Source organism: Strix uralensis, chromosome 2 (assembly GCF_047716275.1).
Source record: "Strix uralensis isolate ZFMK-TIS-50842 chromosome 2, bStrUra1, whole genome shotgun sequence".
Lineage (NCBI taxonomy): Eukaryota > Metazoa > Chordata > Aves > Strigiformes > Strigidae > Strix > Strix uralensis.
In genome coordinates, this window is record NC_133973.1 from 19,269,904 (window position 1) to 19,340,046 (window position 70,143).

The window sequence follows — 70,143 nt, forward strand, 5'->3', positions numbered from 1 at the left end:
AAGCTTTTTTTGCCTGTAGAGGGGTCCAGTCTGAAAGGCAAAAGCATGAGGAATCTACAGGCAACTGGCAAAAACCTGCCAGAATGCAAAGGGCTCGTACAGTTTTACCGCAGGCACCCCTGTGCACCCCACCTTCAGCAGCGGGACACACCTCGCGCTGCTCCCTCCCGGGGCCCTACTTGGCGTTAGAAAATCAGAACTGTTTATGTTCTTTGGCAGGTTCCAGATGAGAAGAAGTTGAAGACTACTCCCATCTCTCATGTGGATCACTGACATCTGCAGAATCCAAACTTTGGTTACAAAGACCAGCAACGCCCCTGAAAGGAAAACGCCCGAAGATGAATGGCCCGCACAGGGAAGCTGTGCCGTACGCTGTGAATGGTGAGTACCATGTTAGAAGGTGCTTCTCTCTGGTGCGGAGCCACCAAAGCAAACATGCTGCTATTTAGCCAGCTCTAGGCCTGGGAACAATTCCACTGATTTACTTCGATTTCACAGAAAGTTTAGAAGTTTTAAGTATGGTGCGTGTGTATACATGTGGGTCCACTGTGGACCGTTTAATTTCAGAGCAACATCCATCTTTTAAAAAGTGATCTTCTTTAGCTGTATTTCTAGTCAGCTGTCCCCTTCCTCCCCGAAAACTTCTGTCCCCTTCCAATATCACGTTGGCATGAAAACACCCCACACCTCAGCTGTCCATTGCTAACAGCCAGAACGCCTCCTCCTCATCTAAAATTATATCCCCGCTTAATCTAAAATGACAGTAATTAGTCGCAGTGCCCATGCTGGAAGTGGAAGCCCCAGGGAAATTTGGAATGGGGACAGCGTACGTTCATTTCCCCGGGTGTACGCTGGGTTAATTTGGGGGGGATAGGTGATGGGAGCCGACATTCCCGAGCGCCTGCCAGGTCAGTGCCGGGCCGGGGCTGCGCCTCGCTCCGGCCTCGGCGCCTCAACTAGTTGCCGAGAAACGTGCCGGGGTGCCCGTCGGCTGCGAAGAGCTCCGGCAACCCCCCAGCGGCACCTGGCAACCGAAACGCGCCTTTGCCGGAGGGAGGGAGGGAGGGAAGGAAGCAGTTTCGGGAAACCGCGTGTGTCCCGTTCCACCCCCCACCCCCCGCTCCCGGCGGCGGCGCCCCCCGCCCGAGCCCCGCCCGCCCGGACAGCCGCGGGGGCGGCCTGGCGAGGCGGCCCCCCCAGCCGCCGCGGGAGCCGGCAGCGGGGGAGGAGCGGAGAAGAAGCGGAGAAGAAGCCACACGGCGCGGCCGCTCGCCGCAAGCCCGGCCGGCTCTGCGGGGAGGCGGCTGCCGGGGCGGGCTGCGGGCGCGCCGGGCGGGGCCGCCCCCCAGGCCTCTCCCGCCGCCCCCCGGGCCTCTCCCGCCGGCCCCCCGGCATGGTCGCGCCCGCCCGCCCGGGCCAGCGGGAAGATGGATGGGCACGTCCTGGGCTGGATCGTCCTCCTGTGGCTGGCAGGTAGGGCCGCGGCCGGGGGCGCGGGCGGCCCCGACGTGCCCGTGCCGTGCCCGGCGGGCTCTACGTCTTTAGGGCGAAAACGGGAGGTTTGGGGAAATGCCCTGGCAGGCTGCGGGAGGGCAGCTGCGGAAGGAGCCGGCGTGCGGCGGCGTGGGCTGGGATGGGGGGTCTTTTCGGGGGCGTCCCGCGGTGTAGTTTGCGGAGACTTCGCGGCAAGGGCTGGTGCTGTTGGGGACGGGGGGAGGCGGCCGGCGCCTCCCGCCTGCCCAGGGGGGCCGTGGGGGAAGGTTCGAGGGGCCCCCGGCGCTTCTCTCAGCGGGGGGCGGGGGGGGGCGCTTGAGCCACCGTTTGCCGCGGGGCGGGGAGAGGAGGTGGTGGCGGGGAAGGTGGGAGCCGGCCCGGGGAGGCAGCAGGAGCGCGGGAGGCGGGCCGGGGTGGCCTTGGCCGCGGTGCAGGGGGGGATGGCGACAACCCTCGGCTCCCCCCACCCGCCCACGCCGGACCGGGAACAATTGGAGGAACTTCTTTCCCGGTGCACTGGCCGCACACGCCGTCTAACAGAGGTGTGAGAGGAGGGGGCTGCTCTGCCTCTGCCCCGGCTTCCAGGGGGGCAGGGTCCGGCCTTCCCGGAGGTGGTGCAGCTGTGCCCAGGCCTTTGTGAGCAATGCAGGACGGGGACTGCCTCCCCCAGCGCGGCTCGCCGCCCGGCCGGCTCGCAAAGAGGTCGGGCAAGCCCTCCCTAAGCAAGGGGGAGGGGAGCCGGAGAGGACAGCGGAGAGAGCTCAGCGATGGGGAAAGGGCAGGGGGAACAAGCTGAAAAGGGGCTGGCTCTGAGAGCTGGACAGCGAGGAAAGGAGAGGCTAGGGATTCCAGCGAAATGAGAGCGGCAGGGCAGCCGGGAATCAGGGAGAAAGAGGGAGCCCTGTCAGGTCAGCGGCAGGATCTGCCTCCTCGGAGCCGGTGCAGCACCCAGGCACAGGCAGGAGCAGGAGGCTTTAAGAAAAGCGGCGGCGGGCTGACTTAGCCAGGCAGGCTGGTTACAGGCTGAAAGAAGAAACCGACACACTTGGGTTAAGTGGCATATATTTCCCATCGCCACCAATGTATCCCACAAAAAAGACCTCAGGCTCTTCTCTCTTCCTATTCAGATTTAGGATTCACAAGCAGTAAATTTGGCTTTTAGTCATAACACCTCTCTCCCACCATCCACCCACCCACCCTCCCCTTTCCTTGCTTTTTCACTCTGAGTCATCTTCAACACCGGTGCCTGCCTACTGCTCCCTTCCAGGGTTTCACGGCCTCATCTGGGGCTTCGGCAGCTTCCAGCTCATCCTCCCTCTTTGCTTCTCTCCCTCCTTCCCTCCCTGCCATTTGGCTGCTTCTGAACATATCCCGCTTCACTGAGTTGGTCTGGAGTGCCAGCGCACCCACAACTACCACTCCTTTCCTACTAGCCATAGTAGTATGCTGATAAATAGCATGCAGGGACTGCTAAAGGAGTACAGGGTGTAGATAAACATGACATTACATTCCTCCCTCTTTTTAAAGAGCTTCTTTATCTGGACATGTCTGGCTAGATCAGGACTTTTCCATCAAGCTGAAAAGCTGGGCTGTTGACACCTTTCTCCCTCCATTAAGGGTGGTTCATGATTACTGGCAGCCACCGCAGTTTGGAGCGTGCAAGGTCTGCAGAGAGAGAGGTACCGCCGCAGTAGGAAGACCTTCCAGTCTCCTTTAGTCCTGGCTTTCGAGACAGGACTGCCTGCCGCTGGTGCTGTCAACCGCTGGCAGGCAAAGGCTTCCGGCAGGCAACAGGTTAGCCGTAGCCGTGTGCTGAGAGATGGAGGCAGCCGCTGTCAGCTTGCTCCCCTCCAGCCTCCCGGCCGCTGCCGCCCAGCGATAGAGCAGGCGCTGCTGTCCTTTTCCATGGCTGAGAGAAAGCAAATAAGCAAAGGTGTGTGAGTGAGTGTGAGCGTGTATGTGTGTGCGTGTGCACAGAAAAGGGAGAGAGGCTAGCAAACATGGATTCAAGATTTTCCTCTCCCCAGTGACTGTGCAAAGGAATGAAAGGTCTGCATCAAGGTAAGGAGCCCTAATCCAGCCAGAGTGGTACACTCCACTCTGGGAAAGAGAAGTGGGGGTTGGGAGGTGGAGGGGCCAGGGTAAGAGACAGAGTGCAAGATGGGGAGGAAGCAGGGAGACAAAAGGGAGCAAGAAAGAGAGAGAGGCTCTCACCCCCTTCTCTCCCCTCCTCCCTCCTCGAGGTGGGCTGAGAAATTTCTAATCGGCACTTACAGTTCCTTTCCTCCAAGCAATAATTCCTCTCTGTCCTTTGTTTGTCTTTAGTTTTTGGCTCTTGCATTTATCGTTTGTTTGGTTTTGTGCATTGTGACTTCTTAGTGCAGTTTCAAAAAATCCTGTGTGAGGTACAGTGGATTTGGTTAGGCTTCTCCCTGTCCTGCTCTCCCACGTGCCTAAAGCTAGTGTTTTAATAACAACAGCAAAAGGATGAAGAGCAGGTCATCCTTTATTCCTTCCTGTGAAGTGACATGGGTTAGGTTATGTGTGGGACTCTGTTCTCATTCTAGAGAAAGAAGATACAGTTTGTCAAGTATCCTTAAGCCTCTGTGTAAAGCTGGTTCTTGTAAACTACCAAGAGGAGCTTGATTCTGGAATGAATCCTCTCCTCATGTTTACCATTATTCTTATAAATGATGTAATTCCTAATGCATTTAAAACTAGTGAGAAGGGTTGCACTGGAGACTGAACTCCAGTTTTACCTACAGAACAAGCAGAGCACATTTTTTTCTGCCTCATGACTCAGGCGGAGCTTGGAAAGATTACAGTTAGAAGACTGTCCACGTTGAAATGTGATCTTCTCCCCCTGCTAAGTAATTTCTCACCAGTAATTTAGCACTCAGTACCTGTTTACTCTCCCTGTGCAGAAGAACCACTGCAATGTTATGGTATATACAAAGGCAGGTAGATTTACTACCTCTGCTTTCCCAGCCACAGTTTAGGAGGGCAGGCAGAGGGGGTGTGCTGGAGCACAGTTGTGCTTTTCTGTTTCCTGGCCAACTGAGCAGACTTCTTGGGAAGGCAGGGAAATGTGTGGACTGTTTTATCTGCCTTGATTTAAAGTATTCATCTGACTTCTTTTGATTGGCTGCACACAGCATAAGCTTAGTTTAACTGGGAAGAAATCTCACATTCTTCTTACTTTTTATTCCTGTGAGGTCACCTTGAGTGGGACTGGCACCAGTGGAAATCCCAATGCCATCCCAAGGACAGGTGTTATGGCTTCCTGTTACAAGACTTAGAGAGACTCTTCCCTTTTCCTTTGTTGAGAGCAGCCCTGAGGAGAAGGACTTGGAGGTATTAGTGGATGGAAAACTGACTATGAGCCAGCAATATGTGCTCACAGCCCAGAAAGCCAACTGTATCCTGGGCTGCATCAAGAGCAGTGTGGCCAGCAGGGCGAGGGAGGGGAATTTTCCCTCTCTACTCCTCTCTTATGAGACCCCACCTGCAGTGCTGTGTCCAGCTCTGGGGCCCCCAACACCAGAAGGACATGGAGCTGCTCGTGTGAGTCCAGAGGAGGCCACAAAGATGCTCAGGGGGCTGGAGCACCACCCCTGTGAGAACAGGCTGAGAGAGTTGGGGTTGTTCAGCCTGGAGAAGAGAAGACTTGGGGAGACCTTATAGCGGCCTTCCAGTACTTAAAGGGGGCTACAGGAAAGATGGGGAGGGACTCTTGATCAGGGAGTGTAGGGATAGGATGAGGGGTAACAGTTTTAAACTGAAAGAGGGTCGATTTAGATTAGAGATAAGGAAGAAATTCTTTCCTGTGAGGGTGGTGAGACACTGGCACAGGTTGCCCAGAGAAGCTGTGGCTGCCCCCTCCCTGGCAGTGTTCAAGGCCAGGTTGGAAGGGGCTTTGAGCAACCTGGTCTAGTGGAAGGTGTCCCTGCCTGTGGCAGGGGGGCTGGAACTAGATGGGCTTTAAGGTCTCTTCCAACCCAAACCATTCTATGATTCTATGATGCGTTCTCAGGTTTCTGGTGGTGATCAGTTACTGAGTTCTGGGAATGATTTGTGGGATGCTGCACCAAGGCTATAAACCAGGAGCTATCTGAAAATTGTCACAGCTTTCAGACAGTAATAAGACAGGGTGGATTTGATGTGGTGGCCAAAGCTGAGATAATTCACCTGAAAACATCCAGGGTGACCTTTGTGAATGTGTGAAAGGGTGGGTCATAAGAGAGTGAGATGAGCAAAGGGAAGCTGGTGAAGAGAGACCAATACCTAGAAAAGCCCATGAAATGTCCTGAGCTCTTGTGAAAGGCACTTATGTAGTCCTTGCTATTTCAGGGCTATGTACTTCCCTAAAGATGTCGGGAGTGTGGAGAGCCTAGGGGACAGCATCACAGAGAACAAGGAAGAGCGAGGAATAGTCCAGTGTCTACTGCAGTCAGTTTGCAGAGTCCGGGCTGTGTCCTACGTGGAGTGGTTTTGTATTGAGGTTCTGTGCTGTGAGTGCTGGGTGTGCAAGGCCATGCTTTTCTCCAACTGCTTTGGTTTTGCCTCTTTCCAGGTTAAGCAGTTAGGGAGCTGAAATTCTCAGTTTTGCTATGGAGCTGTAAAAAGCAGTACCATCCTTTTTCACCTCAGCTGCAGCTGACTTATTTAGGCACTGGTTTCTTGCTGGCTAAAAAAGTTGACAGTGGCCATGGAGCTAAGAACATAAGTCTGATAGGAACCAGACCAAGACATCCAATTAATTTCCCATAAACCACTCAACACAATCTGATGGTGATGGCTTTTGCTGATAGATTGCATGGATTGGATTTAGTCCAGCATGAGTAAGCAAGAATCTGTACAACACAATCTCAGTGATCCCACTGGCTCTCCATTCACCTGTTTACACATCTGTTTATCATCTCTGGCTTTCCAGTCTGGAAGCCCAGATCTTGCACTTCCTGATTCAGGCTTGATCCGCATTTGAAAGTGTGGATGGTGTGCCTGTATTCAGCAGTAGGGGAAAGAACACTTTTAATTGATGCAGAGTAGCCAAGGCACAAAAAAGAAAGCTATAGCATCCTTTTGCCCAGCAGTTTATTTTGTTTGGGGAAGTGATATAAACTACCCTGGGAGTACTGTCTCTTACCAATGAACATGTGCTTTTCTGCCAAAGCCCCTAGGTATAGTCTGGGAGTAGTTTTCCCAGGGTGCCTGGTTCAAGGGCCCAAGGACTTCCCTTATCCTGTGTGCACAACTGCCACTCCTATCAATAAAAGTGCATAAAATGGGGGGATATAATTTTTGTAGTTTCATAGCATCAGCTGTACTACCTCAGGCAAGTGATAGTTTGGACCAAATAATTGCAAAGAAAGAGATGTGATGCATGCACGGCTAGGGAGACCCATGCTGACCTGAAGAATAATGTGTGCTGCCTTCTCTTGGACTCAGATCTTACGTGCTAGAAGGATGCAGTCTGAGACCTGTTACACTGAACTACAGTATTTGGCTTTGCCATTATTTAGAGGGATTAGTGCTTCAGATCAACTTTATTCTAACTAGATGATCTTTAAGCTCCCTTCCAACCCAAACCAATCTATGATTCTATTCATAAAGGCTAACTTAAGGCTGTGTAGTGAAGCTAAATCTTCTTAGGATTCATCTAGCCTCAGGGAGGCATAGGCTCCTCCAGAGGGCAACTGAAAAGCAAGAGCCTAAGTTATCACCTCTCAATTGCCTTCCCTCCTTACTCATGGAAGGTGCTTATGAAGATCAGGCTCACAAGGCTCAAATGCGCCCTTACAAATATCCCCTCTATAATCACTTCCTGGAATTTTCTTTAATCACCACCAAAATGTATTAGTGATAGCTTGTGTGTAATGTTGATTGCATAGTTTGAATGCATAATTGGAGGATAGTTTAGGAAGAGAGTCAGAGAAAGGAGACAAATACATACTGCTAATGAGAAACAGACAAAGCCCGTACAATTATATTTCTGAAGTGTGATTATTTTTAAGCTATTTCTCTGGGAGCATACATATACACATGCACAGACACACAAAACCATGGATTCTTTTTATTTTCTGAGGGTAAGCGTATCTGGTTTTAAGATGCACTTGATTAATATTTGCGGACCTTTTTTTGCGGATTTAGGAGAACAAGAAAGAAGGAAAGCAAAATTGTCATGCAGTTATGAGACTCCCACGAGCTAGATTTTTCTTGTGAAAGTTCAAACATTGTGAAATTCACAATGAACAGGTTGCTTCTCTGGAGTACAGGAATTACATTTCCATGATGATTTTGAAATAAGGGCTAATCTTGCTCTGTCTGCATTAGTCAAAACACAGAGCACAATTGAGTTTCTTTTTAGTCCTACTTGTATGAAACTAGACAAAGAGCTATCACGGCACTGTCACTAAGCTTGTCATCTTTTTTCACATCTCTCTCTTTTTTTGCTCCTCTATACAATCAGCCCAGAGTTCTGTCCTGTGATATATCTGAGGTTTTTCTTATCTTGGCTAGTCTCTTGAAGATTTTTGAGGTCAGCAGTTTCATCTTGAGGTTGAGGAAGTCCTAAGCAGACCTCTATAATTCACGTGCATGGACATAACTGGTAGGTGTAAAGCCACTATCGGGCAGTTGAACATCCTGTTGGCCTTTTTGATGGATGTTGTTACAGCAGTGACGTACTACATGAATCGATTCCAATCATTTTTTTTGGCAGAGGAAATAACAGGTGTATAATTTCCCAGTTCAGCCATATATAATTATATATAATTTGACTTAAATAGATCTAGAGTTTCCACTGCTCCAGTCTCTCAATCTGAGGCACTGTGTTGCTCTTAAATGCTGTTTCTGAAAAGGATCCGAAAATAATACTTGAAAAGTTAATAAGGAGCTTGGGATAGGATGTAGAAGATGCCAGATAATTTACTGCACATCTCCCAAATGCTTTTGGGTAGAAAAAAAATTCCTGTGTTTTCCCAAAAGCTGCTTTTCTTTTCTTTTCTCGATACAGACATTCACATGGGGGTAGGGTGGGGAAGGTTAGTCAGACGAGAATTTGCTAAAGCTCAGCTAATCATTTATTAAAGCAGTGCCTGGCTTGCCAAACTCATTAATCTCATTAACAGGGAAGGAGGGCTATGGTGCACAGTTAGCTGAAAGCACTGTATTTACTAAGCGGTGTACTTCGTTCACAGGGGAAAGATTTAAATATTCACTGTGTCACTGTTTTATCCCTGAAGCTGAAGTAACGTGATGAGTCACTTGATCAGCTCATGTCACATGCTGGCTTTGGCCACAGACTGCGTGGGGTCAGCCATAGAGTTCCCAGATACAGGTCTGACCCAGACCCATTCATTTTTCAAGGTGTTCATTATGTCTCTTGCATTCAGGTGCAGCCCAGGGAGCACGTGTCTCTGGAGAGGAGAGAATAAGACAACGTCACCACTTGATTCACCTTGAGAAGCAAGTGGTAACATTCTCTTAGTGCCGCATGGCCCCCACATTTCTGCCCCTCTAGTCCCCAGGAACAGGAGACCTGGCAGTACCGTCCCAGCTGCCACTTCTTGAGTTACCTCTCTGCCTACACCTCGGGAGAGTGGAGGAGCTGCCTTATGCCCCTGCCTCTCCTATGGGAGCATCTTGTTGGGACTTCAGCTGTGTTTTGTGGTACTCTGGAGAACATCCATGTTTCAGTGTCTGGATTTGGGTCCAGGCACTTCTGGCAAAGCTAATGACATCTCCTCTGCAACTTCCACATGGCACAGGTGTTGTATGCATAATATAGCATTGCTGTGCAAATGCCATAGCACCCTTGTGTACTGCAAGCCTTCACATAGTAGTCTCCAGGGTCAAGTCCTGCCTAGATGTGAAACTCTTTGTTAGTATCAGTGACTGTCTTGCCTCTCTGAAATACGCCTTCCCCTAGGTTCTGTCCATACTGTGTTTTTATCCCCTGTGTGATTTATAGTTTGGACATTGATAACTTGTTGAAATGAATATTCAGCGTTGATCCAGGCTCTTCACTTTCCTTTGGTTCTGTCTCCTGATCATGAGATCTCTGCTTGCTCTTGCTTTGTAAGTCTGCAGCTGTCTCCAACTTGACCTTGTCCCTTCATGCCTGCTGCTGTCATACTGTTGATGCATTTATTGCTCTCTGTCTGCTTTAAGCTCCAGTGCTTTAGTCTATGCCTTTTTTTTTCCCCATCCTAAAGATATCTCCTGTCATTTCACTTTCTTTTGCCAACTTCTATCTCCTTTTCATCTCTAGTTTCTGGAGCGGGTGGTTTATTTTTGCTGACTCCATTTCTTCTCATCTCTATATCATTTCGTAATCTTCTGCAACCTGGTTCCAGCCCTTTGAAATTATTTTGACCTAGGCTGAGACACCTCTTCAGCTTCTTCCAGCTGAACGTGAGCTTCCTGCTTCCATGATTGTCGTCCTGCTTGTCCTTCTGCTTCTGATACTTATCCTGATACTTCATCCTTACTCTGTCTGTTTTCTTCTTTCTTGGCATTTGCCTTTCTGTCCTACTGCTTCCTGACATCAGGAAGCCTTTCTTTGTTCTCAGTCTTTCATTCCTCCCTAAGCTGTCCCTAAGTCCATCAGTCCCTCCTGATGTCGTGTAACCATCCCCTTCTTTGTTCTCTGGAATGTTTCCTTGTGTCTTGTTCTCTTCTTCACTGTGTGCTGCTCTGGACCTTGGAGTGTACGGTAACTGGGGTAGGGAACTGCCATCATCAACACCTCCCATACTGAAACTGGTTCCCTTTTCTCATCCAAACCTCCACTGTCAGGCCCTGTTGCCCCTCAGCTTCAGAGAGTGCCCCTGGTTACAAACTTCCTCTTTCTTAGATGTCCCCCTCCTTGCTCCTGGGCTGTTTCTGTGCCTCCACAGACTGGCACATCCCTGCGTGGGAAAGTGTCAGTGTGTGTTTCCAGTGCTCTCAATCATTGCTGCCTGCAGCGCAAGAGGGAGGGAAGCAATGAAGGCCATGCGGGCATGCGTGGGAGGTTTCGGCCATTCCCCTGCGGGTAGATGGAGTACCTCACTCTCCCGAGGGCTCTCTGCTGGCATTGCTCACTGACTCTCATCTTCTCCCTAAGTTACACAAGGATGTGGCAGCAGTCCCGTGCATCTTCTCTGAGGCCTTTATACATCAGCTCCGGGCTGCAGCTCTCCTGTCAGCTGGTAGATAAACATTACGTGTTGAGATCCATCTCCTCCCTGGGAATGTGAAAAACTTGAGTGTTTGGGCCATTTTTCTCTACACCTCCCACATGAAGCAATTTCTTTCAGTGCTACATGCCAGCCCTGGCAGGAGCTGTGTGATTTGGACCCACTCCTTCATGCATCTCTAGAGTTTGGCAGAGCAAGCAGCACTAACTGGGCACTGGTGCACAATGGGCTGGGCCGGGCACTGTGTGCTGCCTGACTTTCAAAGAGGAGGTGTGATGCCTCCGAAAGTGGGAGTGGGGTGACTTACTCTGCATTGGGATTGTTATGAACTCAGGATCTGGCCCCTTGGCTGACCTATTGTAGAAGTGGAGTATGGCCATCCCTAAAATAACTCTTCCTTATCTGTGAACCTGCCACAGAAGCCGTGAATTGTCACGCCGCTGTGTTAGGGTCTCCACAGAGTGTAAGGACATTTGAGCCTTCAGCCCCCTCATGCTGTATTTTTCCTTGTGGCTGTAGGCTATGAAAAAAGCAAACTTACTTCTGCTGGCGACACCCGTGCTTACATACATTGAGGAGTATTGCACCCTAGCACCTGAAACAGATGGACGTTTTAATTTTATGTACGTGGGGAGAATGATGCTATGATAAAATGCAGTAGCACTTGAAGCAATGCCAAGGCATATGACACTCATGTTTTTGTCTTTTAGCTGAGGTGGAAGGGTTGCAGGTCACTGTGCCTGAGAAGAAGAAGGTGGCCATGTTGTTTCAGCCTGCTCTGCTTCGCTGCCATTTCTCTACTTCTTCCACCCAACCAGCTGTGGTACAGTGGAGGTTTAAATCTTACTGCCAGGACCGGATGGGAGAAGCTTTGGGTATGGCGACTTCTGGTTTACAAACGATGAGCAAGAGGAACCTGGACTGGGATCCCTACCTGGACTGCGTGGACAGCAGGAGGACAGTCCGTGTCGTGGCCTCCAAACAAGGATCTGCCGTCACTATAGGGGACTTCTATAAGGAAAGAGATGTCAGCATTGTCCACGGTAACTCTCCTACCCCAGTGATGGTTGGTGGGGGTTGGATTGGACCCTTAGCAGTTTGGGATACTGGAGGTTGGCAGTAACTGTTCAGTTAACTCCCTTAGAAAAGGCTGTTGCAAGGGAGCTGTTGTGCGTCAGACATTTACGATTCAACCAACCAACCCTAGACCCAAAGGTCGTTTCCTTTGGCACTTCCCTTCATCCGACTCCATGTAGGTCTCCAACCCTGATATAGAATTCTTTCCCTTTGATGAAGTGGAAGGTCGTTATTCTTGGCTTCTGCATATTATGCTGTATATAGATTTTCCTTAGCAAAGGGGTGCCAGCAAGGTATGAGTTCAGCCTCTGCAGGCTAGGTTTTTCTTCCTTGCAAACTCTGCTGATTTTTTCCCAGTTCCAAAATACCAAAATTTTCCTACACTTCATGTTTGCTCGACTCTGGTCTTCACCAGCTTACCCTGTCATGAAGCTAAACCCACAAAGCCTTGGGCAGTGTGAAAGGAAGAGATTTCCGTGGGGTGAAGTCAGGTTGGCTGGAGATGGGGGGTGGCAGGGTCCTTAAACTTTTGGTCTGGGAGGCTGCGTGAGAAACCTTGTCCCTCAAAAGTACAAGGCTTCTGCTTGACTTGGGAGACCACTTAGCCAGAAGTGGAGGCTCCTTGGTGTAGAGAGCATGTGATCAGCCTTAGCAAGGGGAGTGTTTTCCTTTGTCTCCGTGTAACCTCTTCAGTGGGTGACTGAAGTGTTGTAGAGGAGACGCTGTCTAAGCCCTTCTTGCATGGCAGAAATACTCTTGGGACCCCAGGCCTTAGGTGATAGGAAGGACAGAGAATGACCTTAGTTAGCCCTTCTGCTCTTGGCATTTGCAGAGTGAGCTGCCTCTACAGCATTACCTGTCTTTCCACTTACAGCCAGAGAGTCCTGAGCTTGTTGTTTTTTCCTGAATGCAGTGATATTCTGGATAAGGTTAACCCCTCCTCTTAGTAAGGAAATGAAATGGATTTGGGACACGGAGACAGACCCAGTGCTTTCAACACGTCACTCTTGCTATAGGTGTCGGAGAGAAAGCCTGACTCTTCTTTTTTGCCTTTCAGATGCGGACCTTCAGATTGGGAAGTTGATGTGGGGAGACAGTGGGCTCTATTACTGCCTTATTATCACACCGGATGATGTGGAGGGCAAGAATGAAGAATCGGTGGAGCTGCTTGTGCTTGGTAAGCCCTTTTGCCAGATTGCTTTTTCAGCAGATAGCTGATGTATCTTTCCTTCTGCTCTCTTGCTCTCTATACATATCTGTGCACCATATTACTATGGGTGTAAGATCTATGTGAAACAGTCTCCTCAGTACCTTCACCATTGCCTTGCACCTTGTGCAGTCATTCACACCTAGGCAAAGTGGGTGGCAAACACTACCAAACCAGAATAGTAATGTTTACACCCACACTGCTCACACGTTATACAGGCGTAAATGACTACAGAAAGTGCAAGGCTGTGGAAAGTCAGAACCCTTGTTTTTAAGACATAAAACAATAAACTTGCAGCAAAGTGAACACTTGAGACAGAGTTGTAAAAATAGACACCCAGAGGACATGACATCGCATGCTTTTTGCAGTCTTTTGACGTACCCTTCGCCCCACTCTTCTGACCCGTGAGGATGTCAAGCACTGTGCTTATCTGCTTGAGTGTGTCACTTTGGGAGGTATTTCTGTTGCCTAATTATACTTGTCCAGTTAGAGGTGCAGTTTCACAGTCACCCTCATCAGGTCTAAGCTGGTGCAGCCACTGAAAGGACCTGTCCTCTCTGCAGTATGTATGCTTGGCCCTGTTTCTGTTAAGCTCCCTTGAGCAGTGTGGTGAGCAATATCAGTTTCTTTCCTATTTGCAGGGTTAGCTTTCAGTGATGGCTTCGAAAATCCAGCTCACTGTAAAGGCACCCATCCCAGCTAGGGGAGAAAAGCAGAGTGGAATGGGCATTTCAGGGACATTTGTTGACACTGCCTTGAGCCAGCTGTAGTACTTCACCACTAGACTGCCCCAGGAGAGTAAGATGAGTTTTTCCCAACTTACCTTAAGACCTGCTGACACAGGTGTTTGGTCAGCATGCTTGAGTGGTTCTTGGGTGTACAAGTTCTGTACAGCCTGTGAAGGAAATGTTAAAAAGCTTGGGTCTATATGTATAGGTGATATGTAGAGGTGTACAATAGAACATGTCCCTCAAGTGCCCTTGCTCTCATGGCTAAGATCAGAGTTTAACTGGCATTTATATTTGGAGCTGTAAACCAGATTGAAAGGGTGAGTGACTGTAACAGTGCCATTACCTCCCCTCCCTCCTTCAGATGTCAGCCAAGCAATGGACAAGTGGCGAATGGGTCCCTCCTGAAAACGGTGTCATACCCCTGTCTAAATCCACAGTGTGACTGTGTGTCATACGCTAGGTAATAACAGGCCCACGACTGACCTGTGTTAGTTCAGGTGAGGTTATCTCTGCCCGGTGGCAGTTGTAGCTGTTATGTAGCCTCTCCAGAGGAGCTGTCTGTGGCTGCGTGGTGATGGGCTGCTGAATTTTGTCCCTTCTTCACCTTTCTGTCCAGGATTTGGTGTCTTCCTCTTATGTGTATCTACAACTCTGCTCAGACACCAGTGATGAAACAGCACCATGGTAACAGGAAGAATCTGTTTTGCAGTGTGTACAGAAGACTATTGGGGGGAAAACAAAGAAATTCCCTCCTGAAGCTGACTTGATGATGTCCCTGGCCCGTTCGTTGTGGTTATGTTGGGAGGAGACATGTGGCTTAGGCCGTGTTACCTTGACCGCATCTGCTTTTCTGTTCACTACAGCCTGTGGGTCTGACCTTGCACTTTATGCAGCACTCTGCTAAGTTTGGCAGCAGCATGAAAGCATACTTGTCGTGGGCATACTTTGTTCTGCCTCATGCTGTTTGGCACAGCTTGTGTGTATTTCTTTTCCTGGGTAGTGTGTACGGAGGCAACATTCCAGCTTTCGGAGCAATTCCAGGTTACCTACCCATTTTCCTTCCTTCCCCTTCCCACCTTAGTCTTTTCCTTCTGCCTTTGCTGGTATTTTTTCTTCCTTTTCCTTTACTTCTCCCCATTGATGGCTAAAGGAGGAAGCAGCCAGTGGTGAAAATACCATTTCTTAATATTCTGGTGTCTTCTGGGAAATTTTTTATTCCATCCCACTGCTTGGAGGGAGACAGTGAGTACCGATGTAGGTTGAAGCGATACCACAGTCCTAGGGGACATGTTGTAAAAGGGTTTTGTTTGCTGTTTTGCTGTTTGCTGCTCTTTGGGGGGAACCCAGATTCCCTGTTACACTGGTTGGAGCAGTGGAGGAATAGTGTCTGCGAGAGACACTAAGATTCCCAAAGCATGTTGCTGTTTGCTCCTTGCTGCCAGTGGTCTTTCAAATATAATTTACAATGCTTATTTTGGGGCTGCTGCATGATTTAAGCATAGATTAGAATTTTGAATAGAGCAGAGGTTCTACCCACTCATGTTATCAGTGGGGGAAGACAGAAAAATGAGAATGGAAAAGGAAATAGGAAAATATCCCTTCTAGTGGTTTCATATTAATGTGAAGATGAAAGGTGTGTTTAGGTTTGAGAAAGGTACTTCTGGACAGGGCAGTTTAATATCACATAGAAACCTTGAAAGGTCTGAGAGGCAAAAATGGTAGATACCTGATAGCATCAATAAATTAATGGAAATTTTCTTAGCTAAAAGTGGAGGATCTTGCTCTTCTACAGTGAATTGCACCATTAAAAGTTGGTCAAAAGCTGCTTTATCACAACTTGGAGCAAAATCCAAAACCTGAGCAAATTATCATAGAATCATAGAATGGTTTGGGTTGGAAGGGACTTTAAAGACCACCTAGTTCCAACCCCCCTGCCACGGGCAGGGACACCTTCCACTAGACCAGGTTGCTCAAAGCCCCGTCCAACCTGGCCTTGAACACTGCCAGGGAGGGGGCAGCCACAGCTTCTCTGGGCAACCTGTGCCAGGATTACAGTATTCCTTTTTCCTTAGGGAAACAATCCCAGAGACTTACAGTGAAGTCTAAGTAGCCAGTCAGCCTGGGTCATGATGGGATTGCATGTTGAGTTTTGTCACCTGGACGTGTCATGTTGACACACGAAGCAGCTGGACAACTTTAGGTAGCATCAGAGCATCCCATGTGCTGTCTTCATTTCAGGCCTATTTCAGAAAAGCATATAAGCATTTATTTATATCCATTTGTGCTCAGCAAAGCTGATAGGATTTATAAAGCATACCTGATGTTAAGCATGTGCTTAAGTGCTTTGCTGAAAAGACCATTCAGTAGGTTTTGCTTAGTCAGGGACTTTACCCTCTCTAACGGAATTGGTGCAGGCAAGGTAAGAGGGATAGTAACCTCTGTGCCTCAGAAACACAGGAGGAGATTGGCTGGTAGTGAACCTTCTGTAGAGTAAGGAGAGATTTGTAATCAAAAAGTACTATTACACTTCTATTAAATATTTGTATTTTGGTGGCATTTGGAATCTCCAAACGGGTCTGGCATGCTGGAAACTGTATGAACTCTGCTTCTGCTGCAGCAGAAGCTTAGGAATTCCACAACAGGAGTCAAGTGATGCTCTCTGCACTCTAGTGTTTTATTAGAAGTGTAGAACCCTTTGCTGACATTACAGGTGGGCTAACGAATCCATTTGCAACTTTATAAATTTTTATTTTTTAGAACTAATGTGATTGAATCAAAAAGGCTGAATCATAAATTTCTAAGAAAGTCTACATTTCTACCTTAGTAGCTAGCAGCTGAATGTCCTGCTTGAAACACAGACAGTGCTATTAATCAAATTGTTATTTGTAGCCCTTGTGCACTGCGTTTTATATGAGCATGTCAGTGGGCTTCAGTAAAGTCATTCATTGCAGCCTTTGTTGAAGTGCCAGCACAGTGGATGCAGGGTGCCTGCAGTAACCTTGGAATCAGAAGTACTGGGCAGTGTCAGCGGATCCCCCATCCTAGCTTCATGTGACCCAGCTCCCATCAGGAAGCAGTCTAGCTTAATTGGAGGGGATTGCACGTAACCCAGTAAGCCTTTCCAAGAGCCAGAATTTACTAATCGGGGCAGGGTGCTGTGAAAGCAGCTATACTGCTCCCTTCCCAAGCTGGTACAGCTCTAGAGCAATGGCTGTAGGTATAGCTAGGCACAGCTGGCTACCCTGAAACATGTAGGTCTGTGCAAGCTCGGCAATGTTTGCATTACAAGATTTTACATAGCTTAGACATGCTTCACAGAACAGTGGCTTCAATTCCCAAGGATGTGTCAAGTTCCTGGAAAAAGCAGGAAAGTGATCCACTAATCCAAGTTGTTGGTTTGGTACTTTGGTTAGTGATCTGGGTGCTTTGCTAGACAGCTATCACCTGCTTTTTTTTCCCATCCAGTTCAGCAGCTAATACTACATAAATTATATATTAAGGAAATATTATTTTATAATTAATCTTTTAGAAGCTTCAGCTTCAACCTTGTTATGCTTTAAATAACAACAATTAGCACTTGAGGTTTTTGTTAGTTTCTGAAGTCAGCTAGCACTTAATGTTGGTAAACTGACACCTTTGGTAGTTTGTATTACTAGCCAGTATCGATATAGGCTAAACCCAAAATTTATCAAGTCTAACACCCATAGGTAGGAAGGAACCTAGATACATATACACACAGCATATTGCACATTAATTAATGTACAGACATGCGTTAGGTTTCAGAGAAGATAAATCTCTACTTGGATGTGTGTATATGGCGTGCAATGCTAATAAGACAGTTCTTACTCAGCAAAGTGACTCAATAGCTGGTATAAATATAGCCAGGTTTGGAGTCTCTTGTGTGCCAGGAGAGACTGTATTATAAAAGTTGATGTGGTTTCGGAGACGGAAAAGTTCTTGGCAGAATTTTCCCTTGCAAGATGATGGTTTTAGGACTTTGCTCTGTTTCGCTGAAAAACTGCCAGTAGCATCCGAGGCAGTACTTGGTCACAGCAGTTGGCAGAGATGTCAGTGCTATTGGCCATGTGTTGGGGATGAGAGGGCCAGATCTCAGCCGGGGAGGTGTCTGTAAGCAACTTCACGGTGAGGGCTCTCCGACCTTGAGCTGCGCCTTCGTGACCAAAGGCGGGTAGTGCCAGCAGGTGAAGGAAGTGACTGGCACTCGAGCCCTCCTCTTAAAAATCCAGGGAAGGCAATGATGCCAGGAAGGCCGCTGGCGTCCTTCCACCCCCAGAGTGCTTGTCCTGTCCTCGCTAGGCACTGCTGCTCTGCCCTGGACCACTGTGCTGCTGCCTTTGTAATCTGCGTCCAATCTCCCTCGTCCTAGCCCAGCCTACTCCTAGTTATTTATTTCACACCATTTAGAAGTGCTACTTGTTGCCAAGGTTTTTTACCCCTCTTTTCCTCCTTATTTGCCAGCGACAGCCACACGCTGCTCACAAAGGAGACTGGTGTGATTAAAAGACCTCCGTTACTAAGGTAGCCATGGCAACAGCCTCCTTGGAGGTCTTTGTTGCCTGCTAAAACTTTGATCTCCAAGAAGGGCTGCTGCTGTTTCTCCCTCCAGTTGAAGAGAAGGATGGGAAGAAAGAATAAAGTTTACTCCGAGCAGAGGGAGCATGGAGGAACTCACTGGAGAGCCATGCTCTCCCAATAAATCTCACAGCAGCTTCCTTGGAAAAGTATCTGATTTACAAGGGCCACACTTCCACTCCCGTTCTTTCCAGCCTCCCCTCAGGGCAGTGTCCCATGCCAGAGGCCTCTTGGTGTGGCACAGCTTGGCAAATTTTTCTGCCACTGAGGAAGAAATAGTTTCCTCTGTAGCTGCTGCCTCCCATGATCCCACTGCTGCGGGTAGTGCTGCGGAGGCAGCCCTCAACAGGGAAACCAATTCAACAGTTATCTCCATATTTACCCAATATTTATCACATTTATGCAATTGCCAGTATTTACCATGTTCCCGTATTTACCCAATTGCCATGTTCCTGACTGCACCTGCGCCTGCTTTATTCATGTCATCATTTCTTTTCAGCTGCACCACTTACCCTAATTATTTTTGTGTCTCTTCTCTGCAGACTGTCTGCTAATTGTCTGCTTGACTCCAGGTCCTCCCAGATCTGCTGCTTTTTGCTCTCTCGCTCTGTCACCCGCCTACCTCCTGTGTATTAACTCCTGTCCTCGCTCATCTCTTCTGTATCTCTGCACCTTCCGGAGCCGCTCTGCACCCCCTCAGCTTTTCCTCTCCCATTCCTCCTCCTGCACTCTGCCAGTGCAGACTGGGGGCTCGCAGGCTTCGAGGCTGGCTGGGGCCTGGGCCCTGCGGGGTGCCCGGCGAGAGGCCGCTGCGGGTGGGTAAAGCCCCGCAGCCACACGGTGGGAATAGAGACGGGAGTGTGTCCCAGATCCGTGCTGGAACGAGGACAAGTTCCTAGCTTCAACAGAGCCGCCTGGAACAACCCTGGTAAATGCGGCCATCGTCTCTTCCCTCTTTCCCCTGGGGTGTCTTGCTGGGTGAGAGCTTGCACAGAGGACAGGTAGCCCTGGCGGGTGGGGGCACAGAGCTGCGACTTGGCAGCCGTGCCCAGCAGCAGTGTCTTGGAGCGCCTGCCGTCCTCTTTCTCAGGCAGGCAGAGCCGCCATGCAGAGGTGATGTGGCCACATGGTCTCTTGGCAGGATGTTTTACAAAATTGTTTTCTCCCCACCGATTGCTATCTAGCCCCAGCCCTCCACCTTAAGGTTTCCTTAAAAACCGAGAGAAGTGAGGTGAGCTTAATGCCCATGGCAGGAGCAGCCTGGGCATAGAGAGCTGGGAGGGCACCAGCCATGGGTGCTGTGGCTGCCTCCCGGCTGGCGTTTCAGCCGTGGGTCCAAAAGGCAGCCTGGCTCACTGAAACCCTGCCCTCTGCCACAGGTTCGGGCACTGCGTGACACCCCGGGCCCCCTCCGCCGGGTACCACCTGGCTTTGGGGTGTGCCCAGGCCCGGGCCAGGCTTGCACAGGCCAGGCAGGCGAGAGTCAGCGGCGGCCCTCGCTTCCCCTGAGCCGTCCTGTCCCTGCACCCCCCGGCTGGCAGGAGCTTGTGCTCCACTTGTTGCTGGCAGCCGGAGGAGAGTCGCCTTCAATGAGGGGCAGTGGCGGGAGCCTCCCGTTGCCGTGGCAACCGTGAGGCAGCCGTGGCGGCGGGCAGCCCCCTCCTGTTGGCTTCTCCCGCAGGGGGAAGCACAGGGTGTGGAGAAGAGTTATCAGTGAATTAATTCGGCCCAGGACAGGGAGGGGGGAGAGCTGGGGTGCGCTGAAAGCTGCGGGGGGCACAGCAGTCCAGAGGCGGGCTTTGTGCTTGCTGGCTGTCAGCTGGGCTAGTCAAGGCGGCAGAGTTCAGGCTGAGCTGGGGTCGGGTTCACTGCTGCCTTGGTCCTCCCGGGCTTTGTGCATTCCCCACTGGTGGCTCTGGGGCCCCCGGGGCTCGCTGGCAGGGCAGGGGAAGCAAATTCCCCAAGCAGATACTCAACAGAGCCGTGAGGCTGCACAAGCAGGGAAATACTTGACTGCTCGTAGGTAGCTCAGAGGAACTGTTTCAGCTGTCTTTGTAACGAGTTACCAAGTTCTCAAGCAGTTATTTCTGAGGGATGCTTCTTCCTCCTTGGACATGTGGTGCCTCCTGATGCCATAAGACCCAGCACTAGCAGGGATCAGGGCTCTGTGAGTAGGTTCAAAATAAAGCAGGTGCCTATTTGGACTCAAGAGATGGAGCTTCTGCTCTTTATAGGAGTCACTCCCTTACCTCTGGTACCACAAATCCCAGCCCTAGATTAGCTCTGTACCTCCAGCTGTTTGTCCATTGGTGTCTGCTCTCAGACTAGGGCTCCACGTGAGCTTGTGCGGAGATGATAACACGAGAGGCAAGCTGCATGCCTGTGTCTGCCCGTATATTCTGCGTGCATGTGGTTCAACGTGTACATTGTTCACATACACATGCAGAGACCTATGGAAGAATTGCATATTTTTTTGTGCATGCTGGGAAAATAAGGAATATATTTAATATGCACGTGGAATGTAATGTAAATCTAGCATACTGTGACAGAAAGCATACATTTGTTGCATGTATTTGGAGCCCACTTGTGGCACCGAAGACTTAAGCCACACATATGTTGTATCTCGTGTACCTGTATCTTGTGAGCAGAAAGCGTACGTGAGCACTTTCCCATAACAAGCTAGCTGTGAGCAGTTTGGACACTTGATCCTTTCAGAAAATGGACTGCTAAGAATGTCATGAAACTCTTTGTATATGTAGATGAAAATGTTGCAGTAGACTGATGGCAAGAGTCCCCCTTCAAAGTAGTAAATTATCTGAAGGATCAGCGTTGTATCTTTTGCTAAGGCTTCAGGAGCACCTCATCACGATGGCGTTACTGTGAGTACTAGACAGCTTTGATGAGTTGCAACTGGTTGCAAAGCACTGCCTGCATTCAGAGTATGTTTATTGTGGCTCCAGCAGGCATCCTTGTGGATTTTTGATCTCTACAGAACCTCTGCTGAAGCACTGAGAAAAAACGCACAGTGGGAGTTTCATTATAACACTCTTCAAGGACAGACTAGAGGCCAAGGAACTTGGGATCCAGTTCATCATTGTGCCTGAGTGCTGCTTAGTGCAGGACCTCAAGGGCATGTGGGGAGGTTAAAGGTAGCTTTCTACCCCTTTTGCACTGGCTTACCTGTAGCTGCTTATGTTATATTCACAATGTATGTCTCTCTTCAGAGTGCAGCTCTCCTACCTTGTGCATGTCTTTAAAACACCTAGCATGATCCTGGTGCTACATGAAAGAGTATGCAGCACAGCTGCACATAGGGCAGTTCTGCGATGCACAGGTGTGTGTAAATTATAGCTGAACACTGTGCAGGATGTTTGCTGTGTGTTAGAAATATCCCAGACATTCAGTGCCAAAACAAATAGGTACCAAGCTGCCTTGGGCTTGGATTTTGTTTGTATTCAGTTATAAATTAGAAGTTGACTTGCTTTTTTTTTTTTAATTTTGCAAAGTGATTCCACAGATTTCTACACGAATCCTTCCCTGGTTGGTTTGCTTCGCTTGAGAGATGGCCTTATATCACACAACCTCACCAAGTTGCTCGTGCATCTTGAAATAAGTAGCACGTACTCACAGTCATGCTTCAAGACTCCTTTCCTGGGGCTGTCTTTGCAATTGCAGAGCCCCACACGGAGAGCATCACCCACGGGTGTTGGATGCATGTGCCTGACTTGTCAAGGGCCTTGGGTTAAAGATGTTTTGCATCCATCCAAACTACATCAGTACATTTTTAAAGTAAACTAAATCCTTCTGTTTGAGGGCTGTTGTGCATTTCCAGGAGCTTTCTGCATGTGTAGAACATAACTCCAGAAAGATGTTACCGTGTAACCACGCTAAGGGGACCTCCCTCTTCTTGTCATTTTGTGCCTAGATCGGAGAAGCTCTGTTCCAGATTCTTTCCCCCCAGCTCTGCTGATAAAGATAAAATGCAAGGACACAGAAATGGCAGAAGTGCAGAGGCAGACACCAGACATCGAGCAGGATGACATCTATGGTTGATAGGAATTCACTTAACAGTGCAAGTGGGCTGATGAGGAAGGGGACTGGAGCCTAAAGCAGGGGCTGGGGAGTGTGTTTTTCTTGCAGTAACCTCTCTCCTTGTTCTCCTCCTTCTGTCTTTTCTAGGCAGGACAGGGCTGCTTGCTGATCTCTTGCCCAGTTTTGCTGTGGAGATTATGCCAGGTATTCAGTCATTTCACCTTTCAATCACCCAGTCCTCTGTCATCTTGTCTGTTTATCCTTCTGCAGCATCTCTGTGGTGTACGTTTCACTCGTATGTGTGTTTTATCTGGGTATGAAAAGAGAAAAGCCTATCGCTTACTGGAGAAGTGTGTTGGGTTGAGATCTGAGAGCGCTGATGCTGGGGCTTGGGGGAGGAATGGCCATGCTGGGAGCCAACGTACAGAGATGATTGATGCCATGCCAGAATCCGTGTGAGGGCAGAAATGCCAGCGCTGTTCAGGGGAGGTTTTATGTCAAGCTCTCTGTTCTCCCCCTGCTAGCACAAAGGTAACACTGCTCCAGCCTGCGAGAACTCGACAGCCTTGTGTGCCCCTATGGCTTTGTACGTCAGCTGCTCTTGTGCAGCAGGAACTTCCTCTGCCCAGACCCTGTCCTGCGGGTACCATTATAGCCATCACCACAGATGGTAGTACAGGAGGTCTAGAAACAGAGCACTGGTTAGCAACCCATCAGTGGCACAGCCCCTCTTGTGCTGCGTGGCCAGGGTGTTATCTAGGTAACACCAGGTGGTTGGACCAGACATGAGAGCTCTGTGCCCATGATAAATCCCTTGCTATAGCCAAACTAATGAGAGCCACCAGTTCTGGCACTCCTTGCAGAGGAAACAGAGACTGTGCAACAGATTGTCCTTGAAAGGGAAAAGCTGTGAGAACATTTAGCCCTTGAGTCATCTGATCATCCCCTGACGGTGCCCAAGCAGTGTTTCTTTCACACGTTTGTGCAAAAATGCAACTCCACATAAATGTGTGAAGTTATTTTCAAGTCTGTCCCAGAGATGCAAACGGAGAGAAGACAGACACTCCCCCGCTTCCAGTGTAACCCAGAGCTCCAAGGAAGTTCAGCATGGCAGGAGAGGGATTGGTCTTTTCAGCATAGACAGAGGTTGATTCTCTGTTGCCTAACACTTCTTTTTCCCCACTATTTACAATTTTATTGACTGGGTATAAAGTTCTTGTGTGTTGGCTAGGTAGCTTTCTGGTACCCCCACTGCATGGGTATAAGCAACAAGAAAGTGTAAAAGGCAGCGGCAAACCCCATTACAGCTGTTAGCATTGGCTGTTACCTGAATAAAAAAAAGCAGGTGCTCCTGCAAGAACAGAACAGTAGTTTCCAGGCAGTGAGGGGACACAGCATTTCAGCTTGGTAGTCATTTGAATCTCAGGGTTACACACTTCTATCTGGAACTGGTTGAATCCCAGTTTTGTGCATAAAGGAGAAGCTAGCGGGCTCTTTTGCTGTTTTCTTAACCTCATCAGAGAAGCAAATGGTCTAACTTCCCATGAAGTAAAATTCTTCCTGATTCATAGGTCCCTGTGAGTGGGACACTGATTTCAAACATCCTCTCCCAGTGCTGAGTGAGTATCTTGCAATGTGCAATGGACATACTAACCTGACCTCCTTTTGTACTCCTAGAACGTTTTCAGAGAGACCACAGATACACTTAAAATGGACTTGCTGTTTGGTTTTTTCCTCTACCAGGCTTTTATCCTTTATGGAGTAGTTGTGAACTGTTCACTAATAGCTCTGGAGATCTGACACCTGAGCTTCATTGCATAGCTGTGGCTGGGCACTTCTGTCATGCGATACTATTTCACCGCCTTCTCTGTGTCAGTCAGTGATGGTCATAGAGAGCAAGATGAGAACATGACAAAAGAAAAAGCCCCTGAGCTGTTGCCCTGCTTGGATTGGCATAGATTAGGAAGGACGGGAAAGGATAGTCTGGCTCGCTATGCTGCTTGCTATCCTGAGAGAAGGCTGGGTTTGGCCTTTCTCTCTCCCATTGGATCGCTTTTTTTGATGTGCTTTTTAATAGACTAATGCAGCAAGCTTCACCTCTCCTGCTGCAAGGCAGGCTTTTGAGTCCCTCCATCCCCTCAAATCCCTGCTTTGCTTCAGCTTCAACCTGAATTCATCTTTTCTTGTACAGAGATGACCAGAGCTGTGTAACATCAGTAACTTCAGATGAAGTTATATGGAGACCTTGTATGATGGCATTAATATTTCCTTAACGCTCCTAGAAATTCCTCCTCTATTGGGCATAAGATTACATTTGCCATTTTTGTGGCTGTATTGCTTAAGTGGTCACAGATGTCCTAGGACGGAATAGTATACTGGATCATTTCTCTTGGTTTTCGGTTCTTTTCAACTAATGAAGTCCTGTTCAAAACAGAAGTTGTTTTTAATCTTTGAACATGTGACCTTGAAAGTATTGCTGAATACCTTGAAATTCAGTATATTGCTGCATTTCATGTTTCTTATTGTAGGCCCAAGGACAACTAGCCCTTTCTATAACATATCCCAGTCTTCATCTTTAGTAACAATGCTTCCCTGCCTCTTACCCTCAGGATACATTAACACATTCCTATTTTCTGTGACAAGGTCATTCATGAAAATATTAAACAAGATAGCTTGTAGAACTGGCACTTGAGGAACTGTATCAGTAATCTCCTCTCAGCTCTTACTTTTTCATTCATGAATGCTTCCCTCCAGACATTTCCTTATTCATTAGCTGAATTTTTCTCAGCATATAGTAACTTCACAAAAAAAAATAAATTACTCCACAAGGACCAAAATTATCTGCAAATTTAAATGAAATTCATCTGTTTCAGCCAAAAAAGAAATAAAATGTTCAAAAAATATAAAACATTTCACTTGACACTTCTGAAATGAAGTGTTTTGATTTGTAAATGCCAGATCTTTCACTGACATTTCTTAAAGGAAATTTTAAGTTGTAGATTAAAAATGGCATTTAAAAAAGAGAATTGTTTGTAAAAGACTTAAGGAAAACTGCAACAAAGCGAAGAATTTCTTTTGTACAAATAGAATGATGTGGATGAATCAAAAATGACACTTCTTAGTTTTGCATTGTATTAAGAACTAGAAAAAACTTCTGTTTTGATTGTTCAGAGTGGAATGTTTTTCCTTGACTTTTCAGCTTAGCAATGCAGGTGAGAGATGCATTAGTTTTCCAGTGTGATTCTGTACTCACATTGCAATCCTTGTATCAATACTTCTTGATCTTAAATAATAATGTACCAGGAGACCCCTTAGTGATCACTGGATTTCTGTTTGGAAACAGTGGTCTACTGCTTTTTTTTCATTGCTTTCTTACTGTCTTTCTAAGGTGGTTGAATAACCGCCTGGGTACACCTGGAGTCTCCTTACCTGCAGTCTGACTTCTAGATAGGTTGGAGCATCTCTCTGATGTAAAACCAACTTCAAGTCTCCTATACATTCAGAATCTTGATATTTCATAGAATCATAGAATGGTTTGGGCTGGAAGGGACCTTAAAGATCCTCTAGTTCCAACCCCCCTGCCACGGGCAGGGACACCTTCCACTAGACCAGGTTGCTCAAAGCCCCGTCCAACCTGGCCTTGAACACTGCCAGGGAGGGGGCAGCCACAGCTTCTCTGGGCAACCTGTGCCAGTGTCTCACCACCCTCACAGGAAAGAATTTCTTCCTTATCTCTAATCTAAATCGACCCTCTTTCAGTTTAAAACCGTTACCCCTCATCCTATCCCTACACTCCCTGATCAAGAGTCCCTCCCCACCTTTCCTGTAGCCCCCTTTAAGTACTGGAAGGCCGCTATAAGGTCTCCCCAGAGCCTTCTCTTCTCCAGGCTGAACAACCCCAACTCTCTCAGCCTGTTCTCACAGGGGAGGTGCTCCAGCCCCCTGATCATCTTTGTGGCCTCCTCTGGACTCACACGAGCAGCTCCATGTCCTTCTGGTGTTGGGGGCCCCAGAGCTGGACACAGCACTGCAGGTGGGGTCTCACAAGAGAGGATTAGAGAGGGGAAATTCCCCTCCCTCGCCCTGCTGGCCACACTGCTCTTGATGCAGCCCAGGATGTGGTTGCCTTTCTGGGCTGTGAGCACATATTGCTGGCTCATAGTCAGTTTTCCATCCACCAACACCCCCAAGTCCTTCTCCTCAGGGCTGCTCTCAATCCACTCATTGCCCAGCCTGTATTGTGCTTGGGATTGCCTCGACCCATGTGCAGGTCCGGATGTGTTCACTGACCATTTCCTTAATCCAGGGAATCCCCATGTGGCAGTAGGTGTGGCCCTGTGCACACAATCCCCTGTAGTTTGCAAGGTGGCCAGATGCAGAACTGGGACCTGCCCCTGCAGGGTGGGCTGGGCACCTACATCCACCACAGCTGCTGCCACTGCAGATTTCCCAGCAGCAAAGTTTGAGAAACTTTTTCTCACTCCCCTTCCCATTCAAACCCCATCCTGGTTTTTGTGGAGCAGCTCTTCTGTGCTTTCACTTGTAGGGTGTTTTCAGCCACTCCCTTTCAGGGCCCGGCAGACATCATGTGAGGCTTCAGCGGGATTAAAAAAAAAAGTGGTTGTTAGGTTCCCTGGCTGGCCTGCAGCGCCTGAATAGGATGTTCGTTCGGCACATTCAAAAGAATAATTGCATGCGTGGGCCTAGTTGCGAAGGGGCAGGCCTGGCTCATTTACTGGGCTATTTTTAGCGTGCTTTTCACCATCGTTTGTCCCATTAAAACTAGAATGTGGGTAGGGAACAAACACACAAGCAGGGCTTGAACATGGCCAGGAAGAATGAGTCTTTGATGAGATCCAAATGCTAATGGAGCGTGTCCTGCAGCATTCGTACAGGTCTGGTGTGGGGTGAAGGGTTTCTGTGCTGGGAGACCAGAGCTCCCACCTCTGTGCAGCTTGCCTGTCGGCCAGCCAGAGACATCGCAAGAAGGGACCGCGTTTCTGCAGCTCCATTTCTCACTGTCATGTGCCATTTCTGCTTCAACACAGAGGGGGACGTAGTCCTAGACCCGCAGGAAGTCCACTTCTGTTATTCACCTATCTGTTTTGCCCCTGTGCTCTCTCCTGGGAGGATGTTGCTGATGTTCCCTTCCACAGTGATTGCAGTCCTGTAAGTATCTCCCTTTCTCCCCTTATTTTCCAGAGTGGGTCTTTGTGGGCCTGGTGATCCTGGGGGCGTTCCTGTTCTTCCTCCTGGTTGGGATCTGCTGGTGCCAGTGCTGCCCACACAGCTGCTGCTGTTACGTCCGCTGCCCCTGCTGTCCTGAGTCCTGCTGCTGTCCCCGGGCGCGTGAGTGACCCTGTCCAAGCCTGGCGCAAATCTTCTCACACACTTCTGCTCCCTGGCAGAACAGGAGGAGAATCTGCTCATATTGCTTCCTTTGCCCTGAGCACTTTGCTTGACTAAGAACTAGTTCTTAGGGGGTGAAGCATATGACCTATTGCTCAATGGTTGAGCGCTCAAAGTTAATTACAAATGTAATTCCGCGAACCCTCCCTGCCTTGGCAGCTGTGCCTGCTCCTCAAAGTGTCATGCTCCCCTTCCAGAGTTGTTGTTGTGTCAGTGAATGTTGTGGGTCAGAGCTAAGAGCATCCTGGGAGGTTTGTTCCTGGCAATGCAAAGCAGCTGCCCTCTACAACAGTGCAAAATCATCGCAGCCCAGCAAGGTTCCTGGTCAGGCTCAGGCAGACTGTCAACTTTGATGAGCCTCATCCCTGCTACTTGAGTCATCCGTTGTTTTTAAAGCCAAACTGCCACTAAATCACAGCAGTGGAAATGCCGGCTGTAACATGCTGAATGTCCTTCGGTTGCTGGGCATCTTGCAGTGCTCTTCTGACCCGCCATGTGCACTTCTCACTTCTCAGATTCCCCTCAGTGCCCTTTGATGCTTAGAGAAATTCAGATTGGTCCTTGTCCTTTCATTTGTCCAGTTGTCTCCTGTGTGTTGTCACCAGTGTTGGTGATGTGCAGGTTTCGGCCACGTGCCATGTGGGTCCGTGGGAGGCTGGTGTGATGCTGACTGCTGTTCTTTTTCTTTTCCAGTGTATGTAGCCGGCAAGGCAGCAAAAGCTGGCTACCCTCCCGCAGTCTCTACCATGCCCGGTCCGTACTACATACCCAGTGTTCCTGTAGCTGGTGTCCCCTCTCCTGCGGTGCTGATGGATAAGTCGCACCCCCCTCCCTTAGCCCCAAGTGACTCCAGCGGAGGAAGCCAAAATGGTAATTTGCAGTGCCAGGCACAACCTTCAGTCCTTTTACTAGGAGCAGGGCTGGGAAAGGGAGGAATGATTGTCACTGATAGAGTGGTATGAACAGAAGAAACCCAGAGAAAACTGCATTTTAATCCTGGCTCTGACAGTGACATTTGCATCCCTTAGGGCCACAGGGTCCAACTTTTCTAGTGCCATCAGCACAGTGTCAGTTTGTGGGTGCCTAATTAGGTCAACAGGGAATGGGAGGCCAAGTTCATGCCCCGGACCCCTCTCATTACTGCTGCAAACGTTTACTTGCGGAGGACGGAAGGATGAAGATGATTTCAGAGAAGCAGAGGCGGTGGCCATTTTCCCCTTAGAGCTGACGCCTTGCAAGCTGCTCTCTCTTGGTAAACTGTTCTTCCTACCCTCTGTAGGGCACTGCTTGCCCTCTGGCAGCAGTTTTTTGCTGCAGCATGTTTTACTGTCCCCATGGCATTTTGGGCACAGGGACATTCTCCCTCAGTGTTGCTGCCCAAGAGCATTTGGGGCTGGGCCCCCTCCCCCCTATCTTACAGAAGTCAGTAGGTCACTTTTTTATGTTCAGCCTTTGCATTTGTGAAATGGGAGTGATAAAAGGCTTCTAACTAGAAAGGACTTGTGGATCAATGTCAGACATAGAGTATCAGGAAGATGACTCTATCTTGGTGAGGGTCACTTCTCCTGCTGCAAAGGAAGCTGCCATCAAGGAAAAAGAGGGCAGCTATTTAGCCACATGCTAGCATTTCAGGATCAGAGTGGCTGTCTGAATTCAAACACGCTGCAGCAGAAGTGACTCTCGCCAACGTAGAGTCACCATACTGACACAGTATGGTTGCCATTGATCCAGCCACATGTCTGATTTCAAAGCACCACGCTAATTATCAATTGTTAAATTTGTTCATGACAGTGTGTTGATAAGACACTTCCAAAAAGACAAGATCAAGTAGCATAAGCAAGTAATTAAGCTTTTGGAATGACACTACACGTCCTTCCGCTGCCCCAGTCAGTATATTAACCTTTCTGGAATTACAAAAATTATTTTCCTTCAACAATCATACCTTTTTTTCCCCACTGAAATCAAAACAGAGCTCTGCAATGGAGCATTTTGAAATAGGAAATAAATCAATCACTGATCCGAAGCAGAATGTATCCAATTCAAAAACCTTTGTCAGAAAATGATGAATGACAGCCCAGTGCTTAGGTTTTTTTCTCCTGTGAAAAATGTTAGTGCATGCAGAGTGTGGTGTTGGCCACGGGAACTCCAGGGATTTTTTAAGAGTCAGATCACAACCCCAGTCTTGTCTTTGCTGTACGTTACTAGCAGAGCACAAATGCAGAATGAAGAACTGTGGATGTGTTTGGTAACCAAATGGAACGGCTCTTAGCATCCCATGTTCATTACGCAGAAAGATGCATTTATTATATGATCCAAATCAGCTGGTGGGACTTAATCCCTCAACTCAGGACTTGACAGGAAATACTATGTATGGCAAATAAAACCATTATTACAGAGTTTTAACTGCTGTGGCAAGAGAATAGAGGTTCTTAAGCTTTTCTTATTTTTAATTAATTTTTTTTGCAATATTACGGACAAACCCTTAGATCATGCACCTGTTGTTCAAGGTGTTCCTTGAACTGTGGAGCTGAGGAAGGGTGATACCATGCCCCCTGTTCCGTTTCTCTTAAGGTCCTCCACAATGCCAGAATATCCCCTAATTACAGGCTGTAGAAGAGAAAACATTATGTGGCTGTTCCAAGCTACTTATTTGCTGGTAGGCCAGACAGCAAGCTAAACAAAACAGGTAATGCTTATTATAAAGTGCTTTTCTCAGAAGGAGCACTAATTATGGTCTCTGTGTCCTCCACGCAGCCGTTGTAGTAGGTCTGATCTGAAACTTGGTATCTTTGAGACTTCAACCTTTCTGTCAAGTTTATTTTAACAAATGGGATCAGAAGCACTGGGGGACAGAGACTGGAGGATTCTGTAGTCCTGGCTGCCAGGCTAAAAAGGATAGCCTTTGCCCTAGATAGTTTCTGTGCTCATAAATGACCCCTGTGAGGTGATCTAGTGAGCAAACTCGGGCATGATATTTAGAAAATTTGTCTAGGGTTACATAAAAGCCATGTGACAGTGAAGCCTAGGAACTGCATCCTAAACTTAGAGCTGAATAGGGGAAAAAACCACAAACTTTCAGCTCTTTTATTTAGAAGTGTTGGCAACACAGAAGTTAGGATGTATACTCTGTCTATTTTAAATGCAGTGGTTACCTGGAGACTCTTGCATAGATTCTTTAAACCATGCACACAGGGAAGCTTTTGATCTGAGAGCTGGACTCCAGACCTTTAATATGGAAAGTGTATAAGGATGAGACATCATTTACTTCCTAACCACACTTGTCTGAAAAAACAGTAGTGCTGTCCTTTCTGGGGAGCAGAAACAGCTTACGGTTTTGGCTGACTTGGTTCCACCCACAGAAGATTAAAAAAAGTGTCTAGTTAAACGCAAATTAAACATTAGAAATTTATGAACTGTTCAGGAGAAGAAAAAATGGTCTAACGGGGAAGAATGTTCCACTCCCTTTGACTTCAGTGTATGGTTCTGGACAAGTGGTTAATGTCTCTGTATCTTTATTCCCTTATAATTAAGATGGGTCTAAAAATATTCAGACCTTATTAAAGGGTTATGGCAATTTACAGATGAAGAAGGGTGTGAGGAGGAAGCAATAATATCTGTGGTTCTCACATGAAGGAATAATAAAGAGATGTAGTAAGTTGAACATTCAGTATCATTGCAAGAAGTATTTAATAAATAAATGTAGAGACAAAATATGCTTCATCTCTAATGGAAAATAGTTCTTATGAGCTGTTCACTGTCATCTTTGCAGATTTAAATCCAAAGTTAATTTCTAATGCTTACAGAATTAACCAAGAAATTCATTTGCCTTTTGATACACAGCTGCAATAGCAAGTCGAGCATGAAGCTAGCATGAAGCCTAGCTAATTCTCCATCAGTTCCAGGAGCTATAGATGTTGCCCAAATAGATATTTGGCACAGCCTCAGCGTGAGTAGTGGCTCTGGGAAGACTGGGGAGACTCTGGGGAGTCCGGAAGCTGCCTGTTCAAGTTCCCCAAAGGTTATTAGTAGGTCAGAGTCATTTCCAGCTGATAGGTTGTTTGCTGGTCTGTGTATAAATGAGGTGGCAGCTTAGCTGAGCTCCTAGTAGACACATTAGAAGAAAGAATAGCGAGAGGCCTCTTTCCTGGCAAGGTATCAGACAGAGGTCAGCCACGATGGTGAGGTGAAGTGGAGAACTTGCCTTGCTGTTGCTTGCGCAGTGCAGCAGGAGTCATCGCTTCTGAGGCCAGTCAGTCCAGCCCCCCTCACAGCAGCAACCTCCCTTCAAGAGACATGATGGCCTTCCACTCGGGAAGGCAGAGGCAGGGCTCCTTGTGTTCCGTAAATCACTGTGCACTTGCCGTCATTGTGCACACATTTGTGGGGATAATAAAACACAGCGAAAGTCCAGACTGCTGTCAGCTAAACTATCTGGAGACACATTGAAAGCAGGATCCTGATAGACCTATACTATGTTTTAGCATCTAATACCTTTCCCAAGTACAGATACACACAGTAGTACTTCAGGATGTAGTTACTTACCTTACATGTGCACAGTCAAAACCCACAGTAAAGCCCTTCCGTCCTGAAGCAATTTGCAGGATTATTACAGGAATCATTCTACCCATTTCTATGGCACAGCCATTTCTGAAGCAGAGCATGGTTATTTAATAGTGCACAGACACATGCATAGCACTCTAGGACAGAAGGTGCCTAAGAATACCTCTGCCAAGTCCTTGTTCAGCCCACGCAGTGCATATACTATGCAACGTACTACCAAACCCATATGTCAGTAGCTTGATGTGTATCGGGCTGTGGGATAAAACAGAACAGGTTGGCTCAAAACCACCGTCCAAGTATTTAAATCGTGCCACAAGAGGAGCACTCATGCCACACTGCAGTATTCACACAAGGGAACATACTAACCCCTTGCAAGGCAGACAAGTTCCATTTTGTAGTGTTACGTGAATTGTCCTCATGACAGTTCTCTAATGAGGCTGAATTTGCGGGTTGTGGTCCTCTTTTGTACTTAGACCTCTGTTTCTGTCAGTGTTGAAATAGCCTCAGACTGAGACCTTTCTTAAATAATCTGCTATAAAAGTCATATTTTCCTCAAAGTCCTGATAGGTGGAGTTCTCTGCTTGCTGCCTATAGACCTGCCTTGAGGAAGTCAGGCTGCTTGTAGGGTTAGGAGATAAAGTGTGCATGGAGCCAGCCTGCCAGAGTTAGAGCTGCTCTGGCTCCAGGCATGTAGGGCCTGTTTCTCTACACACGGGAATATGGAAAAGCCAAAAAAGCTGTCCATACTTCCCCTGCAAATGAAATAATCCAGGAGTCAAGCACTTAATGTATGTGTGAGACATACCTTTTCTGTAAAACAGAGCGTGTAAAGAACACCCGAGCAGGTCGTTTCGCAGTTACCCAGTGACCTGATTGGCCCCATCATTGGATTTGGTATAAATCTCAAAGCAGTGTGATGTGCTTTGTGGGACTTCCTGTGTTTCCTTCTGTATTCTCTGGAGCTTCTCCTACCACATGCTCTTCAACCTGTGTGAGCAGAATTCATAGGGATGGGAGGGTGGAGTGGTCCTGCAGAGTGACAGCTCCCAAATGCTCAGCCACCTGCTTCCCCTGCAGACGGGGAGCTTACGGCCCCGCCTGCATAGAGGAAGCCTGATCTTCTGGGACTGCTTCTCTCATACCATGACAAATCCTTTCTGTAGTGCTGAGGAAGGGGAAACGAGTGCTACTTTTCTCTCTGCCATCCTTTGTGGGAGGTGGAATCACTCTGTGGTGATGACACCACTTGATGTATTTGGTTGTACAGATTGGGCATTTCCAAACCATTTTTGCTGTTACTGCAAACTTTATAAATGACGCAGCTGCTCACAACTTCACATCCCACATTATAGACAAATTTCTTCCGAAGCAAGGACTGACTCACTCTGTTTTGGAAGATGCAGCCTACCTGCCTGCAGATGTGACCTCAACTATAAGCAATATTGTCGCAAAGTCTCCTTGAACTTAAATGTGTTTTCTTCTCTCCCTAGCAGTGCGCAAAGGGTACAGGATCCAGACTGACAAGGAGAGGGACTCCATGAAGGTGCTGTACTATGTGGAGAAAGAACTGGCTCAGTTTGACCCAGCTAGGAGGATGCGAGAACGATGTGAGAAACAAACATGGTTTGATTTTTTTTTTTTTTCACTGACCTGAAAAAGACTGTAAATTCATAGTTAAAAGTTCACTGGCTTCGCCTTAAGAGCCAGCCTCTAGGATATGATGTCCAGGATATGGTACTTGGGGGCACATAAAGTCTAGATTTTAGGCATTTCAGGTATGTTCTGATTTTGAGGATCTGCTGCTTATCTAATAATCCCTAATTAGAACCAAGAAGGTGAGGGATACTCAGATGATCATGAAAATTGTCCACTTGGATAATTAAACACTTGGATCATCGGCATCTGAAAAGCCAAGTCCATACTCATGCCTTCTACAGCCCTTGGTGTGATAATAGCTGGGATATTGTCATCACAATTCCTGTATGTCTTTACAGTGTGGTGCCTGTAAATTTCCAGCATGGCAAAATAGGAGAGGGATGATTTTATTGAAAGTGTGTTTTGCGGGCTGCAATGATCACAGTGTGGTTTGAAGGATGCAGAAAGGTAGTTTAGAGTGACTGTTGCCCTGCAGAAGGAGCAGGGACTACAAGAAAGACTCAAGAAGCCATCAGATTTTGTGGCACTGGTCAACATAAGATCAGAGGTGGTACACGCATCAGTATAGAATCATAGTATCGTAGAATCATTTAGGTTGGAAAAGACCTTTAAGATCATCAAGTCCAACTGTTAACCTAACACTGCCAATTCCACCCCTAAACCCCTAAGCACCACATCTACATGCCTTTTAAAGACCTCCAGGGCTGGTGACTCAGCCACTTCCTTGGGCAGCCTGTTCCAATGCTTGATAACCCTTACCGTGAAGAAATCTTCCCTAATATCCAATCTAAAACTTCTGGCGCAACTTGAGGCCATTCCCTCTCATCCTATCACTTGTTATTTGGGAGAAAGAGACTGACACCCACCTTGCTACAACCTCCTTTCAGGTAGTTGTAGAGAGCAATAAGGTCTCCCCTCAGCCTCCTCTTCTCCAGACTAAACAACCCCAGTTCCCTCAGCCGCTCCTCATAAGACCTGTGCTCCAGACCCTTCACCAGCTTCTGACGGCTTGGCAGTCGGGCAACTGCAGGTGAAGGGGAGGAGGGTGGTAAATAGGGACATGATGCAAACTCAGAACTGAGCTTGTGTGGAACTCCTCACTGTCTTCCCATAGCCTCTTGCAAGCTTGATTTTCCTAAATAAAGGCTGAGACTGCACTTAATGGATGTCAGAATACAAACCCAAGCGAGGATCTTTCCACGTTGGGAGGCAGAGGTGCAGCGGCAGGACAAGGTGTGTGCATGAGGAGGGCCTGCAGTGCTGCTCTTTGTCCTCCAGACAGCCTGCAGAGCAGCAGGCTGAGGGCTCGCTTCCTCCGGGCAGCACCCGGCCTGCGCAGCGCTAACCCACGTTAGGCACTGGTAGAGGCTCATTTAAAACAGACGCGTGAGATCCTGCAAATCAATGAAGGTAAAAGCTTTAGGGAATGACACTACATCAAAGCTCTGTACAGATTAGGCATAACTAACAAATTATATATACTTCTAAAACAGTCATTGCTGAGCACACTGTCTTCCCCACCCACAAGATTTACTATAAAAAGACCTCTCCAGATTGGTATGTTAGGCCTCCAGATGTCAATGTGCTTGACAGGGTAGAGACTGACGGTGATTCAGACAGTCTCTTACTTTTTTCTTAATCTTTTTTTTTGAGGGGGTTGGTTTTGTTTTAGCTGGGCAAGTCAGGCCAAATCCAGAGCCAGCCTGTCTCACACCAGGAAGGGAGGAGGTGGCACAACTGCTGTGGTGATCTTCCACCAAGCTCGATGCCCACCTCATGAGGGTGGAGAGCTCACATGTGTTACTGAAACAGGGCTGAGGGATGATTTCTGCACAAAGGCTGAACTCCATTATCTGGAACACGGGCATCTGATGGCGTTTGCAATACCCTTAGAATATCCCAGCTACCAGTTCAGAAGACCTGTAGGTCTAACAGCAGCTCTGCATCCAAACTGAGCCCCAGTAGTCTTGGGCAGGATCGATCAAGGGTTTGGAGAAGGGCCTTGGATTGCATTTTTTTTTTTTTCTCTAACAGAGGGCAGCGCAACTTCTTTCTGAAAAGGCTGCAGCTGGGCTCAGCACAGCCTTCCTGTCTTCCCTTCTCACACATGCTATCAGGTGATGCTTATCGTATTTGTCTTGTGCAACCTGCCCTGCAGATAACAACACCATCTCTGAACTCAGCTCTTTGCATGAAGAGGACATGAACTTCCGGCAGCCGTACCGCCAGGCACGAAGGAAACCTCTGCCTCCTGCGGAGGACCTGGATGGTGATCCTGAATACTGGGCAGGAGTGATTGGTGGGGGCAGCACGTCAAGATCACAGGCTGTCTCTGATTACAGAGATGAGCGGGACAGTTTCCGGCACAGGTGAGGGGCGCTGTGTCGGGAGGCAGCTGTATCTGGCAAAGTGGTAAAGAAAAGGGAAGGGACAGATGGACTGGTAGCTCTTCTCCATTTCCTGCTGCTCTGGTTCTGCTTAGCAGGACAGAGAGGTTAGAGAAAAACATGAAATCTGGAGATGTTATTAGCTCAGGTTGGAATGAATCTGATTCCCACAAGCCTGCCCCAGCTGGGCAAAGCTAGGTACCAGCCCCGTTCCAGGTGGGATGTAAAACTGAGATCAGTAGGAAGCCAAGCCACCCTTCTCCAAGTGCTCTCCTGAGATTTGTACCTGATCTCTCCAGCACTTCCCAGTCCTGGTGCATTTGATTAGGAGTCACACCCTGGTGCTTTGGTGCAGCGAGACCTGTACTCCAGGCCTAAAGGACTGGCACTGTGGTGCCTAGAAGAGAGATACTGCGGCTTTCCCTCACATACCAGCAGCCCAGTCTCCTGAAGGCAGTGGCAGGGATTTCCTTCCCTCAGTACTGGGCTGTTGTGCCAGCTCTCTGTCTTTAAACCTGCTTCAGAATTGCCCTGCTGTGAGCTTCTGTAGCCAGGCTCTTGGGTTTTCCCAGCAAGAAAGCACCTCCAGGCTCTGGGGCCAAGGAGAAGCAAGTCCAGCCCTGCATACTGGAGGACGAGGGAGGTGCACGCTGAGGTTAATTAATAATACTCTGTGGTAATGTTAGACATGTAGAGGCCGAGCTATCCACACTAAGCTGTGAGAAGCAGATATTTTGAGGATGTGATACATCTCTTCTTACAGAAGATGATGAAAACAGATGAGTCATGCCCCAGGAGTGCCTGTTTCCCTCCACTGTCTGTGAAGGCAGCCGAGGGGATGAGCACAGGTGAATCCTGCCCTCTAACACTACCTCTTCCCTCCTCCAGCCAGCAGAGATCCAAGTCCGAGATGCTGTCCCGTAAGAGTTTCTCTGTGGGAGTGCCGGCCGTCTCTATGGACGAGCTGGCAGCCTTTGCAGAGTCCTACAGCCAGCGGACCCGGCGGGCCGACAGCCAGGAAACTCGGCGTTTCGAGCGGTCAGAGTCGCATGGCGGCCGCAGCGGCGGGCTGCCCCACCAGGACAGCTCCATGGAGGAGTACTACACCAAGCGTAGCAGAGGGAACCGAGAGCCGCTGACGGACTCGGATCGGGGCTGGTCGTACAGCCCACCCCGGAGACGAGCCCATGAGGAGAAGCACCTGCCCAGGCTGGTGAGCCGGACGCCCGGAGGGAGCCAGAAATACGATCACTCCTACCTCAGCAGCGTCTTGGAGAGGAAATCCCGGAGCTACGATGAGAGTAGTGACCCTTGTGAAACCCCGTCAAAGCTGAGCTCGCAGCCCAGCCAGAGAGGAGGGGGAACATACTATGCCTGGTCACCACCCTCTACCTACAAAGCCGAGAAGTCGCAGCAGCAGCCGCAGCAGCCGCCACCACCGCCTCAGCAGGAGGAAGGGGAGGACACCCTGCCCCCCTACAGCGAGAGGGAGCTGAGCCGAGGCCCTTCGTACAGGGCCAGGGAGCAGGCCTACCTCAACGCCTCTGACAAGAAGAGGAAAAAGGACCCCAAGAAAACAGTGAGGCCATGTCTGGTGCTCCTGATCCAAATAGGCTGAGTGGGGAGCCACCAGGCAGGGGTTACGAACCAGAGTTTACGGGCAAGGGGGCTCTCCAGGAGGGTAGAGCCTGGAGTCCGAGTGTGGGGAACCCCAGATCAGAGGAGTCACTGTGGGTGTAGGAGGTCAGAAAGGGAAACAGCTCCTACACAGGACTTCATGATGGGGGGAGAGCCAGATGGGCCTGGGACTGGGGAGGTGAGGGATGTTTTTGGCATCTGTGACCTGGTGATCCAAGGAAGTGGGAGTTTACGTAGGGTTTAGGAGGATCCTGGTAGGGAAGGGAACTTATCCAGGCTTACAGAAATCACAGCGCATTGCTTTGGCCTTGATCTTTCTGAAGTCAGGGTTGAGAGGCTCTGTTCTGGGCTGGGACAGGGCTGGTAGCAAGGTATGGTGTAAGAGACCTCCTCTTTCTGAAAGGGGTGGGATGGCAGACTGCTGTGGGCACGTGCCCACGGGCATGTGTAGGGGCCATGGATGCCAAAGGCATTCCTCACAGTGAGTACCAGCAAGTGCAGAACATCCTGCCACAGTCCGGGCTTGTGAGGACTGATGAGCTCATGGCTGCTGAGGAAGAGGAGCTGGCTGAAGTCGGCTCCGTGAGAGAGACTGTCACTAGAGCAGCTTGGCTGTTAGGCCTGAGCTTAAGTGACATGTGTGAGAGAGGAAAGGGGTGTGAGTAGACAAAGCTGTTGCTGTTCGGTTATGTCTCTGTCAAAGCTATGTCCATCTGTCTGTTCCATGGGTGCTTTCCTGTTGACCTTAATCTTCTCTCTTTCTTCTCAGAACGATTTTCCAACGAGGATGTCCCTTGTGGTTTGAAGTTGTTGTGGACATGCCATGTTGATGGGCTGGATACCATGAGGTGACTTGCAGTCAAAAAGATACAGAGCAACAAGCAAGACAAGCCTCTGTGAACCTTCGCAGCCATCAGCCATGGACTCTGTTTCCGTTGTTTGTTTCATTGGGGGAGCAGAGGCTTTTGTAAGAGACAGACTCCCGTGAACAGCACTCGATCTCAAGAGGCTCTGGGAGGCTGCCAGGAAAACGAGGCCAGGGCTGCCTTTGGCACCCTGTTTTCCAGTGCCGTCCATTCTGTGCTGGAAGGCAGCCACGTCCCTACTGTCCCTGCAGCCCTGGACTATATGTGAGGCTGCCTTTGTGCCTCTTGCCCTGTCTCATGTGCAGAGAGAGGCTTGTGTGCATTCCTCCTGCTCTCTCTGTCTCCTCAGTTTTCTGTTTGGATCAAAATTGTCTCCATGCTTATAGTTTGAGCCTTTTCTGTATCATCCCTATGCTGGGAGGAGGCCTTGTTCTTATAGCTGCTGTCTGCCTACAGCTGATCGGGCCCTAAATCGTGAAAGAAAATCTACATCCTTTAAGACACTATAGAAGAGGACTGATGAGGTGTTACTTTGGCAAGGGCTGAACAGAGAGAGACAATTATGGACTGGTTTTTCTATATATTTAGTTCTGTTCATTGTGTGATGAGAGTTGCAGGTGAGATTGATGTATTGTTTTGAAAGTGGATCAAAGTAGCTTCTATCGTGATGAGAGCATGATGTGTTTTTCCCCCATCCCCAACTGTGATTTGTTTTGATAACAGTTGCATTTCCTTGCAGCTGAGCTTATGACCATGTAGAGCTTCACGTAGGAATATCTACTCTGCCATCTCATAAGCAGTGCTCTAGCCTTGCTGGCGCTCTGCTCCCAGCACCACCAGCCATCTCTGCATAGTGAGTGGCCTTTTTGTTTCAAAGAAGCAAAAAGGGGAAAGTCTTAGAGAGCAGCTGCAGATCTTCATTCTGTGGTACTGGTGTTAATCCTTCCTGGTCATTGTTCCCAGACACTGGAGAGAGCCCTAACAGCAGTGGGAAAAGAATGAACACCGTGGATGGACACCTTTTACACTTACAACCATTTTATTCACCTCAGTTGTGACATGGTTTTAGTGGCTGTTGTCTCAGGAACAGCTGAATTTAGAAGGGAGTGCTTCACACCATTTGGAAGCCTGACATTCTGGTTTTCATAGGGTATAATGCAGTCATTTCTTTAGTTTTTAGCTGTGATAATCATAATGTGAAGGAAGATGATGGGAACATTTTAAGGTCCAGTGTCTTGATCCTTATTATGTCTAGAAACAACTTAGTGCCCTCTTGTGTTATGGACACTGTCAGCCTCTGAAGTGCCGTCTCTGTTGTTACTCTGGAAATGTGGGGAGCTGTCTGGCCTCAGGTGCTCACTCTGGCAATACTGTTCTGAACACGAGATTTATTAACATCAGTGCGGTTCTCCATAAAGATGATAGATCCATTTTTGTATTACTCTTTGCCAGATCAGTTCACCAGGAATGGTCAGGGGAGAGGATGAATAATCTCCATAGATGCCATGACGGTGCAGTTTTCATGCTAGAAGGGGAATTGTTGAAGGGATGGCTTGCTTCTGCTCCCATGCTCCTCCAGCGATGACTGTAGTTTTGGAAATGCCAGTCCTGGGTCTTCTTGGTCAGAGAAGGATTAGCCTGTAGGGGCATACAATCACAGAATGAGAGTGGTTTGGGCTGGAAGGGACCTTAAGGATCACCTAGTTCCAACCCCCATGCCACAGGTAGGGACACCTTCCACTAGACCAGGTTGCTCAAAGCCCCGTCCAACCTGGCCTTGAACACTGCCGGGGGGGGGGGGGCAGCCACAGCTTCTCTGGGCAACCTGTGCCAGTGTCTCACCACCCTCATCAGAAAAAATTTCTTTCTTGTATCTAATTTAAATTTTTCCTCTTTTAGTTCAAAACCATTACCCCTGGTAAAAAGTCTCTCTCCATCTTTCCTATAAGCCCCCCTCTAAGTATTGGAAAGGCCGCTATAAGGTCTCCCAGGAGCCTTCTCTTCTCCAGACTGAACAACCCCAGCTCTCTCAGCCTTTCCTCACAGGGGAGGTGTTTCATCCCCCAACCTGTACTGATACTGGGGATTGCCCCAACCCAGGTGTAGGACCTTGCACTTGGCCTTGTTGAACCTCCTGAAGTTCACATGGGCCCGCTCCTCAAGCCTGTCAGGGTCCCTCTGGATGGCATCCCTGCCCTCCAGCAAATCAACGGCACCACTCAGCTTGGTGGTGCCCACAACCTTGCTGAGGGTGCACTCAGTCCCACTGCCTGTGCCATTAATGAACATACTGAACAGTACCAGTCTTGATACAGACCCTCGAGGGACATCACTTTTACTCGTCTCCATTTGGACCCTGAGCCACTGACTGCAACTCTTTGGATGCAGCCATCCAGCCGATTCCTTATCCATCGAATAGCCCAGCCGTCAAACCCGTATCTCCCCAACTTAGTGACAAGGGTGTTGTGTGCGACTGTGTCAAAGGCCTTGCAGAAGTCAAGGCAGATGACATCAGTTGCTTTTCCCCTTCTCCACCAACACAGTCACTCCATTGCAGAAGGCCTCTAGATGGGCACGCTTTGCCCTTTGTGGAGCCCTGCTGGCTGTCTCTGATTGCCCCCCTGACATCCATGTGCCTTGACAGAGCTTCTAGAAGGATCTGTTCCATCATCTTGCTGGGCAAGGAGGTGAGGCTGACTGGTCAGTAGTTCCTAGGGGTGTCCTTTTTACACTTTTAAAAAATGGATGTGATGTTTCCCTTTTATCAGTCACTGGGGGCCCAACTGCCTGACCACTGCGACTCTTCAAACAGGGAGAGTGGCTTAGCAACTACTTTGCCAGCTACATGCCAACTACATGCACTTGTATTATGGCTGGAGAGACTAAATTTTAAGTATTTTCATCTTTTCTCATCTTTAATGTATCTTCCTAGGAAAACTGCAGCACAGTTAACAAGAGGTAGGCAGGTGGTTGCCATCTGAGGTCTCCATGGCCTTGAGAAGGCTACAGAGCTACACTACATGCTATTTGAAATTAAACATTTCATCCCTGACATATGATGATACTAGCAGCAAGAAATGTTGATGTTTTGTTAGTCTGAAAACCTTGGGGGCCCCGATGCCATGAATTTCAAGCCTGCTGTCTTTTCCATGAGACATCCAGCAAACCCAGGAAACATTTTACGTGGAAATTTGAAAGTGCATCTGCAACAATGACTATGTCAGAAAGGGGCTAAACCAGTGATTTAACAGTCTCTGAATACCTGTATCTTTTAAATCATACCAAAAGCCAGAGCATCACAATCTCCTTATTTCAGTTATGTCTGTCCCTTATCTCAGTCACTGTAGTTTATTTGATCAAGCCCTCAGGAATGAGTTGTGTGTATAAAAAATACAAGCGTTCCCCTCATTTATTTGAATCCGTTTTGTTTGCTCGATGCTGGTACTTTGGGGCATTTGTACACTATGTGTAAGAAGTTGCCATTTATGTATCTATTTAGCTTATAAATAAGTAGTTGCAAGCTGTTTCTCTTTAAGAAAACTATTTCAATTGTAAAGCTATTTTAATTGTAGAAACAACTGTTCATAAGAACTGACCAACATTTCTTTTGAATCCAAGTACCTGGAAGAGTATTGAAGATTTTATGACTTGAGTTTTACCAGATGATAAAAATTTCACCCTCAAAAAAAGAGCAGGGCTTAATTCCCTGAAGTCAGATCTGGGCAGCACCTATCAGTTGGCTCCACCTTGCTCTAAAATTTTAGCATCACCCTGTAAAAATCTGAAGGAATTTTCAGTTACTGGTAGTGTCTGTCCTCAGGCCATCTTAATTCTTCCCATTAGAAATGTGTCTGCAACAACTCCAAAAGGACCAAATCAAAAAGTGGGGGGTGCTGTAGAGCCAGGCTTCCATCTCTATAGCTACACAACCCTAACGACCCCTCCCTCTTGCAGCAGAGGAGGGCAGGGGGCCAGAGGCTGACGGAGAGGCTGAGAGGAGCCTCTTGTTTCAGAAAAGGAGTAATGGTTTGTGTCTGCACCATCTTTCAGAACACCTGCAGAATGCTGGCACTGGAAAATAACAAGCCTGGGTATCACAGGGTCTCAAATTACAAATTTTCCAGTGATAAATTTTTATCACTGGCATAAAATTAAAAACCTTTTCATACAGGATATGGATGTCTGGGTCATGTCAAGGACATGGATGATTTTGTGGCCTTAAAATGAAGCATCACAACAGTGACTTGTGAAGAAGACAACTGAAATGATGAGTGAATCCTCTGAAAAAAAAAAAACCACCCTTAGAGCAACAGCAGGATGAAGCATCAGCGGTAAATTTGGCTGTTGGCTTTGCTGTCAAAAATGTGATCTGGGCTACTGAAAAAAGTTTTGACATAATGGAATGGGAAAATAAATACCAGTGGTAATGACTTCTCAACAACCCCATGAGTCCTTTAAAGTACATTGTAAAAATTCTGCTGGGTGGCTTCAGTGTGAATATCCTCAGACCACTCCATTTCCACTGAAATGGAAAAATCAACAAAACTAGCACTATGAATACTTAAAAATTTTGAGAAGCTCCAACATATATCACCTGAGAGAGCCAGCCAGCCAGAATTACTCCGGTCTTTGTGCTGGCATGTAACACAGGGCACCGGCACTGTAAGCATCCCATCAGCAGCCTGGCCCAGGCCCACCTCGCCTTCCCTGCAGCCCGCGTTGGCAGCTGTGTGTGCCGGGTTTCCCCGGGGGGTCCCAGCTCCTGCTCTGGGCCTTGCCGTAGCTCACCAAATTGTGGATTTCATTCTGGCTTGTGCCTCTGGGGACCTGCTGCCCATGGATCAGCAGTTACGCTGCCTTTCTGACCTTTTCCAACAAGCCCCCTCTAGGCGGGCAATATCAGAGAAGACAAAGGGTTTTGCAATCCCCAGAGACGTTTACATGCTAATCCTCTCCAGAGTTACCTAAAACTGGCCAGAGAAGTTTGTGGGAGAGAGTAGCAAAGCAAGTATTGGGCATTGTAAAATGGAACTGGCCTTTTGCAGGGAGGAGAGAAGGGGCGTTCTCGCAGCATTTTTTCCAGGGAGTCTCAGGAGAGTTAACCACCCATGGATGCCACCACTGGGCTGTGACCAGCTTCCCCTGGTAACAGCGTGATCTGACATTGCACAAAGAGCTTTGCTTGGTCAAGTTGCCAGCCTGCTCCTACAGTTCCAGGTTGTCTTGAGCAAAGTAACTGCTAACTCTCCATATACTCGAAGAGGACCAGGTCTCTTTTGAACCAAGGTCCCTTCCAAAGCTGCTTCTCTGAAGAGTTGCAGGACAACCCCTGGGCTGTACAAACACAGATCCCTGAGAAGGAGCAACTGCAAAACATTTTAGAAGTCAAACCTTGCCACAAACTGCAACAGGTACATAAACACCTCAGTGTTTATCCTGCCTGGGCTATTCTGAAAATAATTTTAATGATCGTTTTGCTGAGAAACTGCTTAGAGCCATCTTCCTTTTTCTCCAGAGAACAGAGAGCTTTCACACAAAGATGTGGGTGAGGACCCACATGATTTCTATGTCACTAAGTATGGGGTTTGGAACATGTGGAAACAGAAGCTAAAGGGGCTTTAGCTCATTTCTTGACTGGCTTCAGGAGCAGACACCTTTGGTGTAAGCCAGGTGCTGCAGGTCTGACCCTGTGACTCTGGAAATCTGTGGTACAGCATCTCCATCGGGCTATACTGGCCACAGGGGCTTGCTACAACAGCTGTAACAGTGAAACCACCCTCGTTGCCACTTGGGGCTCCTAAAGCCCCTTTCCTGTTGCCTTGAAGATCAGAAAAGAGATCCATTATGTAATGTGGCGGGACGGCTATCATTTTGATATGATCTTAAAAATGCCAGCTGGATTACCAGCATTAGTAACAGAAAAATCTTAAGAATAAAGTCAGCTAATTCTAAAGGAATGAATCTGCCATGATTCCCATCTGAATTCTCTTATGACCTTTATAATTGCTTTTCTGACATTCATCCCCGCCTGCACGGGGGCCTTTGCCAGGAAAGACCTTCCCCTCCTCTCCCTTTCTGCCTGTCATTTGTCATGCTTGACCCCTCTGCTTTCCTTGGCTATTCCCAGTTAACCTTCAGCGTTGCACCTAGGGGTTCCAGTCAATTTAGATGTAGAGTGAGTGACACTTTGTAAAAAGATATTTTTACCCCCTACAAAAGCAAAAATTGCAGAATACACAAAACAAAACCCCAAGCCCTCCAGATACTCTCTCGAGCCCAAGCAGGGCCGTTACTGGAAACGTTTTAAAAATTAAAGCTGAACATAATTTCAAAAGGCACAAGTATTGTTTTCAACCCCAGGGCAGCTACAGTCAGAGCTCCGAAGTGCAAACAACAGAAGCAAATGCATTCAGTTTTCATTGTCCTTGGTGAGAGCAGGGGCAGAGAGAAGCAGCATTTCATGACTCAGAGAAAGCAAATGGAATTCCAAGACGCTATTAGTTGCATTTGCGTTTAAAAGTATGAAGTAAAAGTTGACAGGCTGATTTTAAAAGCAAAATTCAGTTCAAGGAAATGGCAGGGTTTCAATCTCTAATGCCTGGTGGTGGCTGTCTACCACACCTGCTCACTTTATAGAGAAAAATATATTTTTTTCTGCAAAGCCTCTACTAGTGCTCTGAGAACAACATGCCCTCTGTGCCCCAAGCACCAAAATGAACTTAGAGGTGAAAGGAGCCTCTTGTGCATCCCTGCCTCAGGCAGACAGTCTGCAGAGCACCAGCGCTGTCCCTGTCGTGCATCCTAACAGACTCATCGTTAGTTCGTTTGTACAAGCTACACAGTCCGGACACTCTGGGCTGGGAGCCAGGCGCCCGCTGTTGCTGACTTTTCAGGGGCTCTGTTGAAAGCCCCTGCCCAGTGGTATAGTCCTCTTGCTGTTTACCAATGAGCTGTTTGGGTTTTTTTTCCTGCTGCTGTTCTTGCCTACAACAGCCATTTCCCACCCATTATGCAGCAAGTGAGTGGCTTTCCTTGCTGTACTTGGCTGTTCTTACTGTACTTCGATTGTCCTTCTCTCCTGCAATGAACTTATTTTCAACGTGGGGGGGGTGGGTGGGGGTGAAGAAGGACATAACAATACTCTGAATAATGAAAATACAACACTTTTACAGCTTTTTGGCACACATCCTCATCCCCCGTTACCAAGCATTATACATTTGCCATGCTTGCAGTTTCAAAGTTGTTGCTTTTGAGTTGTCACCATGGAGAATAAAAGCAGGAAAAGCTACCACCAATCTGCCTTTTTATTATCCTGCAGGCAAACAATTTGCCCACTTTTTGCTAAGAAATTAGCAGTTTACAGTAGTGCTTTTCAACCCTTTTTTGATTAATGGACAATAAACCAAACATTTTCCAGTGGAGCAGCAGACCCCTGTCATAAATTTCATAGCTAGCTCACAGGATAACCCATACGAGCACATTCTGCTCAGCATCCTTTCATACAAGAAATCCCTGGAAGTACCCCATGGAGCCACATTACTTCACAGAAAGGATAAACTCTTGCATGTTTTGCACACCTAAAAACTTTTCCCCTGTGGATTTTATTGGGAAACTATCTTTTTCCAACAAACATGTTCTTTCCTTTTGGCAGTTTGACCCCTTTGTCCTTATGTCTGCAGTACTCTGGTTGGATGTTTTCCATCTCTCATAAACAAGCACCTTCATTCAGATCCTGTCTCCATGTTATAAATAATGGATGTGGACTCTCAGACCGTTTGCAGATGTAATCTGAACAGCATTTATATGGTTAGGTCTGTATCTGCTAGGCGTTATCAGCGGTCAGGTGCAGGAGAGGTGCACGAAGCTCCCAGCTCTGCTCTGTATCGCCCTGTGTAAGGTGCGTCATCCCTTGGCTCTTCAGTTCCCTCCCTGTGGAAGGGGAAGCAACCCGGGGCCACCTGTTTCCTAGGGCAATGCTGGTCAAGCCCCAGCGAGCTCAGCCCCTCTCTCTGGACTCCTCTCCCAAACACCGGGCTGCATCACAACTCCACTTGAATTTTCTGGCTCTGCACTAACACCCCAGCTGTATAATACCCTTGGCAAACACGGATCCAGGCGCAAGCGTTACAACGATCCTCACATTCATACCCTAGTAAGTCAAACAGCTGTGGCCGCTGGGCCAAAACCACCCCGTAAGCAAGCTCTCTCCTCAGAGACCCACCAGGCCCCTCAGCTTGGTGCACAGCACTGAGAGCAATGAGGGGAAGCCCCCCAAGGAACCCGAAACAATACCCCCCCACACTCCCTTCTGCGCTGGGGAGAGGGGTGGAGGGAGTCGGTTCAGCTCCCACCTGGCCCAGAGGACCCGCAGACTCAGTCACGCCGCCCCCTTCGATTTTAATCGTCCCCTCGCCGGCCACAGGTGGGGGGTGGCCTGTGGGGAGGGTGCCCCGCGCGGTAAGGGTGGGGTGGGATTCGCAGGGCCGGGGAAAGGCTCATCGGACAGAGTCTGTAGCATTAAAGATCTCTAAGCTTAACGCTTGCTTCTGAAAATTGTCATTAATCGTTTTTACTTTTTCCCCCCATGTGTGAAGATGCTGTTTCTTTGGTCCTCTTTATTCCTCCTCTTTCCCTTAACAACCCTCCCCACAGCAAAGACCCGCAAGAAGAAGGAAAGGTGCCCCTACCTTGAAGACCAATGGGGGTGAGGAAGACAGACAACAGAAATACTGAGAGGTCACCCAGCTCCATGGGAAGTTGCTTCTGGCTGGGGAAATGCTTATGTGAGCAAGGTAGAAGCCAGAGGTGCCCCTGCAGCTCCCACAGTAACTTCTGGTTACCCCAGTAAGCTCTTCTGTGTCCAGACCCGGTTGGTCCAGAGCTCTTGGCTGTAGATACAGGTTTGTGATTCAGGGCCACTTCCCAATTAGAGAAATGGACCTGAAAAAAAATTGCCTGAAGTGGCACAGGACTACTTGCTATAGGAGGTGTAGTGCTTTCAGTTAGTCCTCACTGTGGGATAGAAATCCTTTCTGGTTATACCTCAAGCTCGTTTCAATCAGCCCCTCTAGAGCAGGTGTTGGTGATTTTCATGCCCCAGTTATCACATCTCTTTAGGCAACAGATTAGTCATCACACTTGTCTCTGAATAGGTACTCCAGGGTAGTGAGAGTTTGAGCTCCAACTGGATGTATTTGACACTCAAGAGCCTGCTAAATGATTAATTTATTTAGTCTCTTAAAGTTCCCTGCTTCCTGGCAAAGCCAGAGAGTGTGTTTCTACAGGCCTCAGTCCTGCTTACCTTGGAGTTGCAAGTTTTGGCAAGGACTTTTAACATCCAGTAAGGTGGAGATCAGGTAAGACTGTAACATAAAAACCTAAAATCTTTACCTCTTACAGATACACTGCCATGTCCTACCGAAGGACATCTGCATCTGTTTCTCATCACTAAATTTATATCAATCACAGAAAAGACACTTGTGGTCCATGCAGATGGACCTCTGCCAGGAGGATGTAGCGGTAAGTATGGGTTAAAGCAGGTCAGGCAAAGGAGAACTGCCCAGGGGCTGCTGGCGCTGTGGGACTGTGCCCTGTTGGGGAGGGCATAGCCCAGCATGGCTTGCTGCTGCTGGCTGTAGGCCCCCCTTGGGGAGCAGCCCTGCTGCTGACAGCATCCCCCCCAAGGGCATGGGGAACCTCCTTCATCTTCAGATCAGTAAGATTCTGCAAGAGGGGTGATGTTACGAAGATGAAGACTGCCTCAGCTATATAAGCTCTTCCTGGATTTCTCTTTCAAGTTTTTGGCAATCTTAGACTTCAAAGGGTAGGCCTGCACGGTTAAAGTTTGAGGAACACCTGCCTAAAATGCAAGTCCTACAAATCTTTATGCGTGGACTTGGCTACTATACTAAGTGTGTGCAGAAAGGATGTGTGGGCCTCGTACCCGCAGGAACATTTTTCTTTAGAACTTGGAGCCCCAGCACCTTGAGCTGAAACTATCAGCATAGTCAAGCACTCAGGATTTCTGAGCAAGTAAAACTACTCAACAGAACCACAGTCTGCACGCATCCCAGTGCAGCCAATTTACAGAGACTGCATAGTGCTCCTGTGGCAGCCAGAATGACTGATGCAACCTGGAACCTGCATCTTTGCTGAGCTGAGCTGCCAAGACCAAGAGGAGAGCACAGGGTCCCACGCACAAATAGGCCTTCACCTGACCACCAGAGTGACAGAACTCGTGTGGGTAGCAGACTTGGAGCCTGAGATATGTTTTAAGTAGTAACGGAGGAGTGAAATGTGGTTTCTTTGTTTGGGTTTTTTTTAAATAGAAATATATATTTATATATAGTAATTTTCATCTTCACTTCTGAGAAGAGAGATCTGAGGCTGCCTTCTGTTCAGGCCAGTATGGTGCCTGAGTGGAAAATTTCACTCCCCAGTTTCAGTAAGATGCAACTTAGGCTGGTTCTTGTGAATAGTTGTAAAAGGAGAGTTAGTGCAGCAGAGCTCTGTAATCAAGAGGTCTCCATGGGCAGCCTGTCATCCTGATGAGAGACACTTCTTAATTAAGCAAAGATGCCGCACTGTAGCTGGAACAATTCCGAAGTGTCCCAACTTCCCTCATCATAGCAATGAGTCTGGAGTTACAGAGCTCCCAACAACAAGGGGTTTTAGAGGATTTCAAATGAATTTTAAAAGTTCAACACTCGAGCATGTGCAGCATGCAGAGAACACATTTCAAAATGTGTTTGAAGAGCAGTAACACAGTTTTGCATGACTGCAAAGATCTTTGAAAGGAAGAGTGTGGGCAGCATCTCAGGTATTGCTGGGGAGACCCGAGATCCATGCACTTCTGTGAAAAGCTCAACTTTACTTGCACGCAAATCGATTAAGAAGCAGCCCTTGCAGCTAAGCTTAACTGATTTCCTGTTTGAGCACCTCAATTACACTGATTTGATGATTAAACTTGTTCTGATTAATGGGAAAACCAGAAAGAATCCATGGTCAAAATACTAGATGAACTGTTTAAGCTAATGAGGGAGGACACTGGTGTTTGTGAAGCAGCTGGTAGTGAGAGCCTGGAGGAGAAGAGGGAAACAGCTGCCTGCAGATAAGCACTGAATTCAAGCACAGGAGCAAAGTGAAGGGGAACATGCTGGTGTGCTTCAACACGTCAAGTGGCAACGCGGACATGCTGCATGAATATCGATCATCTCACTCAGCTGATTAGTACCCTGGGGTTATGTCTACACCAGTGTGTAACATAGCCCCAGGGAGTGAGCCTGGGTGCTCAGTCCCTGATCATCTGCTCTGCAAAACGTACTAGATATTCTATTCCGGAGTAAAATTGTTTGCAACAGTCCACATTCAGTACTCTCATTGCTCCTGAAGAACCACCAGTTGACAAGGCTGACCTCCAGGGTACCCTTCAAGAGCTACATGTCTAGGAGACGAGGGCACGGGTGCACCAAAACCAACACGTGGGTTCGGCCATGTTTAGTTAGGTGGCAACCTGGCATTTTTGGAACATGAAAGCCAGATCTCTGAGAAATCATGCAGCAGAGTTACAGGCAAGACCTCACAGCATTTTTGGTTGCCTTTCCTGGAAGGAGGCTGGTCCTAAAATGGCCCACTGCACATTCTTCCTGTACCTATATGCTTGACTAAGAATATGAAAGGTGTAGGACAGAAAATGTCCTCAGATGTTGTTTCTTAGCTCTCCCCCTGCCCCCAGGTAAGGGAACCATATATTAATTGTATGCTGTGGGCTTTGAACTAGGGAGTTTGTAATGACTGAACAGAGAGAGCATGAAGTGCCCCAGCTTGCCATGGCAAAAGTGAACAGAGCGACGGCACCGGGGCGTGTGCTGCCTAGAAGCAGGATCGGTGTGAAGACTCACTGGGTGCAGATCGTGCCCGTTGGCAGGTTCTCCATGTGTCCAGTTTGAAAAATAAACAGAAGCAGCGTTAGAGCAAGAGAGTGCCAAGGAGTTGACCTGGGCTAAGACTACTTGGCTTCTCTGCCCCGGCACCTTTTACTGTGTAGATGTAACCGTTCCGTTCCTTGCCTTGCTTTGCTCCTTCCACACATGTACATGATAGGCTGGTAATTCCAACTCCGGGGCCAGAGACATGTCAGCCAGTTTAAGGGGGAGAACTACCATTCAGAATAAATACATATTTTGGTAGCAGTATGTGCAGCAAGGGCACCACAGAAATGAAGAGTAGTTGCCATGGTATTGTGGCAATGGGGGTCTTCCCGATGGGGCTGGGGGAATGCAGAAACAATAAAGGCAATGTGCCAGGCTTTTCCAGGTCTAGTCCTCCCTGGAAACAGAAGAAAAAAAGGGAGAAAAGTAACAAACATCTTAAATGATGTGTTTCTTGGGAGCTAACAGCAATACTGGCCAGGTTATTTATTGCCTTTTTTTGGCCTGTGTTCTCCTCTGACACCAGGCCTCTCGGCGGTATGGACCCTGCTGCCTGTGAGGCTCAGTCTAGACCGGACTAATGCAGTTTAAAACAAACTCTCTGAAGTCTGTCATTTAAAAAATGTGGATCCTCCTATGGATCTGACTTAGGGCACAGCCATGTGAACAGTTACTCAGCACAGCTGTATTAATTCAGGCTCTAGGGGACAAGGTGGGAGTAGAGCGAGACCAAATGACTTAAACCTGATCTACAGCCAATGGAGCATGGAGCCGTGCCCTCTGTGATAGCAGTTGGTAGCTAAGGGAGGGATGGATGTATCTGCATTACTCAGCCAGTAATTCCAGTCACATTCCTTCTGTTCACAGCTTGTTCCCTCAGGATCCTGTCCTCTTCAAGCTGGGCGTTCTCTCTGCCCTTAGTGATATCCCCCATTTGGGAGCTCACCTCCCTGGGAGAGCTCATTGTTCGCATTAGGCCTATATGCGGTGCTGAAAATAAAAAATTCTACAGCACAACAGGTTTGATCACTTCAATTTCCTGCCTAAAGCACACTGTGATTTCTTCCCCTGTTTGGCTCCGTGGGTGGAACAGGCATTTCAGTATACGCTGCCACGTTCATTACAGGGAGTTCTTCCGCGCAAGAGATATTAACATCTTTGTTATTACTGCCAGTTCTCTCCTCCCCCGTACCAAGCGGTCCCCTGAGCTAGAATTCCTTTTAAGGACAGACTCCCAGTAGTAGTATTCTCCTCCACAAAGTGAAGAAGCTCTCTTCAGAGGTCAGTTCCTTCTGCTTTCTCAGAATCCTGCCTCCCCCATATTCCTTGGAAAGTCATTATTAAAGATGTCAAAACCACTTGCAAAAATATCACAGAAATTTGAGAAATCGGTGTCATAATACCCTCTTTGTAATCACGAACAACTCAAAACCACAGCATTTCAGTTAAAAAGTTTTATCCAAGAAAAAATGTTTAACATTTAATATAAAATCAAAGTCTGACATAGCTTATTTTTCAAATGTCATCCTTTTTCTGTTCATCAACTGACAATTAGAAGATCACAATTAAAAAAGTAATCCTAAATACTTTTAAAAGCCTTATAAAAACATTCATAAAGTGCCACCCACAAAAGCACCTAAACAAGAATCTGAGAGAAATACCTATTAGGATGTTAATTTACTTAATTCCTGCTGAGGACTAAGCTGTCAGACAGCAGCGTCATTTGTGGAACTGTCAACTTCCCAACCACAACCCAGCAAAAATACCATTCCACAGACATGGCCTCCGCAGAGCATCAGCTGGGCCCACAACATGTGGGGTTTTAAAATAAATAGATGCTAACACCACCTAAACCCAAGAATACCGGCAAGTGGGAGATGTCGATTCTAAGGGGAGCGATCATCCCAGGCTGTGGCCTTACCGCAAGGGAAATCCCAGACAGCTTGTAAGGAAAACAGGTACAGATTTTAGCTGGTTTTTACTGGGATAAAAATCACTCCCTGCTAGAAGTAACAGAAAAAGGCACTGATCCTTGGAACGTGTCTTATGTCCTCCTCTCTGGCTTTGAACGTACCATACTGTATAAGCACCTTTCTATTCCCCATCCCCAAAAGACAGGCTCAGGACACCGCAGTGAACACGCACTAGTTTGTTCGGCAGCAGCCTCCCTCTTTGCTCGAGTGTCTGGGCAGCGCTCACAAACAGATTTACCCGGAATAAAAGGGGACAGGCTCCGAGGGCTCCCTCCCCCCAAATTCACGCCCTGTCTGAGGTGTCCAGGAAGCAGCTGTGTGTCTTCCCAACACCAGAGAGCTGCCTACAGTGCAGACGGCCGCCTCCTCTCCACCAGCTACTCCGTATGGTGCTTCTGGTGGCGCACCAGCTGGGGCTGGAACCGAAAGCTTTCCCCACACTGGGTGCAGCGGTACGGCTGCTCCCCGGTGTGGATGCGGGTATGTTTGATGAGGTTGGAGTTGCCGCTGAAGCCCCGGCCGCACTGGCTGCATTTGTAAGGCTTCTCGCCGGTGTGGGTACGAGCGTGGTTAATGAGGTCAGAGCTCTGCCCAAAACGTTTGCCACACTGCCCACAGGCGTAAGGCCGGATGCCGTCGTGGGCTCGCTGGTGCTGAAGGAGGTGGGAGTGTTGGCTGAAGCTCTTCCCACAGGCTGGGCACTTGTAGGGCCGCTCGCCCGTGTGCATACGCTGGTGTTTGATGCAGGTGGAGCTGTCGCTGAAGATCTTCCCGCACTCGCTGCACACGTAGGGTTTGAGCCCGGTGTGGATGCGCTGGTGCTTGAGGAGGTTGGAGCTCTGGCTGAAGCTCTTCCCACACTCGGCACAGGTGTAGGGTTTCTGGCCCGTGTGGACCCGCCGGTGCTGGATGAGATGGGAGCTCTGGCTGAAGCCCTTGCCGCACTCCCCGCACAGGAACGGGCGCTCCCCAGTGTGCATTCGCTGGTGCTGGATGAGGTGGATGCTCCGACTGAAGCCCTTGCCACACTCAGAGCAGATGGTGGGCCGCTCTGCGCGAGGGGCTCGCCGTGAGGCTGCTGCCACCCTTCTCACCCGTCTTTTCACCAGGCTGATATCAGAGCAAGGCAGCTTTGCCTCCTCTTCCTCCTCACAGCCACCTTGCTGAGCCTCTGAGGAATCGCGCCGGCTTCCACGGCTGTCCCCCAGCTGTTCCTCTCCTCCTCTGGAGCCCGCTGCCAACACGTCCTGCAGATCTGCGCTTGTGAGGTGGTCTGGAAGGGGACTTAGCTCACCACCTGAAAAAAAAGTATGGCTCTAACTGTGATTCTTGCTGGGAAGTGGCACAGCAGAGAATGGGCAGGCTGTTGCCCCAGGGAGCTTGGTCTGCACTGTGTAGGAGAAGCAGTAAAGGGAAGACTGGGAGCAAATGGAAACCTAACTGCAGGAGAGGCTGTATGGCCTCATCATGCGACCCAGAGCAGACGTGCCACGAACAGCAGAGCCAAGGGCAATGCTACAGGTGTCTCCTTGCCTCCAAATCTTCACATTTTGCCTTCTTAATATTCTGTCTTCTTATACATACTCTTAACAGCAGGCTGACAAGGGCAGGCGGTCTCCCTGCCCTGAGGGGGAAAGAGCAGGTCTTGATATGAGCTGCATGAAATAAAGTGGCTTAAATAACACTGAGGCAGCTCAAAGAGCATTTTGCTTGCTTTGTGTTTATAAGCTTATCTAACTTATTCCTCACCCATGTGTGTCTCCTCCAAGGCCTCATGATCTTGTTCTTCTTGGTCCATTCGGGCAGTCACGTCAGGTTCAGCAATCAGGAATCCTTCTTAAAAAGCAAACAAAAGTCATCTTAGTTGAATATTCATCAAGAGCTTGTCATATGTCTTAACATTTACTACCCCTGCTGAATATGGGGAACGAGCAGAGTTGCATAAAAGAATGGAGTGAACTGAACAACAAACATGGACATCCTGTGCACTGCTGAGGTACCTGGTGTCAGATACTTTCGTTAAAGGAGATTCCAGGTTGCCCCTCTTCTGATAAGCGAGATACATTAGGACATACAGCAGACATGCTGGACCCAGAACTGATTGACAGCAATCACACTTTGTGTAAACAAAGAACAAAACCCAGCCATACTTACATTCCTCTAATAATAACAGCCAAAAGACTAATTACTCTCCTAAGATTATTTTAAATGGAAAATGACTCTTTAGTCACCAGACCCTGATTTTCTCACTTGCTACCTCATCTCTTCTTTCTCCTCCAAGACTCTCGGGCTGAGGCAGCAAAACCCAACAAAACAGGCAGTTTGATGTCTTGTCTACTCTAGCTGGATTCTGTTGAGCTCCAACTGCCATGAACGCAACTGTTGGGCAGGGTGCTCTTACAAATGCTATCAGCTCCAAAGAAAGAATTTTTCCTTCAGTGTTTACTATTTTAAGGCCAAAACCAGCCAAACAGTAAGCAACAGCAGTTAGCACTGAGAGGGCAGGCATCTGCAGGAAAATGCAGAAGAACAGAGAAAATACAATGGTAAGAAAAATCCCACTTTATTTTAAAAAGTAGTAATCAAAGATGGCAGGGAAAGGATACCATGTGGATGAATCTAGGGCCAGAGACTGACGTGCATCACAGCTAAAGCTGAGATCACTTATAGGAATATTTTTAAAGCAATTAAGGCATTAATTCCCCCCCCCCCCTTTTAATCTTTATAGTTAGCTAATACTAGTTTGCAGCACTTCAAAAATATATTCCCTGAACTGTGCTTCAAGCTACCAATCTCTCTGGACAACTACTCAAGCTCCAGACAGAACTGACTGACTGGACAGGTGGGCGCTGGGGCAAACCAACACTGCAAACTGATGGGTGCCTGGTCCTGGACCACTTCATCCATCACCAACAGCTATTTAACGACAGGTAACAGGTAATAAGGGATTAGATAGTGTCAGAATCAAGGAGACAACTCAGATGAAGGGAACAGTTTTGGACATCGGATGCCAGTGATTACAAAGCCACCAGTCTTGAAGTCTTTTATTCTATGTGGCAAAGCTGGACAGAAAGAAAGTGAGCAAGCAAAAGAGAAAGACTGCAATCTTGAGCTGCAGAACCATGAAGAAAAAAATAATCAGATAAGTAAAAAAGAAGCCTTAAAAGTTAATAGTCTGAGTCCCTACTTTAAATATTTGCTGAATGCTGAAGTGGACCACCCCTGCAGGTGGATCATTTCTGGCAGTTCCAAGCCGATATACAAAGGCAGGTTGCTTTCTGCAACCCTGCAGCTCTCAGGACTTTGCCACTACCGAGAATTCCTGCTGCAACGGTTTGGTTTGGTGGACCAAGCTATTGACATGCTGCAATATGTACCAGATGGCCCACCCCCAGGCTAGAGCAGGAGGAGTCAAAGCCCGCTCCACACATAGACCTTTCCCCCAGGCAGCTCACTGCGAACAGCAGGGTTGCTCTCTGAAAGCTGTCAACAAACAGGAACTTTGGAGGAGCAAATCCCTCAGCATTTCAGAGGTGGCACCAGCATCTGACAAATGTCCAACAATCACCAACCAGGGAAACACCTAAGCAAGCAGACAAAGCAGAAGGAAGAGTTCCCTTCTGGCCCTGAAAAAGTATCCTAGCTCGGGTCACCACTGACGCACTGCTGCTACGCTCAGATTTGCTATGGCAGTGCAGCAGAAAGCGGATAACCTTCATACAATTAACAGGCTAGTCTGGAGTAAGAGAGTTTCTTCCATTCCCCCGATCACACTCTGTGAAAGGAAAGAACAAACCTCATCAACAGAGGGGACATTCCTGCAGGGATTTCATCTGTTACCAGCAGAAGCATATCCTTGGGCATATCAGGTTATTGCTTGAATGTGGAAACCGAAACAGGAAGAACGTCTGTGTATGTGGAGGTGTGGGGTTACCGTAGGCAACACCCACAGCTTTACTAAACCAAGATAGGAAGGATAGCTAATGTGGACCTCCAGCAGGGGCTCTGCAAACATGCCACACTCTTCCTGGGGCCTTGGCTTTAAGACTGCGATAGCATATATAGATTTTGTAGCTGAATCCTACAAGTTCTGTTCTTTACCTTGGCTACTTATTTTCTCTTCCGACCACTCAGCTCTGTATTCCTCCCATGGCTGTACCGAGCTGTGGAGGTTACGGGACTCATCCTAGTGCAGAGCTCCATGCTTTTGGCTTCTCACGCTCCTGAAGCGCTGTCAGGGGCGAAGCGCTCTCCGCACGATCATGCCAGGCATGGCAGCACAAACCTGCAAGTCAGAAGGCGGCGTTCAAATCTTCCTCTCCCCAATTGTTATCTGGGATAGATAATGCTTGCAGTAAAATCGAAAGGTGAAGGCATTTTTACCACAGAAAGCAGTTAATTATGCAGCTGCACACACTTCTCTTGGGTGTGAGGAGCGTCCCCTTCTCTGTACCCCCAGACCTGTGACGAACCACAGCGCTGGTCAGTGGCTGCCCTCCTGCTCAGCCCGGGGTGCTGGGGGGGGCGTGGGGAGACAGTTTCAGGGGGTACCCCGGGGAGCGCTGCCAGTGCACCCGAGGCCAGGCAGGGGGGTGTGCAGGAGGGAGCAAAATCACGGTGTTGTTTTGGGGAACAGGGATTTTCCACAGGGCAAGGGTGTAAAGCTGCCCGTCTGCAGCAGCGATCACAGGCAGCGGGTGGGAACTGGGGAGAGGTCCGCGGTGCTCTGCGGCCGGGGAAAGGGCTGGAAGGGGGCACAGGCAGGCAGGGGCGGCCACTGCAGCAGAGCGGGGTCTGTAGAAGGGGCACGCTGCCCCCCCCCCGCCTCCTCCGAGCTGCGTTTCTCCTCCTCCAGGTAGCTCCTTCCTCCTCAGGGCCGACAGACAAAGGCTTAAAGCCCCTCTCCCGGGGCGGCTGCCTCCCCGAGAGCCGGCGCGGACCCGCGGGGGCTCCCCCGGCCCTGCCCCGTCCCCGGGCCGGGGGTGGGGGGGGTGCGGGAGGGAGGGAAGGAGGAAGGGAGGGAGGCCCGGCCCCGCCGTGCAGCGCCGCGCCTACCTGCAGGGCGCCCGCTCCCGCCCGCCGCCGGCAGCCGCTTCCTGCTCCGCGGGCAAAGGGCGCTTCCTGGGCGGGGCGGGAGGCGCGGGCCCGGCCCTGAGGGGAGGCGGGGGGGGGGGCACCCCGCGGCCCCGGGCACCCCCCCGGACCCCCGCCTCGCTCTCTGCGGTGCTTACGGGGAGAGCGGCGCCGCCCCGGCCTGCCCGGGACCGGCACTCGGGGTGGGTTACCCGCCGCCGTCCCCGCTCCGGAGCGGTGGAGGCAGCAGCGTTCAGCAGGTTGCTGCCCGCGGGCCTGGCGCAGCGCAGGGTTTCGGAACAGCGGTGTTTTACGCAGGTTATTGTACTCGCTGAAGTGCTTTCCCTTGGCGCAGCCTGGTGCTTTGACACCCAAGTGCCAGGCTTAACTTGGGGGTGGAAGGGAAGCGGCTGAAGTGGGTGCGGAGAGCTTGTCTGTGGTGGAAAACTGGAGCCACAACAGCGCACCGCACCCCTGCCAGGCCGCCATGCAATGCAAGGTGGGAGAGGAGAGGGAAGTCGCGTTGTTCTGGAATTACTGCCTCATTTGGAGTTTCCCCAGGGGAAAGAAACGCACACGTAGTTTTACAACACGGTGCCTGCTCTCCTTAATTTCTCCACGTAACTCATACCTCGAGGGATGAAAGTAGATGACTACACATGTTTTCATGAAATGTAGGAAACCTGAGAGCTTAGGTGTGTGAGTTCTTCCCTCACATCAGAGTAGTTCTGCCCACACAGTAGGTGACATAGGAAGGGGTTAGGTTCAACCTCTGGAGTTCTGAACTCAGGCCTGGAGACCAGCAACTGCTGGTGCTGGAGAGCTGTTGCCTTGGGGTGCCCCAGCCAGTCCCCTCCCCAGGCAATTCCCGGCATGGCCCTGCACTTAGAGCGGTCCCCAACAGCGCTGTGCTCACCAGTATAAACCAGGCCATTCCACTGTGGTGCACGCACTGCGGCACAGGCCTCCAGCACTGTCCCAGCTGGCTGCTTTCTGGTGCGGCGTTGGGGTGTTTGTTCCCGCGGCCTCACACGGTCAGAAGTCTGATCCCGGGGGGCTGCACCTCAAACCAGACAGGGACCGGCCATCTGTGAGACCACAGCTTTTCCTGCCGTGGTGACCTATATGTCTGACATCTTGCGGTGGTGACATTCGGGTTTCCCTGCCACCTTACCAGGGGACCGGGAGTGGGTTTGAACACGGAGGAAGCCACCCTGTGGCCACCGGCACAGGCAGGAGACAGCAGATGTGCTTCACGCAGCCGTAAGAAACGAGCAGCTTTTTCCCTTGGCCCCTATATCCCAACTGATAAATACACTGTCTTTCCAGGTGGTGGTTTTTTCAAGCCACGGCTTGCTCCAAGGTGATAATATAGAAAATTACGCAGCCTTTCTAGGAGCTAAACCACCCAAATACGTAGTATGTGCTTAGCAGTAGTACAAACAGGCTAGCCATGAGGTAAGGACCCAGGTGAGGGCACAGAAAGGAGTGGTTTTCCAGGAAACCTGGAAATCTTTCCTACTAACAAAGTGAAAAATACTCTCAAAGCCTCCTGAATCCCTTTCCACTTCAAGCTATTATTAGCAGGGCACAAGTAATTTGAATTAGTGAGAAACCTTAGTGACTGTGCCCTGAACTGTACGGGAATTGTGGTAAGAGAGAAATGAACATGTTCATGTTGTCATGCTGAGGCTTTGTTTGTTAAGGTTTAAGCATCAATTTGCATTAAAGACTTTTTCTGTTGGAGAAGTGATGACTGATATGGGCTCATTAGACTCACAGTCTGTAATTTCACTGTCTGTGGACAGATGGAGAAATGGTCGTCAACAAAATAAGATAGGAATACTGAAATAGAATGAAAAGGAAAACATAGCCCCATCAATTTACAAAACAGTATGAATGACAGGCACATTGCTGTATCCTTGTCATGCTTGTAGCATATAGCACATTTGCTGAGAAGTGTGGAGGGTTGAAGATCAATATGTTCACAATCAAAGTACAAATGCATGCAAAAGAATGAAAGAGGAAAGCAATCCTGGTTGCTGGATCTTTGTCCCTGGAGGTTTTTGAAATGTGGCTAGACAAAGCCATGGTTGACCTGATCTGATGCTGCTGATAATTCTGCTTTGAGCAGGAGGTTGGACTCCATGGGTCTCTTCCAATCAACATTTCTGTGATTCTGTGACCAAGATGTGGGCAATTACGGGTTACCATACAGGTAGTGTCCTGCAGGCAATTCAGTAATTGAAAGTTGGTAATTTGGGAGAAATCTTCAGAAAAGGGTTTGGCTGTCTTAAAAATGCGTAGAGCAATGAAGTGCACAAAATGGGTAATGTGACCATATTTCAAGGAAAAGGGAAAGAAGCAAAGTGTCTCCAGGTTGATATAAATGGTAAGCTAGCATTTACTAGATCATTATTAAAACACAACTGTCTGAATCTAGACAGATGCTATTGAAAATGTTCTTGCATTTCAAAATAGCTGTATTAGTTCAGAAACACCACCATGTCAAGACTTGGCTCCTTTTTTTACTACTTCAGAGCAATCTCAGTGTTTGATGATTGAACTTCAGTTGGCTAGAGATTTGGAAGTCCCTGGTTTTTTTTCTTTTGACAAAGCCAATGTATCAGTTTTAAAAGGTTCTATGCTTTTAGTGTTGAATGTATGTTGTCTTTAAAAAGCCCACAATGTTTAAGTAGTTGAAATGACCAAACCCTCATGTCTAATGAAGAGCTTGTTGGAGAAAAGCAATGAAAAAGCCCTGGTGAGAATGACAGTAGATAAGGACAAGTACTACATACGGGAGTAACTGTTTTTCCCTTTTGCAGTAAGCTCTAGCTAACCTTCAGCTTTACTGTCCTCTTGGTATTGTAGTGCCAAAGGAGTGCCATACCTACCCAACAGCCTTTACAGTAATTCATTTACACTCAGCAAAACTGCCACCTGAATAGAAGGAAGTTTACTAAAGACATTTGAAGGATTGTGGCTGCCCACTGAAGATTGTTTCTTAAACTTATGTATTGATCAACCGTTTTCACCTGCACTGAAAGAGCTTTTGGTGCAGAGTGAGACATGAATCACTCATATGTAGAGCACTGACACTCTGCACAGCTGCTAAAAGAGAAATAAACAACGAGAGCAGTTTGCTGTCTTACTCTTCTTCAAGCCCATTTGACAGGAAACTCTATTCCAAGCATTTCAGCTCCATCAACACATGCAGTTTTCCACAGCCTAGAGAGATTGCTTGTTAACACTGCAAAAAGTTAAGTGCAGTGTTTCCAAGAAGATAATGACAGCCTTTGGTATGGATGTGAAGTATTAAAGCTTTTTTTTTTTTTCCCCAAAATGATTTCTGATATGGGAATTACAGAATCACAGAGTGGTTGAGATTGAAAGGCAGCCCTGGAGATCTTCTAGTCCAACCCCCTTGCTCAAGCAGGGTCAGCCAGAGCAGACAGCCCAGGACCATGTCTAGTCGGGTTCTGAATATCTCCACATCTCCATTACATTTCAGGGAAAAAAATGACACTAAGCAAACTACTGCCAGATTGATTGAAAAATTGGAAAGAACGCAGTTGCTGTATCAATGCTAAAATGCAACTGCCCCAATCTAGGCATGTGCTCGTGGTAAAAACAAGCTAACAAGCAAACTGCCAAACAGTTTAGCAGCATCACCGTGTCATGTTCCATTTTTCAGTAGTTCAGGGCAACTTCATTGTGTTTCAAGGATACACATTCTTCAGATTATGGTATGTATCAGCACTCTGGGAAGATTCCAGCTTAAGGTATTCATACGGTGCCTTGGTAGTAACTGCTGCTTTGAGCTTCTTGCATGGAATCAAATCTGCCAGCAGCCTTAAAAATGGATGCAGGAAGAAGAGCTTTCTGCCAGGAGACTCAGGGACACCTATGACTGGAACTAGATCAGCCATCAAAGCTATTACAAACACATGATCAGGGTAGCCCACAAACAGTAACCCTTTGTTGCCACAAACTTCTTGCTAAGTTTGATTCAAGTTTACCCAAACTGGCTAAATTATAGATCTTCCAAATAGAAATAAAAAAAAAAAAAATGGGTGCACATCCATGGATCTGCTGACTTGCGGAAACAGACTCCACAACTCGAATAGTTATACAGCAGGTATGTTTACTCCGGCGCCGGGGTGTAAGGGGACTTCTGCACAAAGCTTGCACACCCACCGCACGTTTTACCAAAATTAGAGTGTGGATATACATATTAATTGATTACATAACACAGACATATGTATGCATGAGTAAGGCTGGGTTAGTTCTAGAGGCTGATGTCAGCAGTTTTATGTTCTCTTTGCACCTGCGCATTGCCTCCTGGTGGGCGTCTTCGGGGGTCTTTGGGAGGAAGGCTCACAGTCTTTCTCACCTTGTACTTTTCCCCGGAGCATGCGCAGATTCTCTTGGCCAATTTCTTGAACAACAAGAGTATTTTCAGCCGATTTACTCATTCTATCTTACCTAAGAGAACCAATGGAACTTCTACCATCCGTATATGGCTATCTTTACTCATTACCAAGACCCAACTAGTTAGAGCACATCTGTTTCCCAAGGACAAAAACATAATATTTTGCTGAACACTGCAGTTCTTGGTAGATTTTCACAGTAAACTGCTTTGTTTTGATGAACACAGTAGTCCTTGGTAAAATTCCACAGAACAGTCTGGGCAAGCAGGATTATTAGCAATATTCAAAAATAGTATAAGTTGCTATAAGTAAGTAAATAAGTCTCAAAAATAAGTAATCATTTCTCTGTATCACTGCTATTTTTAATGTGTTATCTTGTTTACAAATGTTGATACGGACTGCCTTTTTGAAGAACTCGACCTCAATGTGTTTGGCCAATTACACATGAGATCCAAAATCAAAGTTATGTTTCACCACTTACTTTGGCAAGTAACATGTAGCTGAGGAGATTTACTCTATTTGATGTTTCACCTTCCCCATAAAACACAGTAATCATTGGGGGTTTGCCTAGGTGAACTCTTGTAGACCAGCAGTCTGTAGCTGACATGTGTGAAGGTTAGTGTAAGGAACCTGTGACAAACCCCTCCCTCATGCAAAATGGACAGTAGCGGTCATTGTGTGATTTTTAAGACTCCCTAAGTAAAACAGAAAGAGATAAGGAAAAAAAGCCTTTGCAGAGATATAGGAGTGTAACAGCTGGGGGAGGAAAATCAACCAGTGAGTAAGCAGAGGCATTCCCAGCATTGAGTAACCAGAAAAAATTGGGAGGACTAGAACAAAGAACAAGCAAACACTCCTGTGTCAATCTCAGCGTGAATTCATTGGAGACAACCCTCAAGCTCCTCAGGCTCCCCAGACACCGGGCCAGTGGACTGGTTGTTAACAGAGGTTATGTTTTATGTACTTAGGTACGTTGTCAGTTAAAGGAGTGACTGCCTTTATCTCAGCTGCTGATTGCTTAATTACCCGTTACCTAGATTTATTGCTTTGGCTACGCTCTTACAAAACCAAGTCAGGGTGAAGAACTGGAGAAACCCCTGACTGAAAAGCAACTGGGAAACTGCATTGAGGAGTCTTTCAACAGATGCTGGATTTTATCACGTCTTTAGATGACAGATACGATTTAAATAGTTTGCTAGTTAAATAGTCTAAATCTTTTAACCTCCCTATGCAGCCTGTTTCCTTACCACGGGAAAGAGACTGCCTCTCGTGAGATGGCGGCGGGTAGATGCTTCTCTGGGTGAGCAGCGCGGTGCCCAAGGACTCGTTTGGCCCTCAGGTGCCTGTTTCGCGTGGCTGTGGCCAGTTCTGCGCTCTTTTGTTCAGTCGTCCCCTAATGTGTCTGTGACTGAAGGATTAGGCCTAACTGATGACCCCTCCACCCCCCAATATCTAGGAATAACTGACAATTGTATAGGTGCTACGATACAGGCGGTCAGCCACATCAAAGAACAATGCTTCTCACAAACAGGAGCACCACACGTCCACCCCCCCCCCGGACGAATCGCAGCCCTCGGGTCGCCCCGGTGGCACTCCCACGGCTAGTCCCTGCATTTCGGCCGGGCTCACCCGGCTCCCCTTGGAAGGGCCCGAACCTCCTCTGTTTCCCCGTTACCGCCCCAGGGCCGGGCAGCGGCGCCCAGACACGCCGCCTGGCGGCGGCGGCAGCTGCAGCCGCCCCGCCCCGCCCCGCCCCGCCTCCCGCGGGACTACAGTACCCAGAGCCTCCCGCGCGCGGGAACGGCTGCGCGGCGCGAGATGCGCGGGCGCGGGAGGAGGGTTATTTAATTTCTGCCGCTCCTCTCTGGGTGTCCGGTGGCCTTTCGCCACTCCCCGCTTTCGCCCCTGGGGGGCTGCCCCGGCCTCGCCGCGGTTTGTGGTGCCAGCGCCCGGAGGGAGGGAGGCGGCCCCGCGGATCCCCTCTCGCGGGTGTCCCCTCGCCTCAGGCGCGGTGGGGCAGGAGGCGGTTAGGAGCTGGCGTGGAGAAGGGTGGAAAAGATCTGGAAGAAAAGGGGGTGATGAGGGGGGGAAGCAGTTCGGAGAGAGCGGTGTGGAAAGGGGCCTGGGGAAAGACTGCCGGGCGGAGGAGCGTGGGGGCTGTGAGGCTGCAAGGGGTAACGAGGGAGAGGGCAAAGCATCGCTGGTGTCTGTGTGGTGCTGATGGGACAGGCAGAACCTCAGCTGTGAGCTCTGGCTTTCCTTTTGGCGTACGCTGCCTCTTTCCATTAACAAATGTGGTGTGTTTCTGTAAGCCAAACCCTCTTGCTAACATTTTTTTTTGTCTGGCTAAACACTTTTTTACTGAGATAAATTAGGTCAGGGTCAATGTAGCTTCTGGTATGTGCAGACACAGCTGGAGGTTGATGCTTTTGTGAAGAAGAAAGGGGTCTGAAGATAAGACAGTAATAAATAAGACAGTTGGGGCCTATTCTTGAAGATAACAGGAACAAGGATGGGACAAATTAAAAGAAATCAGCTCAAGACACAACATAGCTTCACAACACCTCCTAAACGGACCTTTGTGAGCATGCGTGAGCACTGAGGTCAACCTGCAGACATGGTGAGGAAGACTACCAACGGCCACCAGGGACCCCTCGAGACCACCACCCAGCAAGAAAGTGCATGCGTAATTAGGATGCAGATATTGTAATTAGTTCCAGGAAATCTAATGCATAGGTAACTCATTTCTTGGAAAAGTTATGAATATGCATAATCCCATTTTATATTAGCTGCTGCTTATAGATCTGGGGCGTACTCACCTTTGCGGAGCTATTCATGTGTGTGCCCAGCGCTGCAATAAAGAATGTCTGCTCTCTAAAACTCCAGAACAAGTCTTAGAGAGTTCCTCTGCTGGCTTTTACAGTAACAGTTCTATGGTCACTGAAGAAGGACTGCCCTACCGAGTCACACCAAGGATCCACCTAAAGGCCTGCCTGTAAGGAAGGCAAGCACGGAGTGATGCTTCCTCTGCGAGATCCTTCCAAGCCAAGCTGTCTGCAGCCTGCCTACCTCACCCACATGTTGTATCTGCAACTGTGCACTCACAGGGTTGCCGCTGTGGTACTCTCTGATAAACTTATCTTAGGAGTGTAACTTACCATTTACATCACAGTTGTACAGATTTTTTTTTTTATTGTGTTTTGCGAATGTCTGAATACGATAGTCTAGTAAGCATCTTACTCTCACTCTCTTGAGTTTTCTGTATCTATGAACAATCCTATGTACTGATTTCTTAGTTTTACTTAAGCTGAAATTGTAATCTTAGTAGTTTAGAGGAAGAACTCAATGTACACAGGAGAAAGTGGCTTTAAAATGTGGAAGTTTTGCAGTAAAGCCCTGCAGTTTGTTCCTCATGTTTTACACTGAGGTCTTCCAGACCACTCAAAGTATAATGCAGTCTCCCTTACTTAATTGACACTTCTGACTGTGGGAGGAAAAAAGGCATGCTCAAGTGCCACAGATGAAACGCTCTCAAGAAAAAGGCAAACATCGTGCCCTGCACTAGTGTTTTGAGTCTGGCATTGCTGAAGCTTGCCATTGCCTACTGGTGTATTTTTAATACCCAGCTATATTTCAATCTCGTACTTGGTGACTTGTGAGTCAGCACTCTCATTCTTTTATGCTTGTGTCGGTGAACTAGGAGATCAGTTTCATTGGGGATGTAGAGTCTGTGTTGGGGCATTGGTTAGGTATTTAGAAAACACAAGCAAAAAGAGCATACTGAGCAGCGGAAGTTAGGCAACAGCAAGTGACAGGTATGCATTCATTTTTCTAGCAGTTTTCTGGGAAGTAGCAAGGTAGTGCTGATGTAGTGCCGCGTACAGCGGGACATCAGGCAGTTAACAACATTGGGAAGCCAACCGGGATGGGTCAAGTGAAATGTCTTCTACAATTGTGGGAGAATCGTAAGGAGAACCACGAATGAGGTGCTTATTATCTATATTTAAAAGCTTGTTTTTCACCAGAGAGAACTTGCAACTTGTTGTTTTTACAGCTTTAACTCTGCTTTGTTATTTTTTTTTTTTTTCAATTAGGTAAATGTCCCAGGGTGTGCTAAGAAAGCTAGATTTTGCTCTCAGGCATCTGGGGAGTAAAATGTTTCTGTACTGAAGGGGTCAGTCTTTCCCCATTTCTTTCCTCAGGCAGTCCCATGTTGAATGACTTCATTTTAGGAATTGAGCTATATTAACATGGTTATTTGTTTAAACATGGATTTTGTTGGCCTCATCAGGGTAATTGTGTTATGCAAAGTAAAAGATAGCAGCCTCGGGTCCTATTGCAGCTTCATTTCAATTGTAACTGGTCGGCTGACAAATTCAAAGTGAAATTGCATACCTGAAATTGCATGCATGTGCCTTATCTGACCAAAGGTAATGGTGTATGCAGGTTATTTGGACTTCAGTGGTCTGTGGGTGCTGAGAAGAAATGATTAACAAAGGAGACTTTTTAAACAGTTCAGGTAATTGTGAGAATACTGGAGGCTAGTACTCTGTGAAGGTTTTGCATGGCAAGCCTATCAAAGGCAGGCTGGAGTCACTAAACTGGTTTTCTTGTGAGCCATCTCTCTGATTACAACGACTGCCTGAGAGTCAAACAAGCAAGACAAAGCTTAAAACAAAAAGCTCAAATAGAACTGCACATAAATATGTGCATAGACACGTGTATACCTGCATGCACACTCACGTCTTCATCATAGCATGAGAATTATGAAGGGCACGCAGATGTTAACAAGGCCAGAGTGACTAATGGTGCAAGTCAACATCTTTCCACTTTGAACACAGAATAAAGCAGTAGCTAAAACACCAACTACCACTATTCTGCAAGTCTTGCTGCTGTTTTGAGCTGTGTAATGACTTGGGCACTTACTGACTATCTAATAAACGTGCTGCCATTTTTCCGTGTAACAAGGAACATCACCAGTTAGTGTGGCAGGCAGGAAGGAAGAGGAGCTGTGCCATCACCGGAAGGATTGCAGTAGGTCGAATGGATGCCTTTGGGGACTTGCACTGCATGTGGAGCTCATTTAATTAGTCTAGATGTAGATAACCATTCAAGGATTGATAACTGGGGAGGGTACATCTGAGACAGCACTCTGTCCATCTTTGTTACAGCAAAAGATGATAATTATTGGCGTAGCTGCTCTCCTTCAGAGATCTTTTGAAGCTGAATGATTGCTGCTGATGGCACTGACAGCTAGCCAGCTATTTCTCTGGCTTCATTAAATCATCCTATTCATTTAGATCTCTTAGTTGCTGCAGGACTGTTCATGGTTTAGACTTCTTGTATTTGCTGGCTCTTTGTGCTTGTTTCTTGCTATTAATTTGAATGCTTTTGTGTTGAAAGAAGCTAGTATGCAGGTTTTTTCCTCCCTTTTCTTTTGAATGTGTAATCATAGGCTGGTTGTTTTAGAGTGCTGTGGTTTTCACAATCTTCATATTTGCTGAAACAAGGCAGTAAGGTGACCCACAAAACTGGATTTCATGGTCAAACACCTATCCAATGAAGGTAGCAATGAAGGTTATGGAGGCCCTCTGGTAAAGTTTGCACATGAGACGTGCTTGACTTGTTGGTTGTATAGCAGCATATATTTTTAGTCAGGGTGAGGTCTTTCGGACAGTCACTTCTGAGGTGTCTCTCATTTCTGTATGAGTGCAAGCCACAGCAAGGGGTTATTTGTATAGGAGTGAGAGTCAGCTGATACTCATTTCATTTTAAGGATCTTGGATGCACGCTCTTCTGTGACCCTGTACTTGCTGAGCTGTCCAAGGCATTGCTTGACAAGCAGAGACACAGCCTGTTCTTCTCCCCAGAAGTTCTGTCCATTTTGTTGCTCACCCTGGGTGTCAACTCTGCCCTACGTGCAGTTTTCCTTGTTCTTTATTGAAGTAGAGTCAGTGATTTGGGGAAAACCAGGAGGCAGCGAAGACAGGTTCAATCAATAATGTGCTGCTCAAGTTGTAGCCTTGATGTGGTGCATGTACTGCAAGGGGAAACTTCACCCTAATTTATGGGCTGTCTGTTAGGCTGGGAAATCAGATTCTGTGAAGTCCAGAAATAAATTTACCTTCTGAGGTGACTACTCAGCTGGCAGGGATGTGTTGGAACTCTAGAGATTTGCGGGAGTTTGGCTTCTTCATGTATGCTCTGTTGGCATATCAAGAAGTGCTTTACGCTGTCTCCTGTAGCTTCGTTTGGTGAGTCGTGGACACGCTCCAGCAAAACTGGAAGCTGAGCAGGATGCGTGGCACTGCTTTGGGTTGCTGTATGGTGTTGCACTATTTTACATGAATTTTGTTTCCTCAGGGAAAGCTCTGATACTGCAGGTAACTGTGATGCAGTTCTTTGTTGTAGACATCCTCACACTTTTGATGATAAAGCTGTGCACCTTATCAAACACAAATAAGAGCTTTTGCAGTGTTGGAGTATTTTTGCAGACGGCTAAAGGAGCAGTTGTACGGACATGCAAGTCCATCCCCAGAAATAAATCTTGCTTTGCTGACCTGCAGCTATACCTTTCCCTGGATTTCTTTTCTGTGAAAAATTGTCTGATAGTGCTAATCTCCACGGTCACGCTTGTGGCTTGAAAGAAAAGGAAACTTACCCACAAGTGTTCGTAGCTGTAACTGCTCTGACAGTGGTTGAAACCACAGGATTTTTTTTTTCACAAAATAGCTATTGTACCTGAGAATTCTCTGTTCAGGAAGGAAATGCTTAGCATGCAAGAATACTTTAAGTATTTCTCTCCACTTTCTTATTTCAAGCCGTATCATTCACTAGGGATCTAATCTAGCAGGATTTAAAGGTTTCCTGGTGAAAAACCCATAAAGAAGTGTATACATAATAGCAAAGAAAAGGTCACTTCTGAAATGTTACCTGTTTTCACCTTCCAGGCTGCATTGTGTGCACTTGTTATTCTTGGAGGTAAGAAAATTTATTCTTAATAATTCCTTAGCATGCTTTTATGTTAAACTGGGATGGAAAATCTGGTTTGGTGTGGAGGTGTTCTTAGAGGTTTATGCTGCTGGGTTTATTAGCTGCAGGACCAGGACAACATTTGAGTGTTGGGTTGAAACAAAATTATGTTCCCAAAGTGCTTTAGCTTGCTGCACTTGCTGTTGTAAATAGCTTCTGCTTGAAATTAATTCCACTGGGAAATAAAAGACCTCAGCTAATGGAATTACGTCAGTATATCTGGAATATGAAAAAGCCAAGCAATTAAAAATAGACAATTAATTAAGCTTACAGTTTCCTCTTAAAGATGTAATGTTTGAAGGAGTGCTGTAATAAACTCTAGCAAGATAATACTAATAAAACAAATATAATTTGACAGAGTTGGCATGTTAGATATTATTAATTGAGTATGCGTTGAGTTGTGTCTTCGTATTTACAAAGAATAAAAATGGCTGATTCATTAGCTGTCAGGAATACTTTTCCAACATGTATCAGGTTATGTCATTTGTGGCTTTATTTCATCAAAAATCTCTAACAGGAGTTTAAAGAAATTTTCATTTGAGCTTTATGAAACTGCCAAGGAGGAAGACTAGTACAAAACCATCTGCACATAATCTATGGCGCTTGGACAAGCCAGGGTTTAGTGATTAGTTTGAGATCATACATTTCAGTAGCTGGATTTGGAAGTGAATCCCAATTTTCACTCTTAAATCCCAGCTCCCAGGAGATGTTCTCTAACCCGTGTCATCACCAGAACTTCAGCCTGATGGCTGTAATTATGTTAAAATGTGTGGTAATGACTTTTTTCTGTTTGTGCTGTGTTTTCAGCTCACAGTGATGTGACGACGGTAGATGGGAGAGTGTGTGCGACTGTTACTTTCGACCTTGACT

General features: G+C 47.9%; 2 protein-coding genes across 9 annotated transcripts; one reads left to right on the forward strand and one right to left on the reverse strand.

Moving 5' to 3' along the window:
- Positions 1-280: 280 nt before the first annotated feature.
- On the forward strand, positions 281-43,264 carry ILDR2 (immunoglobulin like domain containing receptor 2). 7 transcript variants are annotated; one of them, XM_074857346.1, is made up of 10 exons: positions 281-381; positions 11,387-11,719; positions 12,811-12,930; positions 22,464-22,520; positions 27,519-27,665; positions 28,419-28,595; positions 33,776-33,892; positions 36,100-36,310; positions 37,217-37,907; positions 38,736-43,264. In XM_074857346.1, the coding sequence occupies exons 1-10, from the start codon at positions 339-341 to the stop codon at positions 38,769-38,771; spliced, it is 1,932 nt and encodes a 643-aa protein (XP_074713447.1). In that variant the 5' UTR covers positions 281-338; the 3' UTR covers positions 38,772-43,264. The 7 variants fall into 7 exon arrangements, with proteins under 7 accessions (XP_074713447.1, XP_074713480.1, XP_074713451.1 ...); XM_074857379.1 differs by lacking the exon at positions 281-381 and adding an exon at positions 1,217-1,473; XM_074857350.1 differs by lacking the exon at positions 281-381 and adding an exon at positions 1,290-1,473 and having other exon boundaries at positions 33,779-33,892.
- Positions 43,265-52,201: 8,937 nt separating this feature from the next.
- LOC141938529 (uncharacterized) lies at positions 52,202-57,828 on the reverse strand. Of its 2 annotated transcripts, XM_074857400.1 has the most exons (5): positions 57,791-57,822; positions 57,119-57,196; positions 56,837-57,020; positions 54,485-54,571; positions 52,202-54,032 (listed from the first exon to the last, which is right to left on the reverse strand). In XM_074857400.1, exons 4-5 carry the CDS (start codon positions 54,531-54,533, stop codon positions 53,113-53,115), a joined length of 969 nt encoding a protein of 322 aa, XP_074713501.1. In that variant the 5' UTR covers positions 54,534-54,571; positions 56,837-57,020; positions 57,119-57,196; positions 57,791-57,822; the 3' UTR covers positions 52,202-53,112. The 2 variants fall into 2 exon arrangements, with proteins under 2 accessions (XP_074713501.1, XP_074713493.1); XM_074857392.1 differs by lacking the exon at positions 57,119-57,196 and having other exon boundaries at positions 57,791-57,828.
- Positions 57,829-70,143: the final 12,315 nt, after the last annotated feature.

Excerpts from the sequence above, each read along its gene's own strand:
- ILDR2 (XM_074857379.1), top strand. The coding sequence starts at position 1,428 with ATGGATGGGCACGTCCTGGGCTGGATCGTCCTCCTGTGGCTGGCAG. Across the intron at positions 22,521-27,518 it reads TGCTGTGGAGATTATGCCAG|AGTGGGTCTTTGTGGGCCTG; the intron begins GTATTCAGTCAT and ends CTTATTTTCCAG. Across the intron at positions 33,893-36,099 it reads TAGGAGGATGCGAGAACGAT|ATAACAACACCATCTCTGAA; the intron begins GTGAGAAACAAA and ends CCTGCCCTGCAG.
- LOC141938529 (XM_074857392.1), bottom strand. The coding sequence starts at position 54,533 with ATGGACCAAGAAGAACAAGATCATGAGGCCTTGGAGGAGACACACATG. Across the intron at positions 54,033-54,484 it reads CTTGGAGGAGACACACATGG|GTGGTGAGCTAAGTCCCCTT; the intron begins GTGAGGAATAAG and ends CTTTTTTTTCAG.